The sequence below is a fragment of the Beta vulgaris genome, chromosome 5 (assembly GCF_026745355.1).
Source record: "Beta vulgaris subsp. vulgaris cultivar EL10 chromosome 5, EL10.2, whole genome shotgun sequence".
Lineage (NCBI taxonomy): Eukaryota > Viridiplantae > Streptophyta > Magnoliopsida > Caryophyllales > Amaranthaceae > Beta > Beta vulgaris.
The window spans coordinates 9,392,980-9,465,068 of NC_079206.1; the positions used below are offsets into that span (position 1 = coordinate 9,392,980).

A 72,089-nucleotide genomic window follows, 5' to 3' on the forward strand; every position below is an offset into this window, starting at 1 on the left:
CCACCCTATAAAGTACCATAGACCTCTCCCGAGTATCTATGACTTCTCTAATATGCATTCAAGCCTACTCCCGTGGAATCATGCAAATCAAAGACATTAAACACAACACTTTATCTTCCTAACAATCCATTCTACCTACTCCCGTGGAGAACTTCATGTCCTTAATTGAAATACTCAAATCCGCCAAAATCCAACTCCCGTTGTGATCAAGACAATGGAATTATAACAATACTAGTTATCCCTAATCTAGTATTGGAATATGCACAATCAATTAAAGCAAGAACAATTAACAATTAATATGAGAATTTAAAGAAAAAATTATGAATTAAATCATACTAGGGTTCAACTTAACCATAGATAAAGAAACTAAGGTTTACACTAAAAACTAGAGAGAAAGAGAGGAGAAAACTAAAAACTAAGAATAACGTGAGGGGGGTGAGAGAGAAAAAGAATGAGAACCTATCTAAATATATATTCAATGACCTAATATGACTTGGAAAGTAATTTACAAGATAAGGAAAGTCTTAAATAAATCATTAATAGGCGGATTAGTGATCCGCGCGTACGCGTGGCAGATTCCAGCAGAAACAGTGCAATCTTCCGAAAGGCATAACTCCTTGACTACAAGTCTCCTCGGGGCGTGCTACCTATCGTTGGAAAGATCTTCAAGTCTAGTTTCCAAATCTGGTGGAATTACTCGATTCTAAGAATCACATCAAAAGTTATGATCAGAAGAGTAAACGTGACTCTTTTTCACATTTCTTCTAATGATTTTTCCGCTTCATTTTTGCTCAAACTCGTACTATGACATATCCATACGATCCTTATGCATTGTAACTCCTTTCCAAGTGCTCCTAATCCTCAAGTTTAGCTAATCATAATCCAAATACGTCTTCAATGCCTGAAATTCATCAAAAACAAGAAAACATACCGAATAGAAATAGAAAAACATAACTTAAGAATATAATGCAATAATGAACCTAAATATGAAACTAAATGCTCTAAAATGCAACTAAATGCACCTAAAAACTATATATAAATATGACTTATCAAAGGCCTATAGCATAGTATAAACAACAGGAAAGTTCCAACTACATCACAAAATAATATCATCTGCAAACAACAAGTGATTCAGAGCTTCCTTCTTGCATCTTGGAGGAAAAGTAAAATTTGGATTGTTTAGAATCATCTTCATAAGCTTGGAAATATACTCTTGCCTTAGACACCTTTGGGACTAAAAAAAAATCATGAATACCACCATTCACCATGAGAGTGAATTTAGGTGTTGTAACACATGTCATAACCAGTTTTATAAACTGATTTGGAAACTTTAAAGCATGTAACATCTCCTCAAGAAAAGCCCATTCAATAGTATCCTATGCTTTTTTCATGTCAAGTTTCATAATACAACTTGACTTCACATTATTTTCTACTATGATGCCTAACTAAATCCTGATAAACCATCACATTACGAACAATAATAAATCTTTCTTGAACAAAAGCACCTTGGTTTTTAGAGATTATATCAGGTAAAATTTTACCAAGCCTATTACAAAGCATTTTGGTTATACACTTATACAATGTATTGCAACATGCAATAGGCCTAAACTCCATAACTGAATTAGGACATGTCACTTTAGGCGGAATTAACGTAAGCACTATTACATTAGGCTCCTTTAGTAACTTACATGAAGTAAAGAAATCCAAAGTAAAGAAATCCAAAACAGCCCGAGTCACATATTCACCAACGATAGACTAAGAATCCCTGAAGAAATGGGATTCAAACCCATTTGGGCCTGGTGATTTATCCCCATGGATGTCAAATGAAGCTCCCTTCACCTCCTCATCAGTATAGGGTGCATTAAGTATCTGCAAGTGAACATCATTCACCATTGGACCCATATTCACCTCAATCTCTTTTACATCGACTTTCTGCTCCACTTTTGACCCCAATAGATTTTTATATATAGTAACTCAAAAAAGCATCATTAACCTCTGTCAAATACTCCTTCCACACTCTATTTGAGTCATGGATTTCATAAATAGTGTTTCTAAGGCTTCTCTGCTTAATTGACTCGTGAAACAAGGCTGTATTCTCATCACCTTGTCTAAACCAATTCATCTTAGCTTTCTGAGCTAGAAAAGAAATATAGGCTTTGTGTACTCTCCTATACTCTAACAATACAGCTACTTCCTCATTCCTCACATCAATACTCATAGGTTGTACCTGAAGAGCAGCCTGACATTCTTGCATATGTTTCAAGGCTTGCACTTCCCTACAATGAATGTCTGAAAAACCTTCTTGGTTCAGCTTCTTCAACCCAGTTTTCACAAGCTTCATTTGAGACACCACCCTGAACATTTTACAGCCAACTACATTAACTTCCTAATTTTCCTTAACAATATCCTGAAAAGAAGTGGCTTCACTCCACATATGGAAATATTTAAAAGGTCTCATCCCAAGTTTAATATTGGGATACACAACAACAACAACAACAACAACAACAACAACAACAACAACAACAACAACAACAACAACAACAAGGCAATGTTCAAACCGCCCTTCTGGCGTAAAGTGGGCAACAACATTGGAATAAACATTCTGCTATGCCTGATTCACCATAGCTCTATCCAATTTGCAAAAAACTCTATTCTCACTACTTTGTTTATTATTCCGAGTGAAAAACTTCCAGTATTACACATATCACTCATACCACATTCAATCATATAACTCTGAAGCCTAGCATACTCTTGAGCTCTAACAGTAGCCCCTATCCTTTCCTCTTGATTCATAACACAGTTGAAATCTCCATCATTTAATTTAACCATGGCACCTCTATTCTTTCATTTAACCAACATAGGACCTTCCAACCATCATCCACACCACTACCAGAAAAAATCCACACCACTACCAGTACGAACAACATAGCAATGAATTATCTGACTTGAACAAAATAAGATATTCATAGAAAAACTACCTGGATTCCAAGCAATGACTACTCTACCACCCAGATGATAGGTAGAGTTTAAGCTAAAACACCATCCTTCGAAAACTATTTGGTAACGCACACCCATATTTTGTGGCTTTACCTTAGTTTCTAGGAGACCAACTAAACTAACCTTATTAAATGCTAGTATTTGCTTCTTCACATCCTGTTGTTTTTGTTGGTTGTTGATCCCCATTACATTCCAAATTATAATCCTATCCATGGTCATTAGGAGTTGGGAAACCTCCTAAATTTCCCTAAGAATCATGAATACATTCAACCTATCCCACAACAACCACAACAACATTCAGCACCTCAAAGATATTATGTGTTTCAACAGGTTTTGGACTTGTCAAAATCCTTCTAACTAGATTCTTGACTTCTCTAAACTCATTACCTTCCCGAGTTTCCACCCTTTTTTGCACATTTCCAGCATTATAAATCACTTCCACAGCTTTCTTTGGCCTCCATTCCTTCCTAACTACAGTCTTAACACAGTCCTTTGTCTCATGTCCCATGCCTTTACGAATTCGACACACAATAGGTTTCCATTCATAATGAAAATCCACACAAGTTATATTATCCTGTTCATACACAAAAGAAATGATACCAGGAAATTCCTGATCCATCTTTATTTCCACCATTACTCTAGCATATTGCAACTTATCACGATTTCTCGTAGCGAGATTAATCTTCATCAGCTTGCCAATACTGCCAACGATTTTTCCTAAACAAGATTCCCCCCAATACTTGAAGGCAAGCTTTAACTGAATCCAGGATAGAATGGTCTTAAGCACATTATCTCTACATATATCCATTTTAGCACTCCAAGCCTTCATAATAATAAGTTTCTTATTAAAGAACGGAATAGGATTTCTCAAAACCATATCCCTCTTCTCCATCGATGTGATTCTCACCATGTACATGCCCTTCTTCACCATACCAAGCTTATCAATACTTTGATTCCTCTAAATCCTTTTAAGAAACCCCTCCATTACATGAATTGAAGGGTTAGCCCCCACCACATAGCGGTAAATCAACGAACTCCAATAATCAATTTCATACTCAACATTAGCCATATCAATTTTAATCATTGGAGTAACATTTTCAACTGGATTAACTCTATCATTACCAATTTCAGGATTATCAGGTGAAAAAAGAATTGGTATTAATGGGTCAATCATACCTTCAGCTTGATTGATTCTTCTACTCTGGTCAGGCACCCTCTTCTAAACTGATTTAAATATTGTTTCCATCCATTATGAGAAGTTAACTCTGAGTTGTTCTTGTTGCTGAATATCTCGTATTGAATATCTTGGAGAAATATTTCCTCCTGAATCTCCACCTCAACATCCTCCTTAACTTCCAATAGAGAAACCCCCAAAATCGCATCCATAAATTTTAAAATTTTCGCCTGAAAGTCATAACTTGGACCCTTCCCTTTCTCTTGATGTAATTCCGCTTGAGATGCCTTCGTCTTTGCCTTTGATTTTCTGGCCATAGCTAACTGCGTTCATCGTCCACAGATGAAACTCTAGAGAGAGAAGTGCGCAAATTTTTTTTCCTTACCCATTTTAATAAACTAGTAGTTGATAACTAATATTATAATGACGATTTTAGGTTTGTAGTATATTTTTTTCAAGTTATATATATGCAGTATTGTAGACACAAAATCGTGTCTTCCCATTAAACACCCAAAGATGAAAACATATCGTCGTAATAATTGGACTTGTCCAAAGGAAGAGCGATTTGAAAAGCTAAGCCTAGAATCTTTTTAAGAAGCAGAAATCTATTTATTTGTTTAAAATGATTCTAAACATGTTTTTAAAAGCCAATTAATTATTCATGATGATTAATTATATTTTCAAGCCAATTTTCGTATTCTCAATTAATTATTCTTGATAATTAATTGTATTTCTAATAAATATTAAATTATTCTTAATAATTAATAAATATTTTCTAAAATAAAGGTATTATGAAACTCAGATTTTTAATTACCTTTAAGATAACTGATTGTCGGACTTCAAAAGATATTATTTAATAAAGGATATTAAGAATATTTTAATTTAATATTAAATATAAAAAATCGCTCATATCTTCTTTGTATCCCGCGCATCAGAATGCATACATGCAATACATATGCACTTTACAAAACACTGAAACACAACCAGGCTAGAGTTGTGTCTGACTTAGCAGCCTGCCTGGCACACAGGCTTGCTGCGCTAGATGCACAGTGGTGCACCAGACGCACGGGCTTGCACGGCGGGACACGATCGAGCGTTTGGCGCACGACTATTTCACTCTTCCGCGTGATTTATGGACTTGTTTTCTTATAAATAGACCTATCTTTGACGATTTTGACATAACTTTTCCACGATTTTTGTACTATATGATTCATCATAATTCAGATCCAAAATGCTCTCAAACATCGAATGCTCTCAAACACACATTTGAGCTTCTACTAATTCCATATATTTCAAGTCTGAAGATTGCTTCCTTGTAGATCGTTACACAAGCCCAGAGCGACAAATGTATACTTCTTGAGAGTCAATTCCAATTTAATTCTTATTTTACTGAAAATAATTTGCATGATGTAGATCCTTAAAGGAATTAATGCTCGATCTGTTGTATATTATTCTCTAACCTCTAATATGTTCTTTCTATATGATTCTACGTATTATTTTTGTTCATATGCATGCTTGTCTGCTTTAATACTTTCATCAGTACACATGTATAATCAAAGACCCAAATAAATGTTCTAATGCTAAATTCAGAAAATAATTTGGAAAATTTCGTTAGGTTCCCAGTAATTGATTGCACAAATAACATATCACTAAAAATTAGTCCCTTTCGTGTTTAATGAACCAATGTCGATTAATTTTACATGACATGAAGATATTGCTTGGCTATTTAATTGCCTACATATAGACATAAATCGCATTAGATAGAGGCTAACAACGGAACAATTTGAATCCTGATCTTATACGTACCCTCACCCTCGAAAATCTTTGGTTCATTAACCAATTAAGAAGTCATGACAGAAAAATCTACATTAGATACGTCCCTAAGTCATCCCTATGGTTTTTCAATATCCAATTAGGTTTATTAGTCTTGATTCAAAAATTTGTTAGCGACTTCTTTATAATGAGATAGTCAAATAGATACTAATCCCGACCCATTCAGGCAATAAAAACACACCTGCAAGTATATCAATTATTTAATATGCAAAAAGTTCTAAGTCATCGAAGAATAATAATTTGTTATTAGAAAAAATATAAAAATTGAATAATATTATCAAATTCCGAAGAGTGATCAAAAGTTTCTCTAACATTGTTTTATTATTGTCAGTGGGATGTTCATGTACTAGCCTACTAGGTACTACTCCTCCAATAATGATAGGACCAGACACTTGGATATTTTTGAAAACTAATTACGAGAACATTTTTGATAAATGTTCCTAATAAAACGGGATTCGAGATTTTCTTGGACGGGATCGGATCGAAAAAATTCCGATCCAAGAAAAATCTTTTTTATTTGATTTAAATGTATTTATATATTATATACATTAAAAAGTAATAACAATAATTCTAAAAGAATAAATAATAGCTTTCAAGTTTCTAAATTTTTACCTTTAATTTTTTTTTACTAAAATTATAGAATTCCGGTCCAACCGGTCCAGACCGAAATTTTCCGAGTTTGGACCAAACCGGACCGGTGGACTGAAATCCTGTATTCGGCGGACCGGAATCTCCGGTCTGATTCGGTCCAAATTCCAGTGCAGACCGGTTTGTGCACACCCCTATATGTAAATATATTAATTATTTAATATGTAGAAAGTTCTAACTTATTGAAGAATAATAATTTGTTATTAGATAAAATATAAAGATTGAATAATATAATCAAATTCCGAAGAGTGATCAAAACTCTCTCTAACATTGTTTAACTATTATGAGTGGGATCTGGGATGTTCATGTACTAGGTACTACTCCTCCAATAATGATAGGACCAAACACTTGGATTTTTTTTTAAAATTAATTACGAGAACATTTTGGATAAATGTTCCTAATAAAAGGGAATATTTGAAAGAATATGATTGGTGCATATGGTCTTTGTTTCTCTATACCCGATATATAGTGTGGATAGAAGTGAAATTTTATTTTACTTAAGAATGAAAAAGAAACGATTTACGTCTACGTACCTAATGTATTGGGACATCATAGCAATTACTATTACAATCACTTTCATGGACCATGAAGCTAGCAATAGTTTGATTTTCTTTGAATGACATTTGATTTCTTTCTTTATACTATTTTCGAAAAACTCATTCTAAGAATCATGCCAAACAAAAACGTGTCTAAATTTAGTAAGCAAATAACAAATAAAAAAAGGTTTCATAGTAAAACACATTTTATCATATATCCACCAAATAAATCAAATTTTTATTATAGATAGAATTTATTGTATTAATTCTTAATTACGTACAGAAAAGAGTAACCATTTCTTAGCCAAATCTCCCTTCGATATTGGACTCTATTTAAACACTCAAAACTCCTACGCACCTTAACATACACAAAAACAAAAACAAGAACAACAATAAGAACAAGAACACCCTTCTTCCTCTCTTTCTCATCAAATCTATAGCAATGGCCACCGGAGTTCCCCCAACCACTTCCCTTAATAACACCACCACAATTCACACAAAGAAACGCCCGGGAGACAATGACAATTATGCCCCTACGATCATCACCAAGAAGCCGACGATGTCGGCTTCCGAGGACCCCGTGGCAGCGCTAGCAAGCGCACGGCACGAGTTCGGTGAGCACGGAGGGGTAAACATGTCAATAGAGGCATCCGCCACCTTTACGGTGATGGAGCCTGAAACTATGCGGCGGCTGTTTAACGGGGAACTAGGCCCCGATAGAGACTTTTATATATACAGCCGCCACTTTAACCCTACTGTCCTTAACCTCGGCCGCCTCATGGCGGCCTTGGAAGGGACAGAAGCCGCATACTGCACGGCTAGCGGTATGTCCGCTATCTCATCCGTGCTCCTCCAGCTCGTAGGAGCTGGAGGACACATCGTAGCGTCACAGACGCTATATGGTGGGACTCACGCCCTACTTACTCACTTCCTCCCCCGCGCATGCGGCATCACTACGTCGTTTGTAGACATATGTGATCACGCCGCCATAAAGGCGGCGATCGTGCAGGGGAGGACTAAGGTGGTTTACTTCGAATCGGTGTCGAACCCGACTCTTACGGTGGCGGATATACCTGAGGTGTGTAGGATTGCGCATGATATGGGGGTGGTTGTTGTTGTGGATAATACTTTTGCGCCGGTTGTTATATCGCCGGCACGGCTTGGTGCGGATGTGGTGGTGCATAGCATATCCAAGTATATTAGTGGTGGGGCCGATGTCATTGCAGGTAATTTTGTCACAATGTTTTACCTACCATACATGTGTTGATGTGTATAGGTGTATTGTCATTGTTGTCTGCTTCTATCGCAGTTTAGTCCATGATTTTGAGTTTCAATCTGTTCCTTTTTGTGCTAATTCTGCTATGGTGATGTGCCCATCTCGTAGAAAAAGTTTGGAATTTAGCCTTGAAACTTTTAGAAGATGTGTATCTTATGTGGCCCTAATAATACGAGTGAAAGTTTGTAAAAGCATTCGGTTTAAGGACTAATCCCTACCGTCCTATAAAAGAAAAATATTGACTAATCCCCGTCTTTATTAGTTTACCCGTTTCTTTTGTACAAAGTTTTAAAAGAAACAATGTTGTGGGACATAGAAGGATAGAGAAACTATTAGTTTATGTTAAAGTTGAATATGTGTGACGTAAAGTTAGTGGTCCTATTCAAAAAATAGAAACAAAAGAAATGGGTAAAATAATAAGGGACATTCCAAAAAGAAATACGTGTAAATTAATAAAGACCGGAGGTAGTATATGAGAAATGCTGACATAAATATTCAATAGAATAAGAGCGATTCAAATAGTATAGTAGACCATTAACAAAGTTTTTTTTTTATCCGAGGTATTGGATAAGTATTAAATATATTTTCAAAAACGGTATAATCTTGAAATGAATTCTAAAATCACATATCAATCAATATAATTGATGTTGAGATTCATCTAATATTTCCATTTTTTAATTATTTTATACAACGCTTCAAAGATGCTCATTAACTTTTGCTTTTTAATTTATAAAGATAATGGTATGATATCATAGGTCCTTAGTCTTTAATATTAGCGATCATACTATGAAGTTGAGAATTAACATGGGGATATTGTTCATCAGGCAAAGCGTTAAATATGAAAGACTCAAAAAGTGGTTTCAATTAGTGGACCATAATAATTTGAAATTAATTTTTTATTCATGATAATCTTATCTCACCGTCATCATCATTCCACGTGAGATTCATTAAGCTTTGGGAGGGTATAGATTTCATTTAGTACTCATAACTTTAAAAAGGATTAACATCACTATAGATTTTTCACGGGTTAACTCTATCATGACTATAAAAAGTATTTAAAAAGATAATGGGGGGAAAATTATCTTTGATTGGAAATCTTTTTTAATAAAACTTTAGAAGTTCAATTTTCAAAGTAAAAACTTTTAAAGTATTCTTTGTCAAAAAAAAACAAATCACAAATTTAAACTTTTTGCAAGATGAAACATATCCCTATTTTCCGGTGTAGTTTTTGAGATGTATAAGGGTTGAACTTCTATCTTTCCTTTAACCCAATATTTCCGTTAATTGCAGCATCACCCTTATGCATCTTAAAAATTAATCACATCGAAAAAAGGAAAAATGTTTCATATTGCAAAAAAAAATTAAATTGTTTGTGATTTTTTTTTTTTTGACAAAGAAAGCTGTAAAAGTTTTTTTTTTGTGAAGTTCATTGTTATATATATATTTTTTTTAAAATCTATTACATCCAATGATCCCATAAAAGGCGTTCCTAATTAAAAAATATTACCAGACTTACCACATGATATTATCTTACAATTTTACATTTTTACTCCATTTGTCCACGTACAATTAAAAAAAATTGGTAGAGGTGATCATGGGCCGGGCCGCGGGCAAAAAAAATTGCCCAATGGTCGGGCCGGGCCTAAATTCGGGTCGAATTTTTGTGTCCAAAGCTCGCTATTTCGGGCCGAAATTAGCGGGCTTTGGCGGGCCAAAACGGGCCGGGCCAAAAAATAGACTAAAAAGTCGTATTTGGCTTGCCCAAAGCCCGCCCAAAAGCAAAAAAAAAAATCTAAGCGGGCCCAAAAATTCTGCCCGAAACCCAGCCAAAAAGCGGGCCGGGCCAAAATGATCATCTCTAAAAATTAGTAAATACATTGTATAAGTTTGATCTCACGACTTCAACCTCATATACTGAAGTTTTAATTCTTAACCACTAAATCAAATTATGTTTAGTGTTATCATTTTCATAATAAAATATTAATAAATAAAAATTGTAAATACCTTGAGAAATGAGAATAACCCAAACCTAAAAACTAATTTTCAATTAAAAGCCTCACAATTTTCAATGTCATGTTTTGATAATTAATTTATGAAAAATTATAAATTACACTAATCATGTTCAACATGCGGAAGTGTATATATCTATATATTTTCATTAAAGAAGCGTTGTCAATAGAATATTTCCGTCCCATTGTTCTTTCAATCTTTCTCCATCTGTAAACACATCCGGTCAATATTGTTATTATCTCTAATTCTCTACACAATTTTTTTTAAAAAAAAAAATTGGCTGCAAGCTTTGATTTCCTGACCTCATGATGACAGGATGCAAGAAACTTGTCCATTATTTTAAACAAGATGTTAACTTCTTTAAAAAAAACACAATATAAATATATAACTAGTTATTAAGTCTAGGTTATGCGCCGGGTAAGAAAATTTTCATTATTAATATAATACTTTATAATAATCACACTAAATACAACTTAGCCTAGTGGTTAAAACTTTAGTATATGTACTTGAGGTCTTAAGATCAAACCCTATACTATGCAATTTCTTAATTTTTTTATTGTACATGGATTACATGAACTAAAACTCCCTAAGGAAAACGTCACGTGACACAGTTTCTTGTTTTCGCACGCCTTTTAATATATTTGTATAGATGTCTACACCCAACAACGAAAGAAGACAAACAAATAGGTTTAATCATCAAAGATGATAACATTAAACTTCGTCTCACTCTATTTTATACACCATATATAAGACGTACTATCATAGTGGCGTTATCGTGAAAGTTACTAACTAGCTTAATAGATTAGAGAACATCATTTTTATCACAACGTAATAAAAATTCAAAAAGTCGTGACTTCAGAGGTTAGTAAGAAGTACCGTAACCCTCTAAGAAAAAATGAGGTTAGAAAGAACTGAGTAATATATTGTCTAATTAGATAATTATAACGTATTGGATGCACGCAAGTCCCAAGTTTGCCCATCTTTGTTAAAAAAATAACAAGATAAAAGCAATTCTCTTCTTGATTCTTATATCCATTTTTTGTATTGTTGGAACATCACTATAAAGTGCCTTTTTCTCCCTCAATCAGACTATCATAGAATGTCTCCAGTGCCCTTTTTTCCTTTAATCTTTGGCCACAAAATTTCCAACACTCTGGGCCTATGATATGCTTCTAAGCTCACATTTTCCCCATTTCTTCATTGTATATGCAGATATAGATGTTTGGTTTAGTCAGGATAGAATATAAAATTCGTCTTCTAACTTTCAATTATCAATTTAAATTTTTGATTGAAGTCTTAAGATTATTTTATATTTTTATATTCTATCAACTATATAGGCTACGATATATCGACATCAGAACCATTTCACATTTCTTCACCTTTGCCTGTAGCCAAAAAAAATTATTTTATAATGATAACTATTTTCTATGTTTATTTTTATGTGTAACCGTTTGACTTTCACGTTTGTCAATATATAATTTTAATCGTTGATATCTTTGATTTCCAATCATTAAAAATTATGAAAATTAGATATTGAAAAAATATAAATTGAGAAGAATCTAACAAGATACTACATGAATATGTTTTTCCTTAATTATAAATCACCAAAGATAGTCTAAGTAGAGCTGGTGAATAGTGTAAAAGTCAAACTGTTGAAAGTAAAAAGAAACATAGGAAGTAGTTTTTAGGCTTGAGCTATGCTCTGGGTAATTATAATATTCATTTTTTAACATTTTACTTTATAAATATAACACCAAACATTACTTGGTGTGGTGGTTAACACTTTAGTGTATAAGTTTGAGGTCATGGGATCAAATCTTATAAGATGTCTTTTCTATTTCTTTTTTTTATTCTATGTGTGTTTACATAAAATAAACACTATAAGGAATAGCGCAACGTAACATAGTTCTTTGCTTAGAAAAGCGTATTAATATATTAGTATAGAGTATAGAATTTTTGATTTTTATACTACTTTGACCTTCTATTTTGCTAATATACATAGAATAAATGTAATTATGTAATATGTTGTTGCTTTAACTTTAATGCATATTCTCAATATATTAGAATTTTATTGATTGAATATTAAATATATTAATAGTCAAAATACATGCAGAGAAGCATGAAAGAAAACATGGAAAAATTTCTCAGGTACCCCTAATGTTTGACATAATCTTTAAATTGACCCTCACATTTGAGAAGTTCCTCGTATACCCCTGAACTTTAACATCATGCTCAAAATACCCTTACTAATGACAATTTATAGATAGACGTTAGTCGTTAGGTGGAATATGTACAAACTTGAAGGATCTTTAGTACTGATAGAAGTAGGGAAGATACTTGGGATTTCTGACGGATTGTTCTGCGACACAAATGCTAACAACCTAAAATCTATCAACAGTCCGTCATTAGTAAGAGTATCTTAAGCATAAAATTAAAATTCAAAGGTATTTTAGAAAAAATGCGAGCGACAATTTGAAAATTACGTCAAAATTCATGGATACCTCTGAAGCTTTTCCTAAAAACATTGCAATCGTAAAAACAACAATGAAGTATACCTTAAAAAAGGAAAATATCTTGTTACTTTCTTTATAAAGAAAAAGCTAGCTTCAAAACCTATTTTATGACAAGTTGACAACAAGGTTATGCTAATGATAACCTTACTGCCATGCTTAATATGCAGCAAAACATGATGATGATCACGAGTTTAGGTCGTAGTATTTTGTAAGGAATTCTTGTACTTCCTTTCTTTTTACTCGCTACACTTCTCATTTCACGGACTCCTATGCAATTTTTGGAGAAGAGAGAGGTAGAGACTAAAAAGAAAAGGGACCCATGTGGGAGGAGAGAGATAGAGAGAGTTTATTGCCCAAAAAAAAGTGTAGCAAGTAATGTGAAACTTCCTATAATGGAAAGTGTAGCGAGTAAAAAGAAACGGAGGAAGTATTAGCTTTTCTTTATAAATTTTTTATTGCTATTCAACTTACCTCTAATTACTTTAAATAAGGGGCTCAGTCCAGGGGATTATATGTCTATATGTACACAGTACATGGTACTTCTACTAAAGAGTTTGGTTTATGTAAGATAAACTATTTTGATATTTTGGTTGTTGTAGGTGCTATCTGTGGGCCTGCAAGCTTAGTGAACTCAATGATGGACTTACACCAAGGATCTCTAATGCTACTTGGCCCAACAATGAATGCGAAAGTGGCATTTGAACTCTCAGAAAGAATTCCTCATTTAGGGCTGAGAATGAAAGAGCATTGTGGACGGGCCTTGGAGTTTGCCAAAAGGATGAAGAAATTGGGCCTGAAAGTCATATATCCTGGGCTAGAAGACCATCCACAACACGAGCTATTGAAGTCCATAGGCAACCAACAGTATGGGTTCGGTGGAATCCTTTGCGTGGACATGGAGACTGAAGAGCGGGCCAACAGGCTGATGTACCAACTCCAAAACTGCACCCAATTTGGGTTCATGGCAGTAAGTTTGGGCTACTATGAGACCCTCATGTCGTGCTCCGGTAGCAGCACGAGCAGCGAGATGAGCGAGGAGGAAAAGACTCGAGCCGGAATCTCTCCGGGCCTTGTTAGGATGTCCATTGGGTATAGTGGCACACTCGAACAGAGGTGGGCTCAATTTGAGAAGGCTTTGGCTAGATTGGAGGATATCAAATTTAATGTTAACCACCTATGAACCAAAAGAAACAGTCTTATTGCATATTGTAAGCTCTACCTTATGGAAAACTGTCATTAATATGATGTTGTGAATTTGCTTTTATAAGTATATAGAATTCAACTGTGACAATGTCATCACTATATTTGGCTAAATTTACATATATGCGCTCCACTTTTGTATGTGAGACCTCAGAAGACAAAAGGTTATACGTAATTATATAATGCTCAACTGGTAGTGTAAAAAATGGTGTGATTTGGCAGCAACAATTTTGCGGGGTGATTCGGAGGGGGTTAAAAAGATCCATTTGGTAGGGCAAGTTCATACTTTTCTTCCTAAGCACATGGGAGGGTTAGGTATTAGGAGACATGGAGAGCTGGAGACCTTAATTATACTTTGCTAGCGAAATTAGGATGGAAAATGTTACAAGCAGAAAAGAGTCTTGCTAAGGAGTGTATCACCTCCAAGTATATTCATGAGCATTCTAACTTAGCCTTTAGAAAGGATTCTCAAGTTTGGAAGGATATAGGGCGTAGCTTCCTCTTTCTCATGGAAAATGTTAGATGGAAAGTAGGGGATGTCAAATCCGTTAGTGTTTGGTATGACAATTGGCTAGGAATAGGTGCAATAAGAAATTAGGTCTAAGTACCCTTGATTAAGAAGGAATCCAGTCTTAGGGTGGTTGACCTTATTCAACATAACTCGTGGAACTTAAGGGATATCACATAATTTCTCCCTGAATTCAGACTTGAGCGTATTCTTTTGTTCCCAATGCCCCCTCCCTTAGGTACCAAAGACAAAAGTTGCTCCAAATTTATTGCCCAAGGAGAATTTTCCATTTCCCAAACTTACCTGACCCTTGTCCATCATCGATCTCCAAAGTGGGGTGGAGAATGGGTGTGGAAACTAAATATTAACCCAAAACTTAGGATGTTCTTGTGGCTCCTATGGTGGGACAGATTGCCCACAAACTTTCTACTTTACAATAGGAAAATAACCTCCTCTCCCGTATGTCATTGCTGCCATTTTCGAGAGGAGAGTTATATTCATGTCATGCGAGATTGTTTAAAGGCCCAACCTATGTATATAGGATCTTGTTGATCCACCAGATTTCTTTTGGGCGGCCATGGGGGTGGGGGATTGGATTAGAGAGAGTATTGAGCTTGACAAGGAATTTGAGGGAGTTAGGTAGTTGGTCATGATCCAATTTGTTTGCTTTAAAATTTGGAAGGCCCAAAACTGGTTCATTTTTTATACAACAAATTTCCCCCCTCCCCAAGCAACTCTAAAAAATGCCCTATCACTAGCAAAGGAATTCATTGCCAATTAACAATCTATTGTTACCAAAGCTCTCACCCCGACTGCTCTTCCAGGGCCATGTTTTCCTGAAAATTGTCCACGTGAATGTTGATGTTCTTTTGTAGACATTGAAACCAAGATAAGCATTATTACAGGTGTTATACGTGATAATCATGGTTGTTGGCGTAAGGGTTTTTATTATTTGTCTTATGCCACTAACCTCTTCATGCGGAGCTCTTAGCTATTCGGTAGGGATTACATATGGCAAGTGATGCCGACTTCACCCCATACTATTCTACATTCGGATTGCAAGCAAGTCGTGGACATGATCATCACGGAAACAATGGACTTTGATGGTTCTATAATGAGCTTGTTATGGATTGTAGGGAGTTACAACACTACTTCCAAGTGATGAGAGTTTACAACCAAGTTGCGGATTCACTAGCACATAGTTGTAGGAATAATGGAGAAGCTACTCTTAGGCTCTGTTTGGGGACGCATTTCAGGTGACTTAAATGATAAGGTGCTACAATGTTAAGTCACCTTATATGATTAGTGGTGTTTGGTGGAGGAACTTAAATAAAATTTAAGTCCAAAAATGGACTGAAATTGAGTTGGAGTAAAATATAGCGTCTGAGATCAGGTGCTGAAATTTTTTTTATTTTCTTTTTATCTTTTTAAATCTAAAAGATATTTTCTTAAATATTTAATAACCCTAATACATGCTTAAAGATTATTTTTTGCTTTTCTCCTCAATTCTACCGTCATTCTACAGAGGTTAGAGATCAAAAAAAAATTCAAACTTTCAGTTTTGCAGGTATGTATCATTGATTTATTATGAATAGAGTTGTGATATTTGTTATTATTGATAAAATTATTTTTTTCCCTTTCTTCTCAATTATGCCGTCATTCTTGCTTATATGGTGAAAGCTTGTAATTTTGATGCTTCTCATCAGTTGAATGATTTTAATCTGTTTGCTGCAGCCTACATATATATCACATAGATGTTTAATGTTTGGTTTTTATTGAGTAGTGTTGCCGCATAATTTCCAATAACCTAGGAATATAGATAACAAAAAATTCAGGAAAGTGATAACCAAATTATTGTTGGGATGCTTGCTTCAAAGCGTGCCGCTGAACAAGGCTTTTTCTTTGTTTTGTGTTTCTATGGCATGCATGTCTAATAAGTATGGACTTATGGTCCATCATGTACTGGGAGGTATGAGATATTACTAGTCAACGGTTCATCTTTGAGCAATAATTTGAGTTGGAAAACTGAGGAAGCTAACATAATGGATAATCTTCGATACATCACAATTGCCGAAAAGGAAAAATAAAATAAAAACAGATTTAAGGTAAATCATCATATGCATGCATGTTATGTTACTCTATCATGTCGGTAGTCAGCTTGCATATATATTGGTCCATATAGCATATATGGGGTAAATTATTTTAGTCGTTTATATAATGATAATTCTCTTCTTGCAAATCATTGTGTACTAGTTCAATCTACTTTGTATTTGTGTGTATAATATTTTTTGTAAGTGTCATTAAGAAATATATTCTCGGTTTATGAAAATGTGTGGTAGATGGCAACAACAAATGATGCAAAAGAAGGAAACTATATATGGTCAGATGATGAGATGGTACTCTTCTGTGAAATTTTAATCGCATCTTTTGTGAAAAATGGGCGAGGACAAGGAGTTAAGTGGTCCTTAGTTCAGAAACAGTTGGAGAATGAACTAAGTCGAAAATGTCCAGTAAAATCTTTAAAGAATAAGTATGATTCAATGAAGAGAGATTGGCGGCTTTGGAAGTTCTTGAAAACAGGAGAAACTGGCCTTGGGTGGGATTCAGTGACAGGAAAGATACAAGCCTCAAATGATTGGTGGGAAAAAAAAATTATGGTTAGTATAATTTTCTTTATTTGAATTACACTATAAAAATAAGTATGGTGAATTATAGTAAAAAAAATTTTACACTTTCACTTTTTGTAGGAGAAACGTGAGGTAAAGAAGTTTCGAAATAAAGGATTGCTTCCTGCCATAGAAGATTTATGGAATCAATTATTTCAAGATGGTTATGCTACAGGTGCTAATGTTGTGTCAACTAATATTGATCCATCAAGTATGAAACAGGATGAAAGAAGTGGTGGAGATAAGAATGAGAATAATGTTGATGAACATTGTCATCTCTTAGAATTAATGTTTCTAAAGCATTTCTTTAAATAATAAAAGGACGCTATTGGATGCATTGATGGAACACACATAAATGCATGTATACCCGAGACAGAGCAATTGCGTTATAGAGGGAGAAAAGGAAACCCTACTTTCAATGTCATGGCAACATGTGATTTTGATATGTGTTTCACTTTTATTTCTCTTGGATGGGAAGGATCCGCTCATGACACTCGGGTTTTTCTTCATGCACTTAATACACAAGAACTGAACTTTCCGAAACCCCCAGAAGGTATGAATGTTTTATACATAGTGCTAATGATAAAAATTTAAATTCGTAAATTATTTTAATTTTGATAATTCTATCACAGGTAAGTACTACTTGGTGGACAAAGGATATCCGGACAGAAAAGGCTATTTGGTACCATACCCGAAAACAAGGTACCACAAGGATGAATTCACGAATATGCCACCGACTAATGAAAGAGAAGCCTTTAATCGATCTCATTCATCCCTACGAAGTTGTATTGAGAGATCATTTGGAGTTTTGAAAAAAAGATGGAAAATATTAGGGCAAATGCCACAATTCAGTGTCGAGACTCAACTTGATGTCATTATGGCCGCTTTTGCCTTGCATAACTACATACGAAAAAATTCTACAGAGGACCTTATCTTTAGAATGGTCGATGAGAATCCTGATTACATGCCTTGTGAAGAACTTCCCGACGTTATCCATGCTAGAAACAATGAAACGTCAAGAGAGACTTCTAAAGAAATGGAAAAAGTTCGTGATGACATTGCTTCTTTGATTTGGAAAGCACAATGATTGTATTTTAAAATAAAGTACAATATATGTTTTATATTAATAATAATTTTATTTCTGCAAAATATAATGATATGTTGATTTAAAATTTCAGCTACAGTCATAAATAATTTTACCAAACAGGTTATGCAATCAGCTAGCTTATCAGTTTCAGCACCTTAACAGTTTCAGCTGCTACCTAATCAGTTTCAGTCACCTTATCAGTTTCAGCTCCATTTCACCTTAATGTAATCGTTTATTTGCCCACCCCCCGATTATTGTAACGAACTATTAACTATGGATTGTAAGAGGTCTTTTGCCATAACTTCTTGATTTAATGTTACCTTTGTTCACCAAATTGGAGTCAATTTTGACATGAATTTTGATAGGATATCATCAATAGGAAGCATTGTGATGTAAGAAAAGACAAAGAGCTTACCGACTCATCAAAACTTTGCACCCGACTGAATATCTTCATGACTCAAGGCACAACTGATGTGATTTCAATCATAAAAACCCTCTTGATCTCACGTTTGATCACAATTAAGGATATGGATTAAGGCTTATTTCGAATTTAGGAAAAACACCTTAAACTGTGGATGAATGGAATGATTTTACACGGTTAAATGATGAATAAGTGTCACTCTAAATCTAATTAAAGATCCAAAATTCTGATCTAAATCTCAAGATTTGTTTCTCAACTCTGAATTGTAAAATAATGTGCAACTCAGTAAGAAATAAACAATGCTTAACTATCAAAATTAATAAACTCATAATCTTATTTTTATTATTGAACCATATATATGCCCCTTATATAGGCAATACGACCATAAAAAGTTAAAAAGGTGTTACCAAAAATAAGCTTAATTAATCTGACTTTTCATATGACCGTGTGAATAAACACTTAATGAAGAAAGTTAGAAACTTTCTACTATTTTATGTTGGGCAAAATGCACACTTTTCTCTCTTGTGTTTATTTCACCAAAATGACGGCAATCATTTCGTACCACTTAGGGATCCTAAACCCTCTTCATATATATACACAAGTTACCTAAACATATAACCTAGAAAAGTTGTCAACATAACAGCTATACAAAAAACAAAAGAAATCTGCTATAGAAAGTGTAGTAGGGGTATAATGCACACCATACAATATTTGCATGAATTACATGTCACCTGGTGGTGACAGAATCAGGTGATATTTTCTTCACTTAAGGACCACTAGCACTTTCATATATAAACACTAACAAAAATCAGAATTTAAATCTTCCTAAAATACTCCTAATAGAACAAGAAAATGAGATAAAACTCCTTGAAACCCAGGTAAATCACACGGCAAAACGTTAATTTCTTGAATTGATCATAAGCTTACTTGTACAAGATGAGAAGCTCACTAAAACCACTACTAAAACTTCCTTGCCATCCAAGTAAATGCTTTATTAATTCCCTTAATCTTTTAACCTTTAAATAAAGACACTTTTTTGTTACATGTAAAACCTTCACTTTTGAGAGTAAAGTAAAATCATACAACGATGCTAAAGAAGCAATAAAGTAATGAAGAAGTTAGAAACAAGCTTGATTTCACATCAACAGCTATGTCCAAGCTCATGTAGATGCTTGAAATATCTTTTAACTATATGTTTAATTATAATTTAACTTGATTCTAATAGTCAAAATTTGCACAATATCTGTGAGAAGCTCAGAACTAATAGCAAAAACTTTTAAAAAAGTGTTTACTTGGTCATGATTTACGAACTCGGGTAGAATTGTAAGATAAATTCAACTTGAAAATAAGAGCTCGAAACTCGGTTTGAGGTCAAATGCAAGTGCTAAGAGCAGAGTCGACTCAGTCGAGCAACCCCAAATTTGAAATCCATCTAGACCGAAATCTAGACTATTTCCATATTTAGCCCATTAGACCTAGGGTGCGTTCTGTTCAACTTAAAAAATTAAGTTTCAGGTCCAATAAGTTCAGATAAGTTCAGATAAGTTCAGATAAGTTGCAATAAGGTCTAATAAGGGCAATAAGTTTCAATAATCTAATAATGTCCAATAAGTTCCAATCAGATAATTCCAATAAGTTCCAATTAGGTCTAATAAGGTCCAATAAGGTCCAAATAGTCAATGTTTAATAAACATTTGTATTATTGTCCATTATTTTGTTATTCATAATTTCATATCACTATTAGCTGATTATGTTATTATTAGAATTTTAATTAAAGTACCACAATGATTATATAGTATTATACTTGTATTAGTGTCTATTAATTTGTATTATTTATTTTTATTATGAATCTATTATTTTATTATTCATATTACTATTAGCTGATTATGTTATTATTAGAATTTTTTATTAAAGTACCACAATGTATATTATTATACTTGTATTATTGTCTATTATATGATTATTCATATTGCTATTAAATAATATTATAATCATGGTCAAATAATTAAGGTTAACAATAATAATAATAATTATAATTACAATATTTTGCAATAATAATTATAATTACATTATTATTATTTATTTGTATTATGTCTATTATTATTTATTATGTCATTATTTTATTATTCATATTAAAATTTTTGCTTTTCTACTAGTGTTTTATAAAATCAAAACAAGACTATTAGATATATTAGTGGTGAAAGTTATGTATAGGCAAATATATAAATAGTAAATTTTTTTGTTAAATTAATTATCATAAGAGATAATTAATAATCATTATTTTTTAAAGGACGAATTATAATAATTATTACTCCATAAAAATTTTGAGGGGTAGTATTTACGTTAGTGGTAATATTTATGTTATTAATGATCAATTTTTTTTGTCTAATAAGGCCAAATAAGTTTCAATAAGGTCTAATAAGTTTCAATCAGGTCCAATAAGGTCTAATAAGTTTCAATCAGGGCCAATAAGGTCTAATAAGTTTCAATAAGGTCAATAAGTTCCAATAAGTTGAATCAGGTCCAATAAGTTCCAATAAGTTGAATCAGGTCCAATCAGGTTTAATAAGTTCCAATAAGTTCAGTTCAGGTTCAATAAATTCAGTTCAGATAAGGTCCAATAAGTTCAGTTCAGGTTCAATAAATTCAGTTCAAATAAGGTCTAATAAGTTCAGAGCCAATAAGTTGAATAGAACGCACCCCTAGCTTGATTGTGATAACAAGTTTGGGAAACTTTTATAGAAAATGCCAAATCAGACGCCGGGGGCCAGAATGGGCCAACACCATACAAATTGGGTTCAACGTCAAACAATATCTTCTTTATCAGCAACTTGCATAACAAATATGGTGAATGTAAACAATGGAGCTTTATGGATAGATCATATTCATAGACCACGTCAGTATCATCATTCATCAATGTATATTCAACGTTCAAATTTGTCATTATAATTACAACTCTAATGATAGCACCAATTTGTGTTGCTCCTTGTTGTCATGGCATGCAAGACCAAATTGAACGGGGAAACAAGAAAACAACCTCCCGAAAATGGAAATTTTTGTTTTTTTCTTCTTATTATATGCATATACTACAAATCTACAATCGACGCCCCTCTTTGCTAGGCAAAGTAGAGACCCTCTTTTATAGGCAATTGTTTACCCATCAATTTCTCATTCCTTTGGTTTGATCTAGTTATTGTAAGTGTAGACAAAGTATATATCTCTATCACTGTATGTAGTATTATTCCAAAAAAAGTTGACACAAATCCGAAAAGACAAAATGTGGAGAAAAGAAATTCAGGCATAAATAGTTTAAATTTTACAAACGAGCACGTCTTGAGTGTAGCATGTTACACCATAACTTATCGTGTAGCATGCATAATGACATCCACTCCAACAAGAATGACATGGACTATACAGATTATGAAATAAATCGTATGTCATGTTGTCTTTTATTTCATGTCATTTGAAATCTTTTTACAAAAGAAATGGTGGCTTGTGAGTTGTTACACCATAAATTATGGTGTAACAGTTAAACTTAAAAATTTGTGTTTGCAATAATACTGCGAGCACATGCCATAATATCGTAAAAGGGTAAAAAAAAAAAAAAAGGTTGACAAGTATGGTTTAATTAATTGCGAAACATGCCAAACTCAAATGCACATAACATCATTCATTTTTCCGTTAGTTTAAGTGAGAAAATACAAGTTTAGAATTATCGAAGTAAGAGGTGTAAAAGTCAAAATTATTTGAAAAATGTAAATAGAGGTGGTCGTTTAAGATAATTTCCCTTATTATAGGAACATATTATTGTTGTAGCTTGTAGCTATGGGTTGTCTTCTTATAATGTTTCTTTAACCTAAAATATCTATTTCAAATGTCAAAACTCAAAACCATGTTCTGTCAATGTATAGTTGGTTAATTAAGGGGAACTAGTTTTTGTCCCGGATCATACCTTCCAATTTTTTTAATGACGTATATTTAAAGTCTTCAAAAATAGAAACATATGTTTTAAAATCATTTTTCCTCCCACAAAGACTAACATGAGCATTATAGTGTAGTTGGTTAGTGCATTAGCATAGCAAATGTGAGGTAATGTGTTCGAGTCATGAAACACACATTTTTATGGTTTAATGTCTCATTTGATTATGTGGAGAAGGGGAGGGTACATGTGACATCATGACATTTATTTGTCTATATATATATATATATATATATATATATATATATATATATATATATATATATATAATTATATATAGGAATGACTTGTGAAAACCACTAGCTAATCCGAAAACTGAAAACAAGCAATCTCAACCGTTAGATTATCCATAGTATAATCTAACGGACGAAATTCACGGATGAGTTTTGAGCACAGCGCGTGCTTTCTCTCATAGCAAAATTCAGATCAAACTTTCTCTCTCCTCTTCTCCTCTTTCTCTCTCCTTCGTTTATCTTAAACTCAGAAAATTTCTCACTCATCCGGTTTCCTCCCCCATTCTTACTCTACCAGATTTCCTTCCTCATTCTCACTCATCCAAATCTCCTCCCTCATTCTCACTCATCCAGATCTCCTCTCTCATTCTCACTGCGTTCTTCGTTGTTCGTCAACCACGCACAACCTACGACATCTTCGTCTTTCCTCTCACTCCTTCTCTTTCGCACACTTTCGGCGCTGTAGAGGTTTCGCTTTCCGGTTCGCCGGCAGATTCCGGTTCGTCGGTGATTTCGTCGTGTTCTTCGCGCAACATCTTCGTTCGTTCGTTCACCGTTACAGATCTTCGTTCGTTCGTTTGGTGATTGAGTTTTTTTTGTTAATAATAATTTCAAAGTTCAATTACTCATTCTTAAACTTGCGAATTGCTAATTTTAGCTCAATTTTTCTCTAGTTGTTTGAAAAATTGTATGTGTTTCGTATTTATTTGTGTTTCAATTGGTTAATTTCAGCTGGATCTTTGTGTTCTTTCGCTATACATTATTTTTTTGATTTTTCCTCTGTTTAAGATCGAAAAAAATTACCTTGTATTGCTTTTGAGTTTTTGAGTTTTCGTATCTTGATTATGGTTTTGTGAGGTAAATATGGATACTTTGTGTTGATAAGGAACTTCAAATTAGGGTTTTCGTGATTTCCTTCTATGTCGCCATTGGAGCTTCAACGCTCAGCTTCGAAGTAGATTTCTGTTTGTTTGATGAACTTTTTTTCAATTTTGATAATTGGTAAAAGTTACCCTTAAAATATATAATAGTTATCCTAAAAGTCTTAAAAGTTACCCTAAAAATGATAATAGTTACTCTTATATTAATAAATAAAGTTACCTTTAAAGTGGTAAAAGTTATCCTAAAAATGGTAAAAGTTACCCTAAAAGTGGTAATAGTTACTCTTATAATAAATAAAGTTGCCCTTGAAATATATAGAACTACCCTTAATATAACAAAGTTACCCCAAAACTGGAAAAAGTTACCCTAAAAGTGTTAAAAGTTACTCTAAAGGGGTTAAAAGTTACCCTTGTTTTCAGTTTTCAGATAAAGAGATGTTTTCAGCGGATCCTACCCCTATATATATATATATATATATATATATATATATATATATGTATATATATATATATATATATGTATATATATATATATATATAATATATATATAATATATATATAATATATATGTAAAAGAAAAAAAAAAACTCCAAGTAAAGAAATTTTTGGTCTCTACGGACCATTCTTGAGTAGTTGAGATCATTAACAAATAACTTTTTAGCAAGTTTATCATGCAAAGAGCACCCGTTCAAATTGTTTTTGGATTAGTATTAACTTATTTTCCCATTTATTTAAGTTGCTGGAACCCAATCCTCCTCCTTATATTTCTTCCTTCGTCTCAAGTGATAGAAATGGGACGGTCTTTTTCCCTAATTTGGCTAAGGTTAAAGAGAGACAATATTCACTTGTTAGACAAAGGCATTGTTTGGTTGACAAAATAAATCATGGAAAGTGCAAATTCCTATGAAGTAGAAGTATATGAAATTGTTTGGTTGGCAAAAGCATGAGAATTTGCACTTCCTAGGAAGTTCTACTTCCTCCAAAATGGAGGAAGTTACTTACCTAGGTCCCCCTACGTAAGTAGAGCTTCCCATAGGAAGTTCTACTTCCCATTATCAACCAAACACAATTTTACACTTTCTAGGAATTTCAAATACATGGAAAAAATAACTTCCTAGGAAGTATGACTTCCTATATACAACCAAACAATGCCAAAGATAATAATAACTTGAGCTTTTAGTTTTGTTTTCCCCATTTTTTCTTGATCATTTTTCGCTTTTGTGGTCTACTGATGGTAATGCTTTATATTAAGCCAAACTAAAAATGATATAATATTTAATTTGTTTTAATCTTTCATATATAATGATCCCTTCAATCTCGTGGTAAGTTGTAATAGTATCTAATTAGCTAAGAGAATAAGATAATTCGTATGAGCCTATATGACAATGAAGATAAATTAATATAGCACGTCAACGAATTTACACTTTGTTGATTGTTGTAATCTACAGCAATCCAGAGAAAATAGGAGAGAATACTTCAGGGAATTTTATTATCGATCTCTCTCTAAACTTTTGTACAGAATTACAGAAGAGAAATGAAATGATTGTAGTTTATATATACTACTACAAAGGACTCAGCAAGATGGTTATAACAACCATGTAACAAACTAACTAACTGTAACTAACTTAAACAGAAAAAGAGAAATAAATATAAATTGTTGCTGAGCTGGAGTTGAGCTACTGAGAGTTGAGAACTGCTGAGCTGGAGTTGCTGAGCTGAGCTGGAGTATTCTCCAATACCCCCCCCCCCTCAAGTTGGGGGTGATTGAGATGAAGGATCAAACATACCCAACTTGGAAAGTAGATCCTTAAAATGAGGAGAAGGCATGGACTTAGTAAAGACATCTGCTAACTGAGAGTGAGTAGGCAAGTAAGTGAGTTGCAAAAGACCTTTTAATACTTTGTCACGAGTAAAGTGACAATCTATTTCGATGTGCTTAGTGCGTTCATGGAACACAGGGTTCCTAGCAATATGAAGGGCACTCTGATTATCACAATGGAGAGAAATAGGCTTCAAGTTTGTTAACCCTAGCTCTTCAAGTAATCTAACAGTCCAAGCTACCTCAGAAGCAGCTGAAGCCATTGCTTTATATTCAGCTTCTGAAGATGATCTGCTAACAGCAGCTTGTTTCTTGGATTTCCAAGAAATGGGTGAATTACCCAAGAGAAGAATATATCCAGTAACTGACCTCCTTGAATCAGAACAGGCTGCCCAATCAGAGTCTGAAAAAGCCTGAAGAGTAAGTGTGTCTGTAGCTTGGAGAAGAATCCCTTGACCAAGAGAATGAGAGAGATATTTGAGAGTATGATGTAAAGCATCCCAATGAGAGCTGCGAGGAGAGTGCATAAATTGACTAAGAGTCTGGACTGTAAAAGCCAAATCAGGCCTAATACAAGTGAGGAAGTTGAGCTTCCCTACAAGAGATCTGTAGACTTCTGGATTAGAGAGCAAATCACCACTATTAGCTTGCAACTTGAGATTTGCAGGGAGAGGAGTAACAACCCTTCTTGAAAGATCAAGACCACATTCAGCTAGGACCTCAGAACTAAACTTTCTTTGACTTAGAAGGAAACCTTCAGGTAGGTAGCCAACCTCAATACCGAAGAAGTAATGTAAGAGTCCCAGATCTTTAATGCCAAAAGTAGAGTGAAGATGTTGCTTGAGCTGAGTAATTGAGAGAGAGTGAGCTAGTAAGAATTATATCATCTACATAGACAGCTGCATATGTAGTATGAGGGACTGAATGTTTGATTAACAAACTGTAATCATTTTTAGATTGATGAAAGCCTTGAGATGTATGTTCACTAACAAGTTTAGCAAACCACTGCCTGGAAGCCTGTTTGAGACCATAGAGTGATTTAAGTAATCTACAAACTTTGTTAGTAGGATTAGGAACTCCATCAGGAACTTTCATATAAACTTCTTTAGAGAGGTCACCATGCAGAAATGCATTATTGACAATTGGTAAAGAGACCATTTTTTGCTAGCAGCAAGAGCTAATAAACATCTAATGGTAGGCATCTTCACCACAGGAGAGAATGTTTCTTCATAATCTATGCCAAATTTCTGATTGTAACCTTTGGCTACAAGCCTTGCTTTACATCTTTCCAATGTACCATCTGCTTTTAATTTGACCTTATACACCCATTTGTTCCCAATTGGCTTTTTATTAGGAGGTAAATCCACTAGATCCCATGTATGATTATCATTGAGTGCCTTGATTTCATTTTGCATAGCAAGAATCCATTCAGGTTTAGTAGCTGCTTCAGAATAACAAGTAGGTTCAGTGAGAGAAATAGAAGTTTGAGAAAGAAAAGATTTGTGAGAAGAAGGAAAATTATTATAGGAAATGAGGTTGCACCAATGACTAGGAAGAGAAGAAGTGTTACAATAATATTGATTTAAGTAAGAAGGAGGCTTATGAAGTCTGGAAGACTGTCTAGGAGCTGCTGGGCTGGGGAAATAAAAGCTGAGATCAACAACTAAGGGAATAGAAGGGTGAGAATCAAGTGCTGGAGATGAAACAGTGGTAGTAGGAGGAGAAGAGCTAGAAATAGGTGAATCAGAAGAAGAAGCTGAGAGTGGTTCTGCAGTAATAGAAGAATGTGTAGGTGATGGTGTTTCCACTTCAGTAGATGAAGGTGGAGGAAAATAATCATCATCAGTGAAGAAATCATAAGTGGAAGAAGTAGTGAATATGGGAGAAGAATGAGAAAGAAGGGAAGGTGAGTGATTAGGAAAGTGCCTTTCATGAAAGATAACATCTCTAGTAATGTGTAGTTTGTGAGTAGAAATATTCCAGACCTTATAGCCTTTCTGAGTAGTTGAATAGCCAAGAAATATGCCAGGAAGTGCACGAGGATCAAATTTAGATCTATGGACTTTGGTTGTAGATAGATAGCACAAACAACCAAAAGTTCTTAAATGATCTAAAGAAGGCACAATTTTATGAAGCTTCTCATAAGGAGTGGTATTATTTAAGCTGGACAGTGGCATCCTATTGATCAAATAGGCTGCACAAAGAACACAATCTCCCCAGAAGTGAGCTGGTACTTTAGATTGGAAAGATAGAGCTCTGGCAGTCTCCAATAGATGCCTATGTTTGCGTTCAACTACTCCATTTTGCTGTGGAGTATCTGCACAACTTGTTTGATGGATAATACCTTGTGAATGAAAAAGGGTTTGCATAGGACCTTCAGTGAATTCTTTAGCATTATCTGACCTGACACAAAGAACTTGTGCAGAAAATTGAGTTTGTACATAAGCAAGAAAAGTAGTCATGATATGAGTAGCATCAGATTTAAACTTCAAAAGATGAATCCAAGTATGTCGAGTATAATCATCTACTATAGTCATAAACTGAGTACAGCCTGAATGAGTTTTGACTCTATAAGGACCCCATAGGTCTATATGTAAAAGTTCAAAAGGCTTAGTGGTTTTGATACTACTATGAGGAAAAGACTTCCTAGAAAGCTTAGCTGCTGGACACACTTGACATATTACATCATGTAAGCATTTACTTACATCACAAGCAGGTAACAAGTGTTTTATTTTTGTAAAAGGTAAGTGACCAAGCCTAAGATGCCACAACTTAGCTTGATCAATAGCAGATAAGAAATGAGTAGTAGTAATAGATTCAGCAACATCAGAACATGAATCTTGAATATGAACTTGATAGAGACCTCCTTGCAATTTACCAAGAAGCATGGATTGCCCTGTCTGGCAATGATCCTGAATGAAACACTGATTATGAGTAAATCTGATAGTACAGTTTAAATCTCTCCAAAGTTGAGGTACAGAAATAAGGTTAAAAGAGAAATCAGGAACATAAAGAACATTGTGGAGCACCAAATTGGTTGTAAGATAAACTGTACCAGTATGAGTAACTGGTACTTTTCTTCCATCAGGGACTGTGATAGTGTTTCTTTGAGAAAGTTCTTTGTAAGTGCTAAACCAAGAGAGTTTAGAACATATGTGGTCTGAAGCTCCACTATCAATCAACCATTGATCATTAAGAGAAGAAATTAAACAACAAGTACCTGAAACTAGAGCATGGCTAGTAGTAGATGCAGTAGGCTCTTCATTGGAAGCTTGTGTAGATGTTTGGTTTTGAATAAGAGACAGCAAATGATGGTATTGCTCCACAGTAATAGTGTCTTGCTTGAATTCTTGACCATCAGAGTGAACTGAAGAAGTAGCTGCAGCTACTTTCTTGTTGTCTTTAAAACCTTTAAAACCAGGTGGAAAACCATTGATCTTGAAGCATCTTTCAAGACTATGACCAGGGATTTTGCAGTGTGTGCAATAATAACTAGAAGCAAGCCTTTTTTTGCCAGTAACATTCTTCTGAGGATAAAACTTCTGAGGATAAGAGTTGTTTGAACTGTTAGAATAGTATGATTGTGGTTGTGGTCTGTAATTTTTGGATCTGTCAGCTGCAAAAGCTATTGGTTCAGAATTAGCAAAGCTAATAATCTCTTTGTGCCTCTCTTCTTGAGCAAAGATTCTATAGGCTTGTGATACTTTAGGCAAAGGTTGTGTCATGAGAACATTGACTCTAACAGTGGAGAACATATCATTCAACTTCATCATGAATTGAATGAGTTTGTGTACTTGATCCCTGGTATGAATCCTCTTAGTGACATTGCAGGTGCATTTGTTACAGGTACAGTAGGGTAGAGGATTTGCATCATGTAATTCATCCCATACAGTTTTCATTTGAGTGTAAAACTCAGATACACTAGCACTTCCTTGATGCATCTCAGATAGTTTCTGCTCAAGTGAATAAACTTGTGCCATAGATGAGTAACCAAAGCGATCTTGGAGATCTTTCCATATCTCTGCAGCAGTACTAAAAAATAGAACACTCTTCTTGATAGTTTGGTCTAGGTTAGTTAGTAACCAAGAAATAACCAAGTCATTGCATCTCTTCCAAGGAGCAAATTCAGCAGAGGTTTCACTAGGAATTGTTAGACTGCCATCAACAAACTGCAGTTTGTTCTTAGCAGGCAAAGTTATCATCATTGATCTTCGCCAATCATTATATCCATCACTATTGAATTTGACAGAAACGATTTGAGCTAAGTTTGAATCGGAAGGATGTATATAGTAAACACTAGAAGGATTTTGATTAGGTGGAAGAGTATTTTCTGAATCATTGTTTGTTTGAGGCATTTTGAATAGAACTATTACTTATCTCAGTTGATAAATGTCAGGTGAATCAGAATGAAAATCAGATAATGGAATTCTCAGAGTTCAAGTAATTCACAAAACTTGAAGAATGTCAGATTAATGAATGAAATCAGATTGATTAGAAACAGAATTCTAAAAAATTATTGAGAAGAAAAAATCACATCAATCAGTTTCAGTGATTTCAGGTAAGGATTTCAATTAGCACAAAAATTTCAGTTCAAGAGATTTGCAAAATAAGCAACTAAGAATCAAGAAATGAAGATCAAGAGTTTCTGATTATAAAACCTGAAAGTATTTTTCCAGAATTTCCAGAATTTCCAGAATCGTTTCTTAATTTTGCGCAGAAGTAGTTTTTAGTGAGCTTTAGTTAGCTCTGATACCATGTTGATTGTTGTAATCTACAGCAATCCAGAGAAAATAGGAGAGAATACTTCAGGGAATTTTATTATCTCTCTCTAAACTTTTGTACAGAATTACAGAAGAGAAATGAAATGATTGTAGTTTATATATACTACTACAAAGGACTCACCAAGATGGTTATAACAACCATGTAACAAACTAACTAACTGTAACTAACTTAAATAGAAAAAGAGAAATAAATATAAACTGTTGCTGAGCTGGAGTTGAGCTACTGAGAGTTGAGAACTGCTGAGCTGGAGTTGCTGAGCTGAGCTGAGCTGGAGTATTCTCCAATATACTTTATTTTTTATAGTAAAGGTTTTATGAGTTGAAATAAATAACAATGTTTGAATATAAAAGTTAGTTAGGCTTAGCTTGTTACAAGTTTTATTACATGCAAGTTTGTTAGAAACACATTAAGGATAGCTTAATGGTGTATATATGTATTAATAAGTAAAATAAGTAATAAACACTAGATTGTAATATTTGAACTATTCAACTAATAACAAAATAACAACTTTTCCCCTCTCTGTTCTTTCTCCCTCTTCCCTGATCTCCACGAACCTCCACTACCTTCAACCTTCAGCCATTTTCAATGACTTTCTTTGATTTCTTTCCACCTTGAACTCTGATTTAAATAAGAGACAAACTATTTTATTTCTTGTTCACTTATGACGCTAACTCCTTCCAATTAGTCAAGGAGTCGAGGAATGTATTAACACACAAGTACTACGAGAAAGTATACTCTCATATTCGGTATGGAGCCACTTTTTCCATACGTACCATTTACTTGATATGATGAGATGTTGCTCAGATATGATAAGATATTGTTAAGATATGATATAAGATTTCAACTAACAAGTCCAAAAAAAATGAAAAACAAAAAATTTATAATTTTTTAGTATTACTTTTATCATAGATTTTACATAAATGCCATGATATTGGCCCATATCGAATATGGGAATATCATTGCTCCATGTACTACTAGTAGCTAGGCTTTGTTACACTAAATTTTTGTACAATATATATATCAGCCAAACCAACTAAAACACTAATGTTTGATATTACATCACCTAAGCCTAGAATAGACTTTAACAGTTAAAGGATTTGCCATTTCACATGACAATTTCATGACTTCATTGAGAGTTACAGAATTGTGATGACATTGTGTCCACACAAATTCATGCAGTAAAGTCCCCACCCAATAAGTAACAGTTGTCAACCCGAGTGCCTTACCGGGGCATGATCGCCTACCCGACCCGAAAGGTGCCAACCTAAGATCCGAACCCATCACCGAAAAGTCTACATTATCCACAAATCTTTCAGGGTAAAACCTAAGCGGGTCAGCCCATATTTGGGGGTCCCGGGCTATAGCCCACATGTTCACCATGGCAGTTGTTCCTGCTGGAATGTGATACCCATCAAGGGTTGTATCATTTATTGCCAGACGGGCCCATGACAGAAGTGGGCCTGGTGGGTGTAATCTGAGAACTTCTTTGATCATAGCCTGTAAGTAGCCCAATGAAGGGATATCGGCTTCTATCAACGGTCTTGATTTGCCTACTACCCTGTCTAGCTCATCTTGGACCTTTGATTGGATGTCAGGATGAAGTACCATCCTTGCTAATATCCACTCTATTAACACTGCCACTGTATCAGTTCCTCTGAATATCATCTCCTGTCATTCATATTTGAATTATAAGTTGAACGGAAAATAATTTAAATTATTGAAGGTTCTTTTGTCTTTCATCTTATTATCACATACTACTATAAATAATTATAAATACTAGGGTAAATATATTCAATAAAAACATATCTAATACTTGCAAGACTTTAAACATTAATACTATTTGCTTCTTATTTGTAAATGTTATAAAATGTTGAATTGTTGATAGCTTTTCAATTGTGCATTAATATCGATCCAACAATTTTTACATGATAATAACGTTTTCCATAAATTATTGGGTGTAGCCGTTACATCATACATTATGGTGTCAAAACGCAAAAAATCACGGTTTCTTTTGCAAAAAACTCAAATGACATAAAATAAATAGCAAAAGGACATGAATTCATGTCATTATTTATATAGTCCATGTGATTTTTGTTGAAGTCTATGACATTATGTATATGTGAGGTTTTGTTATAACACGATAAGTTATTGTGTAACACGTTACACCAAGACATATTCTAATAGTTTATATATTTGCAAAAAAATTAGAATCAGTGCTAATATATAAATAATATAGAAGTCCAAGTATAGTAAATATTTAGACAAGAAATGATATTTAAAAATTATTTTAATAGATAGTAACGCTATTAATTTAACCCTATTAGGGAAAAAAATAAGGCTACCAATTGACAATAAACATTACTTTTTTCGGTCGATGAGACCCACTTTTGATGTTCCCGCACCAACCAACCTCATCCTCCCCCACCAAAAGTTTTTATTTAGCATCTTGTAACTATGAGAACTACTTGCATTATTTTTCGATCATGATTATTTACTCTTTGGTAGCCCATCTTATTCTTGCTTTAATTTAATAACTTAATGTTTTTTTTTTTAGGAAAAAAGTATTTAAAAAGGTGGTCACTGACCCTCACTCCAATTGCATAAGTTAATAAAATGATAGAAATTAAAGATTTAGTTGTCATGATTACTTCGATTCATAATCAAGTATGCTTAGGATCTAGGGATTAGGGTATCTAATGTACTCGTACTCTGTAGCTATGTTGAAAAGCCCCTGAACACCTTCTTAACAAAACTAGATGTAAAAGAAAATTCTTTCCTTTAGGTAAAAGTTTACATGTTGAAATTTTAATTGTAACTTACTCTTTTTTAAGTAAGATTTTCATCTCTGCTTTTCTTTACTAAAAAATTAACCTTTTTTTTCTCAACTTTTAAGAAATCAACTACTAATAAATAATAATACGTGACTGAACTTGTTTTTGTAATATTCTGTCAAATTAATATTCCTATATATTTTTATCCGTGCTACTTAACTAGTATACCTATTTATAATACCAATTTAGCTAATTTGGCCCCCAAAATATTTTTTTTTGCCCCTACTGGGGACCCGAGTAAGAAGAAGGACCCTACGTCAGCACCTTGCTCAGGTCAATTAGTCCAGCTACACAGGTCAACGCTTGAGAGTAGGGAGGGATAGAAGGGAATTCCTACTCCTAAGCATAAGTAGGTAGTAAGGTTCGAATTTGTAACTTGGAAGTCACAAGGTGAGTTCCCCACCACCTCCACCAAACAAGCTTGGTTATTTGGCCCCCAAAATGAGAAGAGCTAGAAACCATTTCTTCAGTTGATTAAGTCTAGAGAAGTATATATATATATACACTTATGACTTACCCAAAGAACAGCTACCATATCACCATCTGACAACTTATCAGGTCCATCAAGGGACAGTAGAACATCTACAAGATCTTGATCATCATCGGAGTCACCAAACACTTGCTTATGCTTCCTAACTTGGTGCTCGGAAATAATCCCATTAACAAACCGATTAACCCGAGGAACGAGCCCCGAGCATCTTTCTCGGATCCCTTGAAGATCTAAGGAACCAAACAAAGGAAAATAATCCGACCAATTAAGCTTCCCTAGCAACTCGTATCCTTCTTGTACGAGTTGACTTAGCTGTATGGCTTCCTGATTCAGGGAGGCGGTCACCAAGTCGTACCGCCTCCCGAACACGGACTCCATCATGTTAGTCAGGGATGCTAGTTTCAGCATTTCCCTGACACAAAACGGTGATGTCGTACATTCACCATTATTATTGTTATTGTTGTTATTAATAATTTCCACCATTTGAGAGGCTATTTCAGCTCTTTGTCTTTGTCCAAAACTGATCTGTTTAGGACAGAACATATGGGTGGCTGCAATCCTACGTAGCGTTCTCCAGTAAACGCCGTATGGGGCGAACCCCATCGCACGGTTGAACATCAAGTTGTAAGCAGATTCCTTGATAGGACGATCAGCAAACACCGAACTGCAGAGGATGTCCTTTGCAACTTCGTGATTGCATGTGATCACAACACGAGTGTCTCCTAGGCTGAAGGCCATGAGCCGCCTAGCTCCTAGGAGGTTAGCCATGGCTGTCAGTTTATGATGTGACAAGCCCATCATTAAGTTCATGCTTCCTATGAGGGGATAACCCCGAGGTCCCGGTGGTCGAGCCGAGGTTGTTGGTGGGCTGAGTTTGTGGCGGAATTTTCCCCAAGCCGGACCACCGGGTTCGACCCAGTAGAGCAAGGCCAGGGCTAACCAAGATAAAAATAGGAGGAAGGAAAGGAAAAGAATGGGTTGTGGAGATAAAGAGGTGCATTTGGAAATGAGGGCTAATAACCATAAGCTCTCACTTTGGGTTTCCATTGGTTTTGGAGTGTTTTTTTGGGGGTTTCTATTTATGGCTTAATTCAGATGTTAGAAGGTGGGTATATATAGAGGGAGTGATTACTAGGAACATGATTACATGAACATGGAAATATTATGTTATTTGATGATTTTATAATTTTTATTTTCTTTTGATAAGCTAAGGTAAGGAGAAAGAGAATCTATCCCAACATCTCATGAAATCGAGAGGAAAGCTCTAAACTGTTGCACTATACACTTGTGATTTTTTAGTTTGTGAAGATAAAGAAATGCAACTATCCTTTTATTAAATAGTGAAAATGGTAAGGTCTAAGGTTTTACTATTTCTAGTTTGATAATTATAAGTATAGAAATGATCAAGGTTTAAGTCTTATATTTGTATATGGTTAGGCATGGAATGTGGTTCCTCCTTTACATATACTCCCTCCGTCCCAATTTATTTGCTACATTTTATCATTTAGGTGTGTCTGTTAAATTAGAGAGAGAAGGGAGAGAAATATATGATTTGTTATTATTGCTTGTTTTATATCATAAAGATTACAACCCTTTATATAGAGAAACATAGCATAAATTTAACCTAACACAACTTAACCTAATGGGCTATGGCCCAATACTCCTCACCCCCTCCCGCAATCGTAACGGCAGTAACACGAACGTTACGATTGGACAATCACAATTATTAGGAAAAAAAAACTCAAATTCTTCAAATTCTCAAATCTTCAATGTAAAAACCTTGTCTCAAGGTACAAGGAGAACCCATAAATCGTGTTTCACGACACACAGAGAGCCAAAACATGTCTCACAATCTGTTTTGAAACAGATCTGAAATTGAGACCAAAGAACCAATTTTTGTGAAAATTGTGATGGAATGATCATCATCACAGAAACAAAAGAACAAATATTTCGATGGAATGAACATCATCGATATTTTGAAGAAACTAGTCTGTTTTGAAACAAATTTGAAGGAAAACCAAACAATAAACCTTAAACCATTAAAAAAAAATTAAGTCTCACATGAGCAAAAAGCATCACCATCATGACTTCGTAATTCACCATATGATGCAATATGATTATGCATCACCATGGGTACCTTGCTGTTGAAATCTAAGCATCTAACCCAAGCTTCCGTAAATTTTTTTTTTTTTTTTCGGGAAAGATTTTTCCACCGGTGGGTTAAAAATTTAAACCCACCGGCAGGGAAGAAAGGTTTGTAGATGATTTCAAGATCTAACTGGCTCTTGATACCATGTTAAATTAGAGAGAGAAGGGAGAGAAATATATGATTTGTTATTATTGCTTGTTTTATATCATAAAGATTACAACCCTTTATATAGAGAAACATAGCATAAATTTAACCTAACACAACTTAACCTAATGGGTTATAGCCCAATACTCCTAACAGTGTCCCAATTTATTTGCTACATTTTCAAATATTTTCATATATAGTACATAGGTCCCACACTTTATTTACAAATTTGCCATCACTCCCTCCTTGGTTTTTGTAAATATTTCCATATATAGTACATAGGTCCCACAATTTACCTATTTGCTTTTTTGTTAATTCTTGTTATGGCAATGGTCCTCACTTCCTCCTTGGTCTTTGTGATAAATGTAGCAAATAAATTGGAACGAAGGGAGTAAGTCTTATATTATGACACGTTTAATTGATAGTCGTTAATAAAAAGTGGTAATGGGAATAAATTTTCAGTATAATGTTACAAGGAAAGTACCTTTAAATCTCCATGGGGAGGCAATTTCGACCCACAAGTTTGTGTTTTTTCTCCGCGAGGAAGAATCTCATTCCTAAGCTTGTGTTTTTTCTTCAAGGGGAAGCATTTTTCATTACAACTCATTAATTACCACCTACAAGGTGGTATTGGATGTGAATGAAAATTTAAGAAGAAAAATAGAAACTTTAGGATGAATTAGCTACCATGCAAATGATTAAATGAACAATGGTTTTCTTCACAAATTTACATATAAATTCATTTCCATTTTATTATCACCAATTACAACCAATTACCAGGTAGACCATTTTTTTTCCTATGCTAACATTTCTGAGATGAAATCACAAGATGAGGCTTACCTTGACCTGGAAGATATAGAACCTTTTGCCGCGAATAAGGATGATGTAAATAAGATCGTTGCGATGTGGGAGAGTCACTGTCTTAAAAGACGATTTCGCGCTAGACCCCGGTGCAAGTAAAATCACCGCGATAGGCCTCTCGGATTAGCACAACACCATAGATCGTGTGCACTCACAAGCCACAGTTAGAGATCAGAACATTGCCCGGTCAGAGAGAAAAGGTTTTGAGAGTGTGTTTAGGGTTTTCTATGCGTGTTAACTGAAGAGATCGGAAGAACCGGATTATATAAGATGAAGAAATTAATGAAAATATGGAGAGGCTAAAATAAGGGAAGTAATCAAGGGAGAAATCTCGTATGGAACGGCTAAGAATCACGCTAATAACGACACGACGAGATTCTTGCAATTAGTGGCAAGTAGAATTACCGCGATAGCCCTCTAGGATTAGCACAACACCGTAGATTGTGTGCACTCACAAGCCATAGTTAGAGATCAGAACATTTGGTTTTGAGAGTGTGTTTAGGTTTTTCTGTGCATGTTAACTGAAGGGAAGAACCGTATTATATAAGATGAACAAATTAATGAAAAAATGGAGAGGCTAAAAATAAGGGAAGTAATTAAGGGAGAAATCTCGTATGGAACGGCTAAGAATCACGCTAATAATGACACGACGAGATTCTTGCAATTAGTGGCAAGTAGAATTACCGCGATAGCCCTCTAGGATTAGCACAACACCGTAGATTGTGTGCACTCACAAGCCACAGTTAGAGATCAGAACATTTGGTTTTGAGAGTGTGTTTAGGTTTTTCTGTGCATGTTAACTGAAGGGAAGAACCATATTATATAAGATGAACAAATTAATGAAAAAATGGAGAGGCTAAAAATAAGGGAAGTAATTAAGGGAGAAATCTCGTATAGAACGGCTAAGAATCACGCTAATAATGACACGACGAGATTCTTGCAATTAGTGGCAAGTAGAATTACCGCGATAGCCCTCTAGGATTAGCACAACACCATAGATTGTGTGCACTCACAAGCCACAGTTAGAGATCAGAACATTACCCAGTGTCAGAGAGAAAAGGTTTTGAGAGTGTGTTTAGGTTTTTCTGTGCATGTTAACTGAAGGGAAGAACCGTATTATATAAGATGAACAAATTAATGAAAAAATGGAGAGGCTAAAAATAAGGAAAGTAATCAAGGGAGAAATCTCGTATGAAACGGCTAAGAATCACGCTAATAACGACACGACGAGATTATTGCAATTAGCGGTAAGTCAAAACTGAGTGGGATCCTAAAAGGACCACCGCCGCCCACGCTCGCCACGATCCCCACCGACGCGTGAGCGTGTGTGGTTACCAATCCTTTTAGCCCATTATCAAACAAGATGTTCTAATGTACTTTCCCATATAAACAAAAGAGATACTTGATATTTCTTCCATGTGGGATAAGGGATATTTCTTACTTTGAGCATTGTTGAACTTTCGACAGCTTTTTGTATGCAACAATTAATATAAGTTCACTTTATTTACTTATTTTATCCTATGATTTACATCCATAAAATATAAGGTAGTAATCTAGAGGTATAATATAGTAAGTAAAGCTTGAATAAAGCAAATTTCATCGTAGTTGATTGTGTTGTATATATCCTTCATTATGAAAAAAGTGAAACATATCTCTGTATTATGTGAGAGCTTTTGAGAAAAAAGTTTCACTTATTTTAAAATGGAGAAAGTATTAGAAAGTGGTAAGAAAACCAAAATATATGCTACTCCATCCAGGGTCGGCCCTGGACCAGGGAACCCTCCCAGAACCCGTAATTTTATTCACAAACCTTTTATAAAAAAAGGAAAATTTTTGAAAAAAAAACCTTTAAATTAAAAGGTTCAATTTTGCGAAAAAAGCCTTATAAAGCCTTATTTGCAAAAAGAAACCACAAACTTAATTTTTCTTGCAAGAAGACACCTATTCTCATTTTTCGATGTGCTTTTTCTCAATTTCGAAGCTAATCCTTCTATCTTTCTTTAACCCTCTATTTCCATAACTACAGCACCACCCCTATGCATCTCAAAAATCACAATGGAAAAAGGGAATAGGTTTCATCTTTCAAGAGAAATTAAGTTTGTAATTTTTTCGCAAAGAATGCTTTAAAAGGTTTTTTCTCGCAAAAATGAACTTTCAAAAGGTTTTTTTTTTTTACAAATTGGTAAGAAAACCAAAATATATATTCTACTCCATCCAGGGTCGACCCTGGACCAGGGAACCCTCCCAGAGCCCATAATTTTATTCACCAACCTTTTATAAAAAAAGGAAAAAATTTCAAAAATAACCTTTAAAAGGTTCAATTTTGCGAAAAAAAGCCTTATAAAGCATGATTTGTAGAAAGAAACCACAAACTTAATTTTTCTTGCAAGAAGACACCTATTCCCATTTTCTGATGTGTTTTTTTTCAATTCCGAAGCTAATCCTTCCATCTTTCTTTAACCCTCTACTTCTATAACTACAGCACCACCCATATGCATCTCAAAAACCACACTGGGAAAAGGAAATAGGTTTCATCTTACAAGAGAAATTAAGTTTGAAGTTTTTTTTCGCAAAGAATGCTTTAAGGTTTTTTCTCGCAAAATTGAACTTTCAAAAGTTTTTTTTTTACAAATTTTAAAATAACAAAAAAAACGCTTGCTTGCAGTAATGCGGAGTATCAAACCGGTTCCTCTGTTGCCTCTTTCACTCTACCTCTATCCATATTACAATCTTGTCAGTCCCCATAAAATTTTCAACAAATCTCTTGCAGGCGAGTTGCAGCCTGCAATCCGAACTGAGGACGGGTTTTTGGGGTTGGCTCACCCTCGCGGGCAACCCTTCGTCCCGGCCATTGTAGCATGTGTGTCTCCCAAGGCGTAAGGGGCATGATGACTTGATGTCATCCTCACTTTCCTCCGGCTTATCACCGGGGGCTTTCCAGATTATCAGCTATTTAATCTCTCTTTTCTATTTTTATCTCATTTGAATCCCATTTGTTACCCAAATTATAATCTTCAAAATTCAATGGGATGGAAAAACTGGTATCTTGCTTTTACTTCGTATTTTACAGTTGTTCAAAAAGTCTATTATTTTATGTTTTCAATTTCTCATAAACTTACAAAAAGACATAGTTTTGCAATTAGGAATTTTCGTTACTTGATGGCTTCCAACCAAAACATTGTCGGAACAAGTACTTGTAAGAATATCCAGTAGTCTTGGTTTAGAATAAAGGAACACATCCCTAATAACTTGATCCAAGCCCTAATTTGCCTTATCCCAAGATAGTCCCCTCCCCTCAAATTGTTGACGGCCGATAAGCCTCTATAACACTTCTTATAAACTTGTGACTAAAATCTTGGTGAATAGAATGAAACATCTCATTGCTACGTGGATATCCCCAAATCAAAATAGTTTCACCAAAGGGAGAGGGTCGGATGTGAATCTTGTTGTTGCTATTGAGGTACTATACTCTATGAACAAGAAAAAGGGGAAATTTGGGTGGTTTGCGCTAAAGGTTGACCTAGAAAAAGCTTATGATGACCGTATGAATGGAGTTTCATGAGAGAGTACCTAATTGACTTAAAGCTGGACACCTTGTCCATAAATCTCATTATGGATTGCATTTCCCATGCTTCCTCCTCTATTCTCATTAATAGGAAAAGATCTTACCCTTTCGCGCATTCTTGAGGTCTAAGACAAGGGGACTCTATGTCCCCGTACCTTTTTAATACTAGCCTTCTTTGCATGCGATGCGTGTGTGAATTATTTTGGCGATTATTATTAAATTTCATCTAAATATAATTTTGAAGGATGTAATTTACAATCATCATTAGTTCTAATTAAATATCATGTGGTGTAAATACAAAATATAAAAATCAGTTGATGAAGAAGCTATTTTCTTAGTATTTTTATTACTTGTTAATGGATGTTAATTGGTATTGTTATTGCATTTCAACGTTTAGATAAAATTAAAATTTTATGTCTTTGGTTTTGTAATTGATTTGAAAACTACTTTAGTTATGTTAATTTGTTTTCCATCATTTACTTTTTCTTTCACTACACATATTTTTATGAGTTTTTTTACCTACTTTGAACTTCCTTTGATATACATATTATAAATTAGAAAGGGTTATGATTGAGGAAAATCTCGAAATTTTAATAGGTAATATTTTTTATTAAATGAAGGGTTAAAAAGTCTTTTCAAAGAGGGACACCATAACGTTCCCCTTGACTTATATAATAGAGAGATACGTGTTAATGTATTGTCTAATTAGATTAATCAAGCATGTGTATAAAAAGAATGGACTCCATTTTGGGTAGGTCGGCAGATTGTTCCAATTTCTCACCTTTTGTTTGCAGACGACCTATTACTTTTTGGGGGGATGGATGAGAATACTACTTTTGCATTGAAGAATATTCTTAAAAGATTTTTCCAGGTCACAAGACAAAAAATCAATGAGGATAAAAGTCAACTTATTTTCTCCCCTAACACAACTGAAGAGCATAAAACCCTTTTTCAAGACACTCTCTCTATCGATAAAAATAAAAATCTAGGGATGTACCTTGGTCTCCCCTTCTTACACAAGTGGCCTCAAAAAGTGAGATCCATTTTATCATTGACAAAATAAAAGGATGTATGGCTTCATGGAAAACTAAGTTTCTGTCAAAAGCGGCGCACTTGTGTCTAATCTCCTCCATCCTGAATATGATATCAGAGTACTATATGCAAGCAACATACCTGCCTGCCTCCTTTCATGCTAAGCTAGATAAAATTTGTAGAGATTTCTTGTGGGGAAGTTCGGATGACAAAAGGAAACTTTGCTTAGTGTCTAAAGAAAGGATCTCCTTCCTTAAGTCGTTAGGAGGCTTGGGAATTAGAAATCATAAACATCTTAACATGGCATATATATCCAATTTAGCATGGAAGTTAAGCTAGAGGTAAGATAGTTTGGCTTCTAAATGTATCATTTTCAAGTATATTCATCCAAACTATGTTACCAAGGCAAAAAAAATGGATCCACTCTGTGGAAGGGTTTAGATACAGGATGGAATCTTCTTAATGAGCATACCGCTTGGAGTATAGGGGATGGAAAAATATATCATTTGGTGGGATAAGTGGGTAGATGGTAAAAAACCTAGATCATATGCTATAGGGCCTCTCACTCAAATGGAAAATGACTTAAGTGTAAAAGATATAGTTGTTCATGAACAATGGAATTTCCAAAGCTTAACCTTGGACCTACCACCATGCATGGATGGTTGATACAATTAGTAGTCCCCCCCGACCTACCACCACGCATGGATGGTTGATACAATTAGTAACCCCCCCCCCCCCGGGCCTAGTTCATCATATTGTGCAGTTCATCTCAAATTTTCTCGCCCATAAGGGTTTCTCACTTGCTCACCCCTATGAGGCCTCCCGTGCTCCAGTCATCAAAACTTCGGATAGGAAGTTTATCATGATCTGGAAATGCCCTACTCTTCCCAGAATTAAATTATTCCTATGTCTTTTGTCATTAGGACGAATCCCCTCTTGCTCTCATTTATACCGACGCACCATTATCTCGTCTCCTCTGTTCCCTAGGTGTCATAAAGAGGAAGAACATGATTTCCATGCCATATTTAATTGTTCATGTTATGTGTGCAACCTGTTTCGGCCTTCACTCCTCTGTCACCGTTGTTAGAGAAGATCAAATGAGTGGTAAAAGGAAAATATCAAGTCGAAAAATGTCTATAGGGGTGTCTTGTGGAGTATTTGCTTTCCATTCATCTATTTTAAAATCTGGAAGGATAGAAATGATTTGGTTTTTCGAATGGAGGATGAAGAGAGACTATATATATACACATATGTACGTATGTGTGTACGTACGTAGGTGTGTGCATTATAGGTAACTACGTACGTACGTACATACGTATGTACATACGTGTGTACGTACGTACGTATGTATGCATGCATGTATGTATGTATGCATGCATGTATGTATGTATGTATGTATGTATGTATGTAACTGTCTAGAGATCATTTAGGACTAAAAATGCAAAAAAAAAAAAAATGTCACAAGGGCTACAATTTTCATCAAAACCGCAACCCTTAATTTGTAAAAAAAAGGCCATGATTTAGGCCCAAAATCGCAGCCCTTCTAGATTGGTAATGTTGCGGTTTTTTGCCCAAGGGCTGCTACGTCAAGGGCTACGGGCCAAAAACGTAGCACTTTGGGCTATTTTGACCATAACCCTTGACCTTTTTTCCCCAAGTATGTGGTGCATCTATACTAATATATTAAAAGGCGTGCGTAAACCAGGAACGGTGCCACGTGGCGCTCTCCCTAGGGAGTTTTAGATCATGTAATCCATGTACAATAAAAAAATTAGAAATTGCATAGTATAGGTTTTGATCCCGTGACCTCAAGTTCATGCACTAAAGTTTTAACCACTAAACCAAGTAGTACTTAGTGCTATTATATCAAAGTACAATATTAATAAATGAAAATTTTCTTACCCGGGGCATAGCCCGGGCCTAATAACTAGTTGCATTTTATAAGAAAATTTGTTGATGAAAACACAATTTAACGGGTAAACTTAATTCAAAACCAAGATATAAATGATTTGGTTGATAACATCAATCATTCTTAGCAATGTTTTTGAATTGGAACACTAACTTCCTTAAAAGTAAATTAAGCTTGGCTAGACTTAGGTAATTACTTCACCATCTCTTTAAACATGAAAAAGAACAAGAACGAGATTACCGACTAATTCTACAATGTTATGAATAATTCTTTTTAGAGTTTGTCTTAGGTGTAAATGTTACACCATAATTTATTGTATAACAAAATCTCACACATACATAATGACATGAAATCTAATAAAAATAACATGAACTATACAAATAATGACATGATATTTAATGTCACTTTACTGTTTATCTCGGCTCATTTGATTTTTTTTTACAATAGAGTCGTGTTTTTTTTATTGTTACACCATAAGTTATGGTGTAACTGTAGTTATACCCAAGAATTTGTGATCCTTTTAAAAGGTTGAGATGTGTTTGATCAATGTCTAAGTTATATTGAAATATACTTTATCTGTTTTTTTATAGTTGTTTTATTTTGACTCGGCATGGATATGCCAACCGTAATAAGTTGACCTTCAATAATATCTTTATTTTTGTAATTTTAAAAATTATAAATACTACTTTTTCTTGGTTCCTATTTATTGTTCCTTTTTACATTTTATTCAAGAGAGAAAAAAGTCAAAGTAGGAAGAGTAAATAGGAACGAAAATAGTATATTTTGAAAAGATATATCAAGAAGATTGGATCCAATAAGATATAACATGATTATGAGTCCTTTGTATTCACCTTATTTTCAGTCCTTATAAGAAAAAAAAGGTACCTTTAAGTTCAAATAAGGTATAATAACAATTAATAAGGTCTAATACGCACAATTCAGCAAGAAAAATGTTCGATAAGCTTACAAAATAAGTTAAGATAAATTCAAATAAGAACAAGTAAGTTAACATAAGTTCAGCTAAATAAAGATAAGTTGAAAAGAATCGGATCCTATGTTTTCCATTATGTATAAATGACAATTGATGGTCAAAGTGAATCTGATGAATGTCAAAAGTCAAAGGGAACAACTAAAAGCCGGAGGAAGTAACTTCAATAATTATCAAACTTTTTAATAACAACAGGTTCACTGAAATTATGAAATATAAGCATCATATTATGGGTCGGAGGAGACGAAGACTCAAGAGTATTAGTTCAGATGAGGTTGAAGCGGAAACTAAAGCTATAGAATTGAATGTCAAACGATAAATGATAATGGCCTCGCACGGCTTGACAATATCGCTAAAGCCACCATTAACACAGAAGGTGACATAACCTTTTTGATTAGTCTTCATCGCCCATTTCCCCAGCCCGGCCAACCTATGGTCAATTTCGCTTTACCCTTTCGTTTCAAAGGTTGGGAATATTTTGCATTTCATTATCATGCATATAATATTGAGGCCTCAGGGCACTAACTAGGGAGTACAAGTTAGTGTGAGTATCCAGGACTAGTTAGTTCGAGCTTAGCTGCTTAAGTTTCATCTCGACCCTTTCCCTCTTTAGTTTTTTGCACTGTTAGCATATCTGACGAGTTTACACATAGAGTTTTATTGGAAGAGAATTTAACTATATACTTCCTCCGTTTCTCATGTTGAACAAGGGCAATATAACAAATAAACATTGTACATTTAGATATGTCTTCAAGAATGTAGTATAATACTGTTATTTTCTTATAAATTTCAGCCACATGAAATGACAATAATTAATAGTCAAAGTTCGACTTCAAATTTCTTGCATGCCTTATATCAAAAAGCAGTATTTAACAATAAACAGAGTAAATTACTAATTGTACTAATTTTTGTAATTGTTTGGTTGACATTAAGAAGCATGTCGAGTGAAAAATTTTGTGAATATGTATAGTTGTTTGGTTGATAAAAACACTTTCTTTTGGGACAGAGATAGAAACACATATTGACAATCGTTGATCATCTATTTCTTAGATAGAAACATATATTGACATAACCTAGTTCTCTAAAGGTAAGTGAGACTTTTCATGAGAATTTCTACCTCCAAAACTTAACCAAACTATATACAATTCCTACTGAAAGTTCCTTGGTATTGAAATAAAATTCTAGGAAGTTACAACCCTTAGGTCAACCGTTTGACCAACTATATGTTAGTCATTTTTCCATCCTATTCGAGCTGGTATTCTTTTACAACTTTAAGATATGTGTATGTTATCGTTGTCTTGTACATAATCTTCAATTGACCAGTGGACATATAAACCTTGTGAGATTGCCTATATCCCAAAGCCAATCAATAATAGGTAAATTAGAGTGCCCACTAGTGTAATCATTTTTGTTGTTAAGTGTAAAAAGCTTATAATAGTCTCAAATCAAGTAGCTCTTAATGATAGTACTCTAGGAAAAATCTCAGATATCATGAAAAAGTTCGAGGAGCTACTGTATCCATTGCCAATTAATGTTAGAGTAACAAACCTCTTTTAAACTTGTAAATGTTAGTTATGTAAATTAAATATGATAATATTTAATTTAGTGAGTTGTTATGTAAAGATTGCTTAGTTAGGAAAATATCTTTCTGTTTCCTAAACTCATGCATGACTCACGCATGGTTGTTGTAACCTACTGTATATATGCCTCTCTTGTAAAGTTAATAGGCAAGGAATATAATTCTTTCATGGTATCAGATTAGGGTTGCGATTCCTATTCCGCTGCGCCAACCCTTGCCCACTCTTCTGCCGCCGTCATTTATTCCACACGCCTCCATGGCCGGTGGTCCTAAAACGGCATCTCCTTCTTCCTCCTCCTCCCCTTCTCCTCTTCACACTCTAAATCATGCAAATATCAAACACAACCTTCCTAGCACCCTAGATATGGAGAACGTGCAATATTCCACGTGGGCGGAATTGTTCAAAATTCATGCGCGTTCTAGTCGTGTTATTCACCATATTATTCCATCTTCCACAATCAAGGCTCCCTCTACTGATGAAGAAAAGGAAGAATGGGCTACGGTGGATGCAACGGTGTTGAAATGGATTTACGCCACCATTTCTGAGGATCTCCTCAACACCATATTGGAGCCTGATTCTACGGCACAAGCGGCTTGGGAGCGACTACGAGATATATTCCAGGATAATAAAACATCTCGGGCAGTCACTCTTGAGCAGGAGTTCTCTATAATGCTTCTGCCTACTGTCAACGCTTGAAGATGCTTTCTGATCAACTCAAGAACGTTGGCGCGCCGGTTTCTAACAACCGGCTTGTATTGCAGATGGTGGCTGGGCTAACCGAGGCTTATCATGGCGTGGGAACCTTGTTACGTCAAAGCGACCCGCTTCCTCCCTTCTATCAGGCTAGATCCATGTTAGTCTTAGAGGAAGCTGGGTTACAAAAACGGGCTGCTCTTTCTTCCTCCTCCTCGGCGCTGGTGGCCGGAACTCCTGAGAGTTCTTCAAATGACACCTCTGGATCGCACCGCTCGAATAACTCCAAGAAAAATCATAACCGGAAAAATAATGGTGGCCGGCATTCTGGTCAACGCGGTTGTCAACGGGGTGGTGGCCGGACTGGGGGACAGATTTCCGGTGGCGGCGGTGGTCGGCCACCCTGGCAGCAGTCATCGGGAGGGGGTGCGTGGCCTGCTGCTGGGTCTGCGTACCCTCCTTATGGTACGTGGGGGGGGGGGGGGTGCATGGCCTTATGCATGGGCTGTACCTCCCTGCCCCTATCCCACATCTTCATGGGCCAGGCCCACTTCTGTAACAAGACCGCAGCAGCCAGCAGCTTCTGGGCCAGGTGTTTTGGGGTCCAGACCTCAAGCTTATGTTGCAGACTCTTCTACTACACCCACGGACATAGAGGCCGCAATGCATACTCTTGGGCTTACTCCACCGGATCCAAATTGGTACATGGACATGGGTGCTACCTCCCACATGACCTCCTCGCAAGGTAATCTCTCGTCTTATTTTAATTTGAGCAAAAATGATGGTATACTTGTTGGAAATGGCCATACTATTCCTATTTGTGGTTATGGTGACTCACACTTGCCTTCCCCTAACCCTCCCTTAGCTCTCAAAAATGTTCTTCATGCACCTAAAATTATTAAAAATTTGGTCTCTGTTCGAAAATTTACTTCTGATAATTCTGTGACTGTTGAATTTGATCCCTTTGGGTTTTCTGTGAAGGATTTTCAGACGGGGAAGCCATTAATGAGATGTGAGAGTCGGGGGTCACTTTATCCCATCACTTCTGCTTTCAATAAACAAGCTCCTCTTGCTTCTAGCTTTGCTGCACTTGCACCATCTCTGTGGCATGCTCGGTTGGGTCATCCGGGAGCTCCTATTCTAGATAGTCTTAGGCAAAATCATCTTATTGAATGTAATAAACTTAGTAATTCTACTGTTTGTTACTCTTGTCCTCTTGGGAAACACGTTAAGTTGCCTTTTGTTGCGTCTACTTCTACTACTGTGATGCCTTTTGATATTATTCATTGTGATCTATGGACATCTCCTGTTTTAAGCTCTGTTGGTCATCGTTATTATTTGGTTGTTGTGGATGATTTTTCTGATTTTGTGTGGACATTTCCGTTATCCAAAAAATCTCATGTTTATTCCACGTTTCTCAAATTTCATGCCTATGTCCGTACTCAGTTTGAACGGGAAATTAAAAATATTCAATGTGATAATGGACGGGAATTTGATAATGAGCCTTTTTGGAAATTTTGTGACACACATGGTCTTTCTTTCCGTCTCTCATGTCCATATACTTCATCTCAAAATGGCAAAGCTGAGCGGAAAATACGTACCATAAATAATATGGTTCGCACTCTTCTTGCTCATGCTTCTCTTCCCTCCACCTTTTGGCATCACGCATTACAAATGGCTACTTATCTTCTCAATATACTCCCACATAAGAAACTCGACTATCACTCTCCCCTACAAATTCTTTTCCAAAAAGACCCCTCTTATTCTCATTTGCGAGTGCTTGGGTGCTTATGCTTTCCTCTTATTCCTTCCACCACTATCCATAAACTTCAGGCTCGTTCCGTTCCATGTGTGTTTTTGGGTTATCCATCCAATCATCGGGGTTATAAATGTTATGATTTATCATCTAACAAAATTATAATTTGTCGCCATGTCACGTTTGATGAATTGACATTTCCTTTTGCTGCATTGCATACCCCTCCTGCCACATTATATGATTTTCTGAGCCCCCCTTCTCCTTTGGACTTGCCTGCCCTCCCCACACCACAAATTCCCACTACACATTCGTCTGGGCCTACGGCCAGCTCTGACCCACGCTCCGTGCCCTCTCCTGGGCTACGTCTCGTAGCTGGGCCCGCCTCCCCTTGGACCCGCGTCCTGCCCAGCTCCATTTGTCTTCTCCTGACCCGCGTCCCATCACTGGGCCTGCCTCCCCCCTGGGCCAGCCTTCTCCCACCCATACTCATAATTCCCTCCCTCCTTCACCTACTGCCTCTCCTAGTGCACCATCTCCCATTCATTCCACAGCCTCTCCTACTCCTTCTGGTCCCGTCACACGCAGTAAACATGGAATTTTTAAACCCAAGCAAATTATTTCTCTTAATTCTGTTGTTGCTCGTTCTCCTATCCCTAAGAACCCTGTGTGTGCTCTCCGTGACCCAAATTGGAAAATGGCTATGGATGACGAATTTAATGCTCTTATTAAAAATAAGACGTGGGAGTTGGTGCCCCGTCCATCTGATACTAATATTATTAGATCTATGTGGATTTTTGCTCATAAGGTTAATGCTGACGGTTCTTTTGAGCGGTATAAGGCTCGTCTTGTAGGTGATGGCAAAACTCAACAGGTGGGCATTGATTGTGGTGAGACGTTTAGCCCTGTGGTCAAGCCTGCTACTATTCGCACAGTGCTGAGTTTGGCTTTGTCCAAAGGGTGGGATCTTCATCAGTTGGATGTGAAGAATGCTTTCTTGCATGGTGACCTTAATGAGACAGTATATATGCATCAGCCATTGGGTTACAGGGATCCTCAGTTTCCGAATCATGTGTGTTTGCTCAAGAAATCATTATATGGCCTCAAACAGGCCCCTCGGGCATGGTATCGCCGTTTTGCTGATTATGTGTCTCGCATTGGTTTCAGTAACAGCAGGTCTGATAATTCTTTGTTTATTTATCGTCGAGGTAATGACACAGCCTATCTCCTACTTTATGTCGATGATATTATTTTGACTGCTTCGTCTACTGTGCTGCGGCAATCTATTATGTCTCTTCTGGGATCTGAATTTGCCATGAAGGACTTGGGTCCTTTGCATTATTTTTTGGGTATTGCTGTCACTCGTCATGCAGGGGGTCTCTTTCTCTCTCAGCGGAAGTACGCTGAGGATATTATTGAGCGTGCAGGCATGTCCGCCTGTAAGCCCTCTCCTACTCCTGTTGACACTAAACCCAAGCTCAGTAGTCAATCTGAGGTTGCTTGTTCCGATCCTTCTCTCTATCGGAGCTTGGCCGGTGCTTTGCAGTATTTGACTTTCACTCGCCCTGATATCTCATATGCAGTGCAGCAGATTTGCTTATTCATGCATCAGCCAATGGAGGCCCATATGCAGGCTCTGAAACGTATTGTTCGTTATGTTAAGGGGACTTTGGCACATGGTCTTCACCTGTATCCCTCCTCAGTTTCCACTCTCGTTTCATATACTGATGCAGATTGGGGTGGTTGTCCCGATACCAGACGCTCTACTTCTGGTTACTGTGTGTTTTTGGGTGATAATCTCATATCTTGGTCCTCCAAGAGACAAGCTACTCTCTCCCGTTCGAGCGCCGAATCCGAGTACCGGGGGGTGGCTAATGTGGTTTCCGAGTCATGTTGGATACGTAATTTGCTTCTTGAGCTGCATTGTCCTATGAAAAAGGCCACTCTGGTGTATTGTGATAATGTGAGTGCTATTTATTTGTCCGGCAATCCTGTTCAGCATCAACGCACTAAACACATTGAAATGGATATTCATTTTGTTCGCGAAAAAGTGGCTCGTGGTGAAGTTCGCGTGTTACATGCTCCTTCCCGCTACCAGATTGCCGATATTTTCACAAAGGGACTCCCATTGATTCTCTTTGAAGATTTTAGGGACAGTCTCAGCGTTCGTCCTCCTCCCGTTTCGACTGCGGGGGTGTGTTAGTTATGTAAATTAAATATGATAATATTTAATTTAGTGAGTTGTTATGTAAAGATTGCTTAGTTAGGAAAATATCTTTCTGTTTCCTAAACTCATGCATGACTCACGCATGGTTGTTGTAACCTACTGTATATATGCCTCTCTTGTAAAGTTAATAGGCAAGGAATATAATTCTTTCAGTAAATAGTCGAACTCTTCTCCCTAGTTATTTCAAATCTATAAATTTTCATATTCTATCTGAAATTCAATAATCTATTTTCATGTATAGAGAAAGACCTAGATCTAGGAAAACTCAAAATGATAAAGAAAACCTACTGCAAGTCCAACGTATAGATAATATTCGGAAAAATGGAAGATAACTTCATGCTGTTACAGCTCACTCATATGATAGGTCAAATACTTTGGCTTAATAATTGATTAGTTTCTCTTGCACAGATGGGAAGAAGTATGGGATTTACTTTGCAAAGAGTAAGAATCGAACTCTCGTCACAAAGATGAAGGAGGATCTCCAATCAACTGGGCAACTACGTAAACTTTATTATCCCTTACTTTGTTTGGTTGTTGTCAGCGAAGGAGTTCATACACTGTTGACTGTTGAATATCTTTCGTGGTCTTTGTATCCTTAGACGCGTGTTAGGATTACCAAATTGGTATTAAAATATGGATGGTTTGCCATTGTCGCTTTTAATTAGAGCAACTAGACAACTACTACGATGATAATTAAGCATATAAATGTAGCAATGCCAACAAGTACACTCGGATCTTATCAGTGTAGTAGAAGCATATACCGTACTTAACAATCTCCTCCGTTGCAACCTTTTTTTATTGGTATAATATATAAACTCCCTGAAATGGTTAATACGTAGAAAAAGTCAAACATTGACTATTTACAAGTTCTGTAATCTGTTGTAATATTAGTGTACAATGTATAAAAAGAAAGGGGAACGAAGATATATGATTATAAACTTTTATAAATAAATATTACGAGGAAATTATCGGAAAATTTTGAAATTTTGTGTCAAAAATAAGAAGCGAGTTTAAGGACTCTACACTTTTCAATAGTGTGCAACTGTTTATGTCAAAAGACCAGTTCAACTAAAAGCTTAAACTGATGGTTGAGGCCCCATGAATAGATCTATACTCTATTACGCCCCCTCACGCAAGAGCCCTTTGGGCTTGAAGTGTGGATGCAGCACAGGCCTCCATCATACCTGGCGCTAAATATTCCACTGAAAGAGGAGGATGGATGAGATTGGAACCCGTGACCTTTTTGTCAAGCTGGCTCTTGATACCATGTCAAAGGACCAATTCAACCAAAAGCTTAAGCTGATGGTTGAGGCCCCAGGAATAGATCTATACTCTATTTGTATAATCCATCAACTAACTACAATAATCATGGCAAAGTTTTAGGAAAAAATAGTCTAATAGCTATATTAGGACTCGTTTGGTTACCGTTGGAACTTAATTTTCATGGGAAGTCTTATTTCATGGGAAGTACATTTCCTTGTCTATTTCCTAGGAAGCGCCTTTGGGTGTTTGGTTGAGCATAGGAATTCGTAATTTGACACACGAATTTCTAATCACCAAGGGCAAGTGTTGGTGATTAAATGTCCTACACTTCATAGGAATTTCCATTTCCTTATAAATTCTATTTCTCATGAATTTCCTATTTCCTGACTACCAAACAACTATCCTATTTTGTACTTCCTAAGAAATCCAAATTCCAGTGAAATTTGAGGTGAACCAAACGACCTCTTATCAATTAGTGAAAAAAATAAAAATAAAAGTAATTAAATTTTAATAATAAATAGTAAAAGTTAAAAACAATTCATATAGATATCTTAAAAGTTGAATAGTTATAATAAAATAATTGAAGTTCAAAAAAAGGTCATTGGTTAGATCAGACCGAAAATATTTGGTCAGGATGACTGACACAAGACTAGCTCAATAATCTTTTCATATACTTCAATACAAACATTTGAGTATCAAGATCTTTAAGCATGTATCTAAGAGATCTAAAAAAAGTATAATCTAAAACTTCCACTCATTAATCTTTGCATATAATAGGAGAAAAATATTGTTGAAGTTCACAAATTTTCGCACATAAAAAAATAGTAGTTGCAGATATAGATGTGATACGGGAATACGACGATTCAAAATAATTGAATTATTTGTTTTTTATTTATTGGTCCTAAATTATTTTACAATTCAAGATTGCGGGTACAATCAGAGATTGATTTTATATATATTTACCGAGTTATGTGCAAAACAAATAAGTTTTAATTAATTTTTAGTATTTTAGTCTGTTAACTTAGTTAAAATGTAACTATTATTAAATTTTTATTTTCAAAATTTTAATTATATTGGTTAGGTTTCTTGTTACTCAATAACCCTATATTAAAAGAACATTGTATATTCAATTCAAAAATCTACTTGGGCATTTAATCTAAAAAATATTCATTTGAATTATTTGAGTGTTAGGAGTGACATTCAACCTTTACTTTTAATTCGGGGGTAAATAAAATTATTGCTTAGTAACTACTTCGATTGGAAGTAATATAAGGGAATCAAAACCCTAATTAACTAACCAAAAGTGATATTTTGATTACCTTATAATTATCTGATTACATACCGATCAGTAGCAAAATCTATATTATATAAGTCAAGAGGGGAGGACTTAATGTCCACCCTCTTTTACAACTATATCGTCAACTAACAAAAACAATTGCACCGTCTCAAATTTATTTGTTTATTTAAAAAAACAATAGAAAAAAATAAGGTGAACTTTGTGAACACTTTTTCGTATATGTTATTACGCAATTGAGCTTTTTTCTATGCTTTCAGATGCATCACATGCATATAATGCTAGTATTAACTATAAAGAAACATATGGAGAGAAACTTGCTTGTGCATCTTACCTCATAAAGTTCTCTCTCTTCACCCCCCACCCCAAAAGCAAACCCTAGAAAACTAATCCTTCGCAGGCTTGCTTGTAGCCGTAGGGTAGCCGGCGAGCCTGCTTCTTGTCCTTTTATTCATCTTCGTCCCCAAGCCTAGCCTCGTTTGTCTTCCCCTCTCTCGTTTCCTTCCTTTGTCCCGTCATCCTTTCCCTAGTTGCCCCCTCCCTTTGTTCTCTCCGTCGTGTCCCCTCCTTTGTTGCGCCGGGTTTCGTGCGCTTTCCTTCCCCTTCCTTGGTATTGTAAGTCCCCTTTTTTCCCTCCCCCGGTTTTGTGAGTCTCCCTTCCCTTACCCCAATTTAGCGAGTCTCCCATTCCTTTTTCCCCGGTATCGTAAGTCTGTGTAACACCTCGATAATTCTCTTTTTCTAGAAAATACTTTATAATATAAAACCTTAGAGAATTACCCAGGCATTATCGCCCGTGTGATAACGTTTCGGCTTACTCAGAATTTTGCAGCGGAAAACAACTTATTAAAAATCAACTTTATTAAAACTTATGAAACCAAAAACAATGTCAGAAACTAAACACACCAACTTAAAACTATTGTCTGAAAACATAAGCTCCTAGAAAACAACTTAAATGGTTCTAATAATACAAGAGTCTCTCCATTCCAGATTCCCAATGATATGCATCTTCGAACCTGTAATGTCAATGTCGTCTCAACTTTGCTCCCCCGAAGGATCACCACAGGATCAATAGGCAAAGCCATGATCACAAACACAGACAAGCACGTAATCAGCAAAGTTAAGTACTACATATCAGACACAAATAATCCTAAACATGATACTACAAAAATAACTTGCAGGAACAATTAATAATATAAGTAAATATAATCTGCAGACAACTTTTACTGAACTAAACTTAAACTAACTTTTAACACTTAAATGGAATAGTTATTAGGACGAGTTGTCTTGCCTACTAAGATGAAATGGGGGCGCGACTCCGCATTTCAGAGTGACCTGCGATATCGAGGAACCTTTGAAATAAAAGAGGGATGGTGATCAACCCATTCCTAGAAAAGCTATGGCACGCTCACCATAACCCCAACCCTTATGTCCAACACTAGACGTGCACTAGTCTAAAGTCTATAATCTATTCTCGTTTCACTTTACGTTGAATATATTTTATTATTTGTGTTGACACCACAACAAGCAAATAACACACAATTTATAATCACACAATCATAAAAGAATTCCTTTTTATCTTTGGATTAACAAGTGATCACAACTTATCAACCAAGACTCCTTTACTTTCTTTTTAAACCTTTACCAACTTACTTGTTGAACCTAGCCAACAATAAACTTTACCTTTATATAGGTAGAACTTGTAACTTACCAAATAAACCACGGTTCTTATAAGATAATAACAATACTCAAGAATTCATGTAAAACATGATTCAATCTTACTTACATTAATTCACTCACGAATTAATACATAAACTTGACTTATCTGCTTGCATCAAACTTCCATACAAACATTAATAATCATAACACTTCTAGTTTACATGTAGCACACAGGCAAATAACATGTAAAACAATTCCAATAACTCATATAAATGAACAACAGAGTCCTATACATGATACTAATAAATAAAACATCCTTAAAGCATGTTTCTAAATCATATAGCACGTAGACAATGTACGTACCTTGTATAAACAAATCTGTAGGCCACTTTTACGCTCTAAAAGTCTCCCATACGAATTCTCCGCCTAGAAAATAAAATAATGAAATAAATACCTTGAACTAAAAATTTACAGCAACTTTAAAAACGACCCAAACCCCTTAAACGTGTTTTAAAATCGTTTTTACGTATCAAACTTTCGTTATTTTTAATCCTAGTATGTACAACTATTCTAGTGATTAAAAATCATTTAAAACCCTTAAAATACTTATTTTCTGAAATTACAGCATTCATAAAATTTTATAAATCTTCTGAAAATATATTTAATACATATAAAATTATATGCTAACCAAATCTCATGATTTATTTTTTATAAATATAGTTTCTAGTGATTAAAAACCCAAAAAACTATATCTTTCATAATAAAAACTGAAAATAACTTAATATAATAAAATCTGGAATTTATTATACTATTATGCATGATAGCCGAAATATTTTTTTAAGCATATAAACAATAATTTAAATCATAATCATGCTAATTAATAATAAAATAATATAAAAACTAATACTTTAATGGAATCTTAGAGAAGAAGAAAAGAAAAACAACCACAACAATGGAGAAGGAAGGGCCGAACAGTAGCAGCCATGGGAGCAAGGGATCCGGCGGTCAATTTCGGTCCTCAAGAAGCAATCGTGACGTTTCTTGTTCAACAAGAAACGTTACTTGGAGAAGAAGAAACAAACTTTTGAGAGAAAATCAAAGATGGCGCACAAAGGAGAAGAGAGAGAAGGAAGGGCGACGAGTGAGAGAGAAAAAGGAGAGAGAGTCACGTGGAAGAGGAGAGAGAAATAAAGTGTAGGGTAAAATTTTGGGTTTGTAGGATATTTAAATAGAGGTTTTTCCTTTTGGGCTTAGGAAAAGAGATTTTAATAAATAAAACTTTGATGACTAATAAGATGGGCTCATTAACTTTAGTCATCAAATAATCCTTTCCCTTTTTATCACTTTTGGGCTTTCGATTTCCATTAAGCTTTCTTTTCAAATATGCTTTTAATAATTAAAACTCTTATTAAAACATGCTTAATTAAAACATTACAAATTTTATTAAGCTATTAAAAATATTTTTAGTTGACTTTTAAAATAGTCAACCCTTTTTAAAAGTCAAATCATTTTCCAAACTCATTTGGATTTAAATATAACTACATAAATACCTTAATATATTTATGAAAATCCTTTAAAATTGTGGGGGATTACAGTCTTCCTTCCCCTTCCCTGGTTTCATGAGTCTCCCTTTCCCCTTCCCCGATTTTGAGAGTCTCCCATTTCCCCTACCCTTGTGTCATTGTCCCCTAGGGTTGGTTGTGTTCCACTGGAGGTTTACAGTCGGAGACCAGCAAGGCTTATTATCGCTAGTGGAACAAGGCCTACTGCTGGGTTGTATTGCCTTCATGTATTAAGTTACGTTAATTTTGTCAAAGCAAGGCGTTAGTGTTATGAAACTGGTGCTCGATTATTTGGTTTGTTTAGTATTTGTTCTATGATTTAGCTTTAATTCAAGTTTATCCAGATCCAATTGTCCTTGTCATTTTTTTATGGTTATGCTTGGGTGTTAGTTAATGGTAATCAGTGGGAATTTGAAGGTTCTTGGTTTCCTATGACAAAGGAAGATCTAGGAAACCTGGTCGATGGAGCCAATGTTCCTAGAGCTGAACGTGGTTTGGTCTATGCAGCTTTAGGGTATCAAGGGTTGGGTAAGATGATAGGAAGTTTTTACATCAGATTTGTTGTGCGTCAATTTTCTAGGTATCGATTGCAAGGTTGGATCTTTAAATCAGTAAGTTGGGCGAATTTCAAAATTTTAATTCGGCCCAAGTTCTCGTGATTACTTCCATCGTCATCACATTCAAAAAATGCATCTTGTGGGAGACCCTCCAATTAGCTTTGTGGCAAGTTACGACCTACACGCATTTTCGTTTCGCCAGTCCAATGAGACTAAACTCTGAATACCCTCACAGCAGGGTCAGAAGTCATCAAAGGACGTGACTTCCTTGTTACTTGACTCAATAGAATCCCATGAGGATATTATTCTTCAAGGACCTTGGGATGTATCATCTAATGGACATTGGAGTCTATTAGATGAAAAATGTGGCAAACTGGCAATCTATCTCTGAGGATCATCAGGGTCTCGTATCTTAATAGGTTCCTTTTCATATCATGTCTTATTCTCCAGGACATATAATCCAACCCTACCTATCATCACTAATAGACCTGGGCATGGGTCGGACTTAGGGAAATGGCGGGCCGTGCCGGGCTTGAAATTTTCAGATTTTGTTCATGGCCCGGCCCAGGCTCACGGGCCCGTGGGCCGGGCTCGTACGTCTTGCAGGCCTATCCCGTGTTTCATGTTGTTTTTTTGTATTTTTGACAGTTTTAGGCTAAAAAACAAAGGAAAGAAGCGTTCGGCCCACGCGGGCTCGTGCCGGTGCGGGCCTGAAATAAAATTTCTTGACCGTGACAGGCCCGTGGCCCATGTAGCGGACAACGGGCCGGCCCGCGTGCTGGGCCGGCCCATGCACACCTCTAATCACTGAGGACAAGTTTCATTTGTACTAGACAAATTATAGTTTGTTTTTTCTTCATAGTGTATGTAAGAGCCACTGGAGCTCACTTTAGTTTCCGTTTGCTCTATGTTGTATGTTTGGTTATATTAATATTAGGTTGTACTATCCTGTCAAAAAAAAAAAATATTAGGTTGTACTTTTGCTTTTAATTAATGCAAATTTATTGATGTAAAAAAAAAAGGGGGGGTTTTGTCAGAAAGGACCTAATAAAAAATACAAGTTTTGTGGGGAAGGACCTAATAAAAAAAATTTTGTCTAAAAGGATCTAATAAAATACTTCCGATTGTGAATAGGAACCACTTATTAATTTCCGACCAAATTTACCATTTACCGACGTTGACCTCTTTTTTACCCCTAGTTGACTCTTTAATGTTTTGTTCCTATTTTAACTGAGCCAAACATATTAAATTCTCACACTTTCCTCCCAACAGCGCAATCTCCATTGAAGGGAAGCATCAACCTATTCGATCTTATCCTGCAACCTTCATCAAATCATCGAAGGTATGTTTTGCTCTTCAAATTTTTCTCTCTCAATGTTTAAGGGTTTTTGAAATTTATGGCTCATATTATACGTTTTTCCCAAAATCGCAAATTAGGGTTCTTAATTTTACGGTAATTTCTCTTCTCCTCCTAATTTTACTTTAATAGAAACATAACATTAAAGAGTCAACTAGGAGTAAAAAAAGGGTCAACGCCGGTAAATGGTAAATTTGGTCGGAAATTCATAAAGTGGTTCCTATTCACAATAGAAAGTATTTTATTAGGTCATTTTTGACAAAAAAAAATTTATTTAGGTCCTTCCCCATAAAACTTGTATTTTATTAGTTCTATTCTGACAAAAAAACCCAAAAAAATTATAAAGAAACATAAATGCCATGTATTTCTTCTATACGCCATAAGGTTTAGTAACTATGGAGATCTTGAAGAATCAATTTCAAGTTGTACTTGTTTCTATTCTCTATAAGGGACAGTGTAACTGTATATCTGTATATACTACAACTAAAACAGAATCATAAGTAAACTATGGACATCACCAAAGGACAACAATGAGTTCTTGTGTACACCGTATATTACCATTGAAGCAACTATGTGCAAGTTAATCATCAGTGAATCTGATTTTGGTGATTTATTATTTAATACAGAGCATGTTGTTCCAGTTGTGCAATATAGAAGTAATTGAATTCTAGTACTGGAATTATTGGACATAGGATCAGTCAAAGTCGTTTGGTGAATTATAAATTCAGTTTTTGGAATTGGATTCCATAAATGTACGAGAACTTCTCTTTTAATTAGTACGATAAGGTTAATGCCAATAAAGACAATGACTGCCAATAATCTATGCCAAGTTGAAGAAAACTTATGCTAGGGCTACATTTAAAAAGAAAATTCAAGTGAATTCCGCACGCTAAAATGGTTTTGAAAGAAATATTAAATTTACCATCATTCTGAACCACAAAATTTTTTGTTGTCCTTCTAAAATATCATCTTAATGATTGGTGCTAAACAACTCATAAGAAAGGCTTCATACTATAGCGAAAAATATGATATCAACCACCAGTCTTGCATATCAATAGTTCAAATTATATCCATCGTGAAATTAATTATATACGATTGAAAACTTTTAGATAATGTAAATTAGGCAGTTTACTATTCAACTTATTAATCTTATGGTTTCATATTTATTGAATTTCACTATTTCAACCAATTTTTTCAGACTACTACTATGATGTACCTTCTATTGTTTTGTTTTTTTTTTTGGGTACATAAATGAAAGTTAGGACACCCTTCTCTCAAGGGAGACCCTAACGAATCTAGAAGAACTAATTTGTTTAACAAAGGTTCCGTAGAGATATTCACGTCGACCGAGGCAGCGGAACTAGTATGACCTTTTTTTGATAGAAGATCTGCTACCCAATTAGCTTCTTGAAAAATATGCTTGATGGTATAGAATCTAAAATGACGAAGCAATTGTCGAATGTCATCAATTAGGGTTTGGATAGTCCAGGGGCAATTATAATGCCCTTCCAGCACTCTTATAACTACTTGATTATCTCCTTCAATATATAGATCTTGAATATGTTGTTGAATAGCAAGTATCAGTCCATTTCTTAAGCCCCAGGCTTTAGCAACGAGAGCTGAGGTTTGGCCAAATCGATAAACTTGAGCGGCCACAAGAAGATCCGCGGAGTTGCGAATGGCAACACCGGCAGCGGCTGATGAGTCAATAACTGAACCATCAAAGTTGAGCTTGAAGCAACTGGAGGGGGGAGGCTGCCAGCTAACTACGATGGGAGTAGGGGACCTTCTATTGTTATATTGCTTCTGAATTACCAATACGTATAGCTTTTGAGGTTTTGACTTTTGATTACTATTTGAGCTAGCTACGTGGGTCCCCGAACAGCAAAGTCCTTCCCACTACTTATGGCTTGAACTCGAAATACCTTGTGTAGTTGGATTAATCTCGAGTATTTGATATGATGAAAAATGTTGGAGATTTAGAGTATTGTATAAGATTTAATTAATGATGTGTTATTTGAGTAGATTGATTATGATGTCGTAACTTAATAACATATGATTTATAATGCTATGAAAGTCGTTGGTAAGCTGACACGTTTACGTTGTTGCACGACTTAAGGGATTCGTCGAGGCAGAGGGAGGCTTGCACCACACGAGCTACGTCGCACCTCACAACCCAAGCCACAATAGCAGGCCAAAAGTGTTGGGTCTAGACGGCGGGAATTGGTCGTGGCTCGCGACTAGGTGTCACACCTTGCGACCTGCTGGGTTGTCTAGCTCGCGACGAGCATCACGACGTTTTCCTAATCTCGTGTTGCTTCATGTTCTTTCGCGTGTTTCTCACGATTACTCAAGGCATTGTTTCGGTGTTTTTGAGATGTAATAGCATCTCTTTATATGGGAACTCCTAATCTTTTGGTGTCCAAACTCTTTATCCAAAATACCCCTAATAACCAAACAACATTAGAAACTGTATTCTCTTATTTATTTTTTTAAAGAAAAGGAAAAAAATATTCCTACAACTACAAAGCAGTTACATTTGCACCAATAAAAACAAAAAATAGAACAATATACTTGAATGACGATTAAATTAAAAAACTTCCACAAAATTACCTACACACGATGTCACACACGCATCGCGTGCAAAATATACTGAGTACTATAAATATGAGGGCACTCATATGATGAATGGTTGTAGACTCTTTCATTTAATTTGTACATAAATCTCTCAAGTTCAAAATCAGAAAATCTTTCATCACTTCAAATATCTCACCAACTCATTTTCAATTGATAATGTTCATAGTTAGCATGACCATTAATGTTTTTTCTTTGTATCTCGGAGGTGACTTTCGTATAAACCCGTGCTATATGAATAGAGGCATCATGCCTAGAAGACTGTGTTCATCTTGAGACCCTTGATATTCGTAATTTCCATAATTGAAAATCCAATAGTAATCATGAAGAAAGGGAATAAACAAAAGTTTATGATGATGTTTTGAATCAAAGGCATAAAACTAATCATATTAACGGGTCAAGTTGCTAGAAGTATGAATCACAATTCGATCTTATAGGTGTAAGTTGAATCCTCTTGCTTCATGAGTTTCTTTGACTAATTACGCTTCTAACAAATTGCATTTGAGGGCTTCGGTATTAATAATAATATTTGTTTCCTCGTTGCGTTCGAGAGTAGCTTTCATATTATCTTCAACATCCTCTAATGATCAAGTTGACCCACTTTAATATTGTATACTCGAGGATAAATGATAAACTAATAGTCTAATAGAGAAATAGGTTATTATGCTTTCACAGGGACTATGAAAGTAATCGATCATATGAACAACAGAACAAACATAGCCCTTCGCTATGAGATAGGGGGCTATTGCTGCTTCATCTTTTAATGTGATAAGATAATAAAAAAGATATAAATACTTCTTTTTAACACAAACAAAAATATGAATAGACATAGACTTTCACCGAGTTGCTAAATTATTCGCTCCACTGGAAACCAGGCCATCTCATGAAATATGGAGGCCCGGCCCTGTGTTATTCATCAAAATGGGGCCCTTCAAAAAAAATCATAAAGAAGAAATTATAATTTTTATTATTATTATTTATCGTAAATCGTTCTTTACCGTTTGATAAATAAACCAAAACTAAAAAAAAAAAATCTAGTAAGATCTTTTATTTAAACAAAGCCATCCTTCTGGCATTCTTTGAAGCGAAATCGTCCACCAAATCTTCGTAATCAACTTTTTCCATAATATTGTTCTCTGTCGCTATCAAGGCTAGTCCGCAGAACGCATATAGGATTTCAGCAATTTCAACTTTGAAAAACTTCTTTCTGCAGATGCAACAGTAACAGGAATAGTCAACATGATTCTATATGCAATAACTAAATTAGGGAAAAAATCAAGATGTTTTACAAACTTTAACATATCTAAAGGACCCAAGTCTTCATTGGGCAAACATTCTTTAATCATTTGCAAGTCGAAATACAATTCAACCCTATCAATATCAGATTGTCCATCTTTTTTCATTGCTTTTTCCAAACCTCTACAATAAGACCTTAGACTCTCATCATCAAAAGAATATATATAGCTTTTTAGAACTAAACAAGAATCCAAAAATATTTTCATATTCCTGATATTGTTCAAATCTCTTATTAAGAGAAACAAGAGCTTGATCAACAATATATAAGAAATAATTAACTCTGAATGATTCTTCTGGAGATTGGGAAGATTGAGAAGCAACAAATGAAGTATTAGTTTAATTCTCATCAAAAAAAAAAACATTTTCTTCTAATGACACACTTTTCACGAAAAATAAGATCAATATCCATTTCGATTGCAATATTTTTTGCTATTTCCAGGGTATCATGAAAATCGCTTTCTCTATATCGCTCAAAAAATGAAACCAACCCTTTTATTTTTTCAATAGCAATATCTATAAGCACATCCTTTGATTGTAAATTCTTACTAACCAAATTAACAGCATATAATATGTCAAACCAGATAATAATTGCCATCAAAAATTCAAAATCACTCAACTCATTTGTCTCTATAGATTTAGCTTCATTTCTTATATTAGAATCATTATCATTTTCTCCTACTTGAATTAAAGTTTCTCTTATTTCGAGCATTTGAAACCTTATAGCTCTAACACTATCGATGCGACTCTCCCAACGAGTGGATGACAATGACTTAGGAGTCAATCATATTACATTGTCTTTTAAAATTTGCCATCTTTTTGTAGAGCATGCAAATATTGTGTAGATACGTTGTATGATACCAAAAAAATCTTTGGCTTTAACACAAGTATTAGCCATATCACACAATGGTAAGTTAAGACTATGACAACGACAAGGAGTATAAAGGGCCCGGGGATTTATATCTAAAAGTTTTTTTTGTACTCCTTGATGTTTTTCCTTCATATTAGATCAATTGTCATAGCCTTGTCCTCGAACATTATCTATATCAAGATTAAGATCTTTCAACCCATTTTGTAAAATATCAAAAAGTCCTTGACCACTTGTATCATTCACATTCAAAAATCCTAAAAAAAGACTCCTCAATTATAATAGAACTCGAAGCAAAGTCAACATATCTGAATATTAAGGACATTTGTTCTTGGTGACTAATATCAGGAGTGCAATCAAGGATTACGGGGAAATACTTTGTTTGTTTTATTTTCTTAATGATTTCAGTTTTAATGGCAGAACCAAGCAAATGTATAATCTCATTTTGAATGTTATGACCAAGATAATGAATATGTATTTCATCATTGCTAATGCGCCTAACATGTTCATGAACAACTAGATCAAACTCTGCCAGCATTTCATTTAAGCCTAAGAAATTACCTTTACTCTTTTGGTATATTTTCTCATTTGAACCACGAAAGGCTAAGTTATGTTTTGTAAGAAATTTTACAACTGAAATTATTCTTACTAAAACCTTTTTCCAATACTCTTCCTCTTTTTTAATCTGTTTTTGAGTCACTTTGTCAATAGTCTCATTCTTTTGAAGTCTTACACGTAAATCATACCAAGTTGCCATATTCTTAAAATGTTCCATACTTGTCTCATGTTCTTTAAGTCTTGTACTAATATGAGACCAATGACCAAAACCTACATTAATTAATTGACCTCTTCCATGACCGTTTTAAAAAACTTTACAGCAAAAACAAAAAACTTTGTCAAGCTCTTTTGAATAAACAAGTCATTCTCTATCACATCTTTCTCCATTGGACAAGATTCTAGTATATAAATTCTTAGAAAATCGCTTAGATAACTTATCTTTAGGACCTTTTATAATAGACAAGTCTCTTTTGGGTCATTTTTCTACTAACACTTTGATCATTTTAGAATTAAGAGCATCCCAATTTCGTGGATCGAATACATCAAGGCCAAATTGATTGTCATTACTTTCATCGAAGCCATGATTATTTTCATTCACAACATTATCATTTTCAATGGGATTATTTTCTTTATTCGGACCATTATGAACATCATTTTCATTACCACCAATATCATTCTCATTCGGCACATTAGCATCAAAAGGTACATTATCTCTATTTAAAGGCACATTGTCATTAGGAATAACACAATCATCCAAGGCTACTTCATCATTCACAACCACATTATTATTACTTTGAGTACCTACATGTGATTCTTTCACAACAAACTTATCAAGAGCTCCTCTTTGTGATTGAGTAAGCTCTTCAATTCTCTTTTTCTTTTTACGCTTTTCATAGCCACAATTATACTTCCTAATTTTGGGAGGCATGATAGAAATAATTAAATTAAAAGATATGCAACAAGAAATACAGAAACAACTTGTACTCCAATCTTTTCAATTTTCTTTTTGCAATCTCATACTTGGAAAATAAAATCTGGTTTAGCAAGAAAACAAAGCAAACTGATTTCTGATTGTATTCAAATTAATAAAGTCTTACACATTATAGAATAATAGAATGTACGACAATACAGAAAAATCAAATATGGCAATACGCTAATACGCAGAATTGAATTACAGTCTACCGATAACAGAATGTACGCAATGCAGTCTAGCGAAAATCAAATCTGGCAGAATTGAATTACAGTCTACATAATTAAAGTCCTACGCATTATAGAATCACATAATGAACCAGAAAATTACAGAATTATTGCAAACAAAGCACGCAAATCATGAAATTGAAAATTGCAGAAAATTAAAATTATAAGAACATTAAGAAGTACATATTATAAATTTTAATTTTAAATTATAAAAATCTAGAATTGTTAAATCAAATCTGGCAGAATTGAATTACAATCTACAGAATTAAGGTCCTAAGCATTATAGAATTACATAATGAACCAGAAAATTACATAATGTACGCAGAAATCAGAACTGTAAACAAAGCACACAAATCATGAAATCGAAAATTGCAGAAAATTAAAATTATAAGAACATTAAGAAGTACATATTATAAATTTTAATTTTAAATTATAAAAATTCAAAATTGCTATTAATCTCTACTAAAAAAATCAAAAAATGGCATAAAAAAGGTTAATTTACCTTAAAAGTGAAGACTTTGATAATAAATTAGCCCACAAATTCTTGATTTTTCACCTTCGAACTCCCACAATCAAATCCGCGACTTTGTTCTTCGACTTCACGTATTGTAATTTTTTGTAAACCAAAGTTCGAAAGTTTTTTTTTGAGGATAAAAGAAATTGAATTCTTGGATATGAGTTGAGTGGGTTTGAATATGAATCGCAAATAAATAACAAAAAAAATTCTTCCCGTTAGATATCTCCGTTTTAGGTGGTGTTCTTGATGGAAGGAGTAATGAAATTCAGAATTTTTTGGCTAAAATTATGGAAATGAGATAATTTTCTGAATAAAGAGAGTGTATTTTAATTTTAATTTGGGAAGTTAGAATAATTTCAGCGATATTTTAGGGATTTGATTTATGAAGATTGAAGAGGAGAGAGAATTGTGGAGAAGAACTGAAGAAGATGGAAAGTAATCTTTCTCTTCTTGAAACTTGTGGGTAGATGCGGTACGGTTATGAATTTTTTTTTCTTTTCTCCTTCCATTAGTCAACCAAAATTGGGACCCAAATTTATGAGGCCCTGTTCCACATAATCGGGTGTACCGGTATTGGGTCGGGCCTGTTGGGAACCCATGGTAATATGAAGAGTCATGTCAGACTGTTACTCTTCGCAAATTAACCCGATTTGGATTCGTGTGCAGACACTTTGAGATTAGGGGGATGGCAAGGAGAAAATCTTTTCCAAAGTACCCCTAGTGTGGTTCGAACTCCAACCTTGAGGTTGGAAGGTCCTTTACTTACAACTAGGTCAAGCTTAGTTTGGTACCGAGTTATTAAATGAGCGCTAAAATTTCCTATTTAAGCCCCAAATACGTATAAAATACTGTATTTGTATACTTTCCATTTGTTTTCTCATTTTCTCCCCTTTCTTCTTCACTTTCCCTCCCCATCTTCTTCCACATCACCACTTGGCACTGGCGCTGACACACCACCACTGCCACACCCTAAATAAGATAACATGACTAATGGTTTCATCAATCATGTTGCAGATGCAAACTAGAAAAATTCCAAGAAAAAAAGATTGATGAGATGGTTGTATAAACATTGAAAGATAAGATATATGAGAGAGGGCTGACACGATTACTAAAAAGCCCTAACAATGCAAGATTGATGTGAGAGAATCATAAACTATGGGGTTTGTTAAACGTCGTCCCAAAATTACTTGAAATCTCCCCAAATCCATTTTTATAGACAATTTTACCCTTCCTCTTTTCCACACCACCCACCACCACCTGTCACCCCCTACAACCACCCGCCATCACCTACCTTAGGCCACCCGCCACCTCCTCCACCCACCTGGAAGCAGCCGATATTTTTTTAGGACGATGGGTTAACGTCCAGCCTACTTATTGAATAATAAGGTACACTAAATACAATCATCCCCCTATATCAAGAAAAGACCAAAAGCTAGAACCTTAAGAAGAAAAAAAAGACGATCAAATCCCTTCTCCAGCAATTCAACAATTGGAGCATCATGCACATCTTACGAGAAGCAAACAATGCCATGAATTGGATAGCTAAAGTTGGTCACCTAATAGAATAAAAATTTTATATTGATGATTGTAATAGCTCAACTCTTCATGATATCCTTGTAAACGATGAATTAGGAGCTCCACTCGTGCGCAGGGTCTCCTAATTTTATTTTTCTTACATCTATAAAAAAAAAAGACAAAATTAAATTAAATTAGGAGCAAGTGCGTCTTGGATGTAACACGTTACGCCATAACTTATTTTCTAACATGCATAATGACATATAGTACTCCAACAAAAATTGTAAGAACGTAAACTGGTAACAAAAGAAGAAGACTTATCTGACAGTCGTGGCGTGAAATAATCACTGTCCTAAAGTTGAATTTTTCCTATAACAACACATGGACTCACAACAATCAACCTCCAGGGATACACGGCTTCTACCTTTCCGGTGTTGACGGAGAAGAAAATTGAGAACGCTCTTGAAGATTGCCCAGAAAAGAGGAGAATAAAGAGAAGAGAAGTTGTATATTCGTGTTTCTTTTTTTCGTCCCCGAGGAATACCAGAACACCGGTATACATAAGAAAAAATGGAGAATCAAATGTGACCAGATCAAGGCTAAAAACATGGAGAAAATGGTCCATAAATGAGGAAGTGAATGGCGACAGATCAAGAGATAAATTAGGGAAAATGGTAAAACTGATTAAATGCTGACAAGTAATTGACCGAAAAAGATAGTTAAGTTAAGTTTATTCCCCAAGGCCCAAGGCCCTGGCTCGAGGCCCTGGCTCAGACCAGGCGCGCGGCGCGCGTGTGGTAACAATACATCACCATATATCCACTAAAAGCCTCATTACCACTCAACTCAAAGGGTTAAGGAAGAGTAATTATGGTTATAAATCTTACTCTTCCCTTCTATTCTTTCAATATGGGACAAAAGATAAAAAATGACTCTTCATATTCTTTTCAAGCAGCTTAGAGTTTCTACTATAAAATCTCCCACATGATTCAAAAGAAGAGAATAGAAAGAAACGAGGCTAAAAAAGGATGATTTGGGCAATAGATACTAGGTTTTGAAGTATCAATATCTTATGGACTTGAATTGACACTCAATGTATACAAAAATGTTGTCTTACTATAGTAATAGGTAGATTTCTTTTTGAACCTTTCACGAGGTTAGCAAAGCATAGTTGTGCACTCAACCTTTTTCAAATCAAGTAACGTTCTCGCAATTGTAATTTAATTGCCCCACAATCTGCCTGGATTTTCATGAATGTTCTAGAGGTCCTAAGCCTTAGGGACTCTCATAGGGGATTGAGCGTAATCCCCACATTCAAATAGGTAAGTTCATCAAGTTTGTCACAAACCACCTTATCAAGGCTATGAATTATTAAGTGCTTTTAGCTCATCCTTACACATACACTACAAAAATTAGAGCATTATAGAAACAAATTATGGCAACAAAAATTTCAATTGTTGATAGATAGCAACATATATTATTTTTTTGTTACCTATTATAAACTGACGTATTTTACTCTAATTTTTCAACAAATAAAAGCAACATATTTTTGATTTGTTGCTATTGGAAACTAGTTGTTTTACTATTTGTTGCTAGATAGCATCGTATTTTCAATTTGTTGTCATATAACAACAAACTACGACAACAAATATTTGGTTTGTTGTCATTAGAAACAATTAATTTTACTATTTGTTGTTAGATGACATCATATTTGCAATTTGTTGTCATTGAGCAACAAATTACGACAACCAATTGTGGCTCTGTTGACATTAGGAACAATTATTTTACTAATGGTTACTAGATGACATCATATTTCCAATTTGTTGTCATTTAGCAACAAATTACCAAAACCAATATTTCATTCGTTGATCACATTAGAAACAATTAATTTTATGATTTGTTGATAGATGACATCATATTTTCATTATGTTGCTATTTAGAAACAAATATGGAAATAGATATTTGATTTGTTATCGTTGGAAACAATATATTTTATTATTTGTTTCTGAAATAACATCAGTTTTTCCTGAAAATGTGTCCCACATCGAAGAAAGATTAGCCAAACTACCACTTTATATGTCAAGAAATTAAATTTCATACACTATTATCAATTTCTATTAGTATCGGTATGCAAATATCATTCATAATTGTAAGTGGATTGACTCTTCTTCTCTTTATTAATATGCATAAATGTATTTATCAAAAGTGTAACTCTATAACAATCAAAAGTTTGTTTCTATTTTAGCAACCAATATCAATAATTTGTTACTAATGTCTAGCAACAAAACATTAATAATTTGTTGCGATAAGTCGCAACAATCATTTATAACTCGTTACTAGAATTGGCAACAAATTCGCCAAATATGGAAACCAACATGACAACAATATTTCAATGGATGCTATGTGGCAACGAAAATGTTTCAGATTTTGTAGCTAAAATCATATGAAAACAAGCCTTTTAATAACAACTATTTTTTGTTTCCAATTTCTTGCTAACGCGAGTTAGCAACAAATTTCTCATGAATATCAACAATTTTTTATTGTTGCTAAATTGATTTATTTTTGTAGTGATATGACAGTAAATAAATACTAACATCATTGTTTATTGATAGGAATGGTAGTAGTATACACATTTGAGTTCTTTTGTGACTTTTTTTTACCTTTTGGATTGAACTTAGGAAAACTTAAGAAGGGTATCCATCACAATTTACTCTACAATAGGCTTAAAACCCATTCCTTGTGCTAACTCTAGGACTTCTCCAAAGGCCTTTAATTTGGTGAGAGGATCAACAATATTCCTCTCCAACTTTATATTTACTCGAGTCACATTTTCTAATTATATTTCTCACAATAGCATTTCTTAAGCGAATTACGCCTTCTCTTTCATTATAGGCTTGATTATTCGCCACCATAATTGTTGCTTATGAAGCACAACGCATGGAAAGTAATGGAGCTTGCTTACACCATAGTGGAATATCAACAACCAAACTCTTAATCTACTCATCAGCTTCTTGTCCTGCCACTTTTCAGTCATTTTATTTAAGCAATAATGTATTATAAACCAATAGGCAAATGAACACTATAAAAGTAAACCATATACAATACATACATGCATGAGGTTAAGATAGCCAAAGAGAAGAATAGCTCAACAAAACTTCTCACATCATTACTTAGGTCGCTACAACTAATCCCATAAAGTCTTCTTCAAGTGTACTCATCTTACATTCCACTACCGTACCCCTGCCTATGGAAATATTGAGTTTCCATCTTTCTGCTGAGCAGTATGTTATATACAATGACCATACTGATCTTGAATCAATACTTGAAAGACCTAACATTGACAAGACCAACTTCTTATCATGGATGGAATGCAACATAAAATATACTTAAGGTAAAAAACTAAGTTATGTAGAGTTTCTGACTAAGTTTGTGTGAAAACAAGATAAGAAAGAGTGGATTATTCCTAGAGGCAAAGGATTCGCAAATAGGAAGGATCTTCCATGTAACTCCAAGTTCTGGTGAGAAGTATTACCTTAGAACATTGCTTAACTTTGTTAAAGGTGCCACTTGCTACGAATATATTATGACAGTTGATGGTGTGTATATCCAACATTCAAAAAGGCTTGATATGCTAGGGGGTTACTTGATGATGACAAGGAGTACATTGATGCAACAATAGAAGCAAACTTTAGAGAATCAGGCCATTATGTAAGAAATCTTTTCAGCATGTTACTCTTATATAGTAGCTTATCAAAGCCTAAGGAAATATGGTATAAGACTTGACATCTACTGTCTAATGACATCCTGTTCAACCAACGTAGGATACATAAAAACCCATGTAGTGTAAACTTACTATGTTTTGTAAACTTAGATTTTTGTATTATTCTTGTAATATAAGTTAGTTTTAATAATCTTTGTTAACATAAAATGCAGCTTTGCAATTAACTGATGAATAGATACAAGCTTTTTGCGCTGGCTGATATTGAAGCTAAACTTCAAAGCATCGGTAGCAACTTTCGTAAATTCACCGAAATGCCTTCTGCAGATGAACTGGTCATTTTTGAAGCACAAAATAAGCTTATCCTTGATGAGCTTTCTTATGATATAACAGCGTTAACAACTGAGCATGATAAGTTATTTTTAGGTTTAACTGATGAGCAAAGAAAGATTTATCATGAAATCATGGATGCCATCTCAGGTACAGAAGGAGGTGTCTTCTTTGTTTACGGACACGGAGGAACATGTAAAACATATATGTGGAGAATGTTATGTGCTGCTATAAGGAAGATGGGTGAAATCGTACTACCGATTTCTTCAAGTGGAATTGCGTCACTACTCCTTCCAAAGGTAGAACGATTCATTCAAGGTTCAGTATACCTTTGAACGTCAGTGAGAACTCCACATGTGTTGGCATTCGGTCAGGGACAGACTTAGCTGCACTATTTATTAAAACAAAGTTTATCATTTGGGATGAAACACCTGTGATGCATAAATACTGTTTTGAAGCATTAGATAGGAGCTTAAAGGACATTATGCGGTCAGTTGATAGTGCTAATTTGCATAAACCTTTTGGTGGAAAAGTCATTGTGTTTACAGGTGATCTTAGGCAAATATTACCGGTCATACCTAAGGGAACCAGATAGGAAATTGTTTTTGCGGCCATCAATTCTTCTTTTTTATGGGCTTCGTGTAAAGTGTTTAAACTTACTCGCAACATGAGAGTGCAAACAAGGCATTCAACCTCTTATATTGAAGAAATAATAGAGTTTTCAGATTTGATACAAAGTGTAGGTGATGGCAATGTTGGAGAGCCGAATGATGGAACATGTGTCATTGATATTAGTGATAATCTTCGTATTAATGGAGGAAAATACCCTATTTCTACAATTATTCATAGCACGTATCCTTGCCTTACAGATCATCTATGGGAAGCAAAGTACTTTCAAGAAAGAGCTATTCTAGCTCCGACAAATGAGATAGTCGAGACAGTTAATGATCATTTGTTGTCTACCATCCTAGAGAGGAAAAA

At 35.0% G+C, this 72,089-nt stretch overlaps 7 protein-coding genes across 7 annotated transcripts in view; 5 read left to right on the plus strand and 2 right to left on the minus strand.

The window, feature by feature from the left end:
• Positions 1–3,268: 3,268 nt before the first annotated feature.
• Positions 3,269–3,889, minus strand: LOC104892744 (uncharacterized). The gene has a single exon (XM_010678727.1). The coding sequence runs from the start codon at positions 3,887–3,889 to the stop codon at positions 3,269–3,271; it is 621 nt and encodes a 206-aa protein (XP_010677029.1).
• A 3,560-nt stretch (positions 3,890–7,449) lies between these two features.
• LOC104892621 (methionine gamma-lyase) lies at positions 7,450–14,289 on the plus strand. The gene is made up of 2 exons (XM_010678601.4): positions 7,450–8,414; positions 13,587–14,289. Exons 1-2 carry the CDS (start codon positions 7,631–7,633, stop codon positions 14,165–14,167), a joined length of 1,365 nt encoding a protein of 454 aa, XP_010676903.1. The 5' UTR covers positions 7,450–7,630; the 3' UTR covers positions 14,168–14,289.
• A 2,306-nt stretch (positions 14,290–16,595) lies between these two features.
• LOC104892622 (protein ALP1-like) lies at positions 16,596–18,672 on the plus strand. Its single transcript, XM_048644974.2, has 3 exons — positions 16,596–17,352; positions 17,443–17,914; positions 17,994–18,672. The coding sequence occupies exons 2-3, from the start codon at positions 17,785–17,787 to the stop codon at positions 18,446–18,448; spliced, it is 585 nt and encodes a 194-aa protein (XP_048500931.1). The 5' UTR covers positions 16,596–17,352; positions 17,443–17,784; the 3' UTR covers positions 18,449–18,672.
• On the plus strand, positions 17,035–17,676 carry LOC125497920 (uncharacterized). Its single transcript, XM_048645647.1, has 2 exons — positions 17,035–17,352; positions 17,443–17,676. Exons 1-2 carry the CDS (start codon positions 17,035–17,037, stop codon positions 17,674–17,676), a joined length of 552 nt encoding a protein of 183 aa, XP_048501604.1.
• A 12,755-nt stretch (positions 18,673–31,427) lies between the features above and the next one.
• Positions 31,428–35,151, minus strand: LOC104892623 (cytochrome P450 78A3). Its single transcript, XM_010678604.4, has 2 exons — positions 33,913–35,151; positions 31,428–32,232 (listed from the first exon to the last, which is right to left on the minus strand). The coding sequence occupies exons 1-2, from the start codon at positions 34,930–34,932 to the stop codon at positions 31,624–31,626; spliced, it is 1,629 nt and encodes a 542-aa protein (XP_010676906.1). The 5' UTR covers positions 34,933–35,151; the 3' UTR covers positions 31,428–31,623.
• Positions 35,152–46,368: 11,217 nt separating this feature from the next.
• LOC104892745 (uncharacterized) lies at positions 46,369–46,809 on the plus strand. The gene has a single exon (XM_010678729.1). The coding sequence runs from the start codon at positions 46,369–46,371 to the stop codon at positions 46,807–46,809; it is 441 nt and encodes a 146-aa protein (XP_010677031.1).
• A 24,199-nt stretch (positions 46,810–71,008) lies between these two features.
• LOC104892746 (uncharacterized) overlaps positions 71,009–72,089 on the plus strand; it is a 1,130-nt gene continuing 49 nt past the window's right edge. The window contains exons 1-3 of the mRNA XM_010678730.1: positions 71,009–71,258; positions 71,567–71,656; positions 71,756–72,089. The exon at positions 71,756–72,089 is cut by the window's right edge and continues 49 nt beyond it. Of these exons, the coding sequence (XP_010677032.1) occupies positions 71,009–71,258; positions 71,567–71,656; positions 71,756–72,089 (674 nt within the window). The remainder of the gene's footprint in view (positions 71,259–71,566; positions 71,657–71,755) is intronic.

Bases quoted from the DNA above. Each gene is read 5' to 3' on its own strand.
- LOC104892744 (XM_010678727.1), bottom strand. From the start codon at position 3,889: ATGGAGAAGAGGGATATGGTTTTGAGAAATCCTATTCCGTTCTTTAAT.
- LOC104892621 (XM_010678601.4), top strand. From the start codon at position 7,631: ATGGCCACCGGAGTTCCCCCAACCACTTCCCTTAATAACACCACCACA. The intron at 8,415-13,586 runs GTAATTTTGTCA...TGGTTGTTGTAG, and splicing joins TGGGGCCGATGTCATTGCAG to GTGCTATCTGTGGGCCTGCA.
- LOC125497920 (XM_048645647.1), top strand. From the start codon at position 17,035: ATGGCAACAACAAATGATGCAAAAGAAGGAAACTATATATGGTCAGAT. The intron at 17,353-17,442 runs GTTAGTATAATT...CACTTTTTGTAG, and splicing joins GGTGGGAAAAAAAAATTATG to GAGAAACGTGAGGTAAAGAA.
- LOC104892622 (XM_048644974.2), top strand. From the start codon at position 17,785: ATGGCAACATGTGATTTTGATATGTGTTTCACTTTTATTTCTCTTGGA. The intron at 17,915-17,993 runs GTATGAATGTTT...ATTCTATCACAG, and splicing joins CTTTCCGAAACCCCCAGAAG to GTAAGTACTACTTGGTGGAC.
- LOC104892623 (XM_010678604.4), bottom strand. From the start codon at position 34,932: ATGGAAACCCAAAGTGAGAGCTTATGGTTATTAGCCCTCATTTCCAAA. The intron at 32,233-33,912 runs GTAAGTCATAAG...TATGAATGACAG, and splicing joins ATATGGTAGCTGTTCTTTGG to GAGATGATATTCAGAGGAAC.
- LOC104892745 (XM_010678729.1), top strand. From the start codon at position 46,369: ATGGCCGGTGGTCCTAAAACGGCATCTCCTTCTTCCTCCTCCTCCCCT.